At 43.3% G+C, this 72089-nt stretch overlaps 1 protein-coding gene across 1 annotated transcript; it reads right to left on the bottom strand.

Moving 5' to 3' along the window:
* Positions 1-31035: 31035 nt before the first annotated feature.
* Positions 31036-66333, bottom strand: LONRF2 (LON peptidase N-terminal domain and ring finger 2). The gene is given in 12 exon segments (XM_065891151.1): positions 31036-31230; positions 33697-33846; positions 35092-35254; positions 39318-39476; positions 40859-40980; positions 41958-42072; positions 42324-42423; positions 43648-43849; positions 44363-44524; positions 46675-46797; positions 53444-53562; positions 65658-66333. Coding segments are annotated over 12 exon segments (2286 nt in total).
* Positions 66334-72089: the final 5756 nt, after the last annotated feature.

Raw genomic sequence — 72089 nt, 5'->3', positions numbered from 1 at the left:
CTGGGAAGGGATGAGACTTGGTGTGAGGCGTCACCTGAAGGGGCTGACAGCAAAACACTCTCCCAGCAGAAGGCCACCAGTCCCGCACTGAAGGGGATCTGGGACATGCATCCCTGGTGCCCACCATTCATAGATATGTCATGGAAGTAAAATAATAAACCTTTACCATCTGAAAACCAAGAGATCTGGGGGTGTGCTTGTTACTGTAGCATCGTGGTCTATCCTGACTGACACATGGGACCTCATGCTGAAAGAAGCCTCGAGAACATAAAAAGGAGTCTGTTCCAGAACAATAAGCCTTTCCCTTCTTTTTTTTTTTTTTTGCGGTACACGGGCCTCTCACTGTCGTGGCCTCTCCCGTTGCGGAGCACAGGCTCTGGACGCACAGGCTCAGCGGCCATGGCTCACGGGCCCAGCCGCTCCGCGGCATGTGGGATCTTCCCGGACCGGGTCACGAACCCGTGTCCCCTGCATCGGCAGGCGGACTCTCAACCACTGCGCCACCAGGGAAGCCCTGCCTTTCCCTTCTTAAACATGTTGATTCAACAGTCATTCTGAGCACACGCAGGTGAGTGAAGGAGACAGATTTTTTCATACCTCCACATCCTTAGATGGTTTCACCAAATTCACTGGCTCAGGCTCTAGTCTGCTGACATAGTCACTGGGCCTGGAGGGGGGCCCACAAGAGGGCACTGAGGTTGGCCCCAGGGCTGGGAGTGGGCAGATTTCTGGGTGAAGAGCAAAGGGTTAAAATGGAATTAAATTAAAAATTCCGTTTCCTAGCCACGCTCATCACACTTTAAGTGCTCAATAACCACCTGTGGTTAGCGGCTACCATATTAGCTCCAATGTACGTTTGCATCATCACAGGAAATTCTACTGGATGGTGATGAAGGATTTAAGATTAGTCACCAGTCTATGAGATATCTTGAAAAATGCCTGAATTTTACAGCTCACGTATAAAAGAATCTCAGTTTAGGCTTTCCCAAATTTAGACAACAATCCTAACAATTTAAATGACATTACCAATAACAACGTGTGAAACTGAAACTTCGAAATGACAATTTTTTTCAACAACCATGCGAGAGACAGAATTTAAATATCATTATCTCTTAAGAAACTAATACAGTACAAAACTGTCATAGGAGGAGGTGATTGAAGCATATGCAACCAAAAAAAAAAAAAAAGGAAGGAAAAGTATCATAAAGGCGTCAGACAGTTAATAAAAACGGCTTTCAGTATTCTGTGATGGGTGTGGTATATGCCAACTTTAAAACTTTTAATTTACTTCTTTAAAAATTCTAAATAAATAAGCATTTTCATACCTAATTCTGTATTTGGAATTTTACATTCCTTTTCTTAAGGAATTTCTTAAGGAATTCCACCCCTAAAAAAAAAAAGAAAAACCACTATACAAGCTTCAGCTCCTATAAAATCTTATCTGCCTTGGACAGAACTGATTTTAAGAAGTAATTTTTGTTTTTAAGGCAAAGCCGCTGACTTCCCTTATTTTTCTACTCCTGAATTAAGGTGGAATAATTCCACATCTGTACTGGGTTAGATAGTGTTCCTCCAAAGTTCATGTCCAACCAGAACCTGTGAATGTGACCTTCTTTGGAAACTGGGTCTTCGCAGATGTAATCAAGTTAAGATGAGGTCACGCTGGATCAGGGTTGGCCCTAAATCCAACGATTGGTGCACTTATATAAGAAGAGGGAGATTTGGACACACAGATACACGCAGTGAAGGCAGTCATATGATGACAAAGATGGAATTACGCTGCCACAAGCCAAGGACTGCTGGCTACCACCAGGAGCTAGAAGAGGCAGGAGAGAACTCTTCCATGGGGCCTTTGGAGAAAGCACAGCCCTGCTGACACCTTGATCTCGGACTTCTAACCCCAAGAACTTCAAAATAGTAAATCTCTATTGTTTAACACCACCAAGTTTGTGGTAACTGGTTAGAGAGCAGCCACAGAAAATTAATACAATATCCTACACAACGACCGGATCTAATTTCCAGTCACTCTACCCTATTACTTGCGCACAATTATTTATTAACGAACATTTACAACACTTATATTTACTCCAAATACCAAACGTTAGATAATACAATTCCAAGGAAAGAAAGCAAACAGTACAAGCATACACGAAGTAAACATCACAACATTGAAGTCTGGGCCTCACTTAAGCAACAAGAAATGCCAAATCTTGTTATTACACCTTTAATCCTGACTTGAACTTAGGAAATAAAAGGAAGGCCGGAGGAATCAACTACATTCTATGAGTGTGATGACGTATTCTATCTCTAAACAGGAAAAAGCATGATTTTTAAGTTTATCTCCATTGACTTATGTCCACACCTGCCCTTCTAATTAAATAGAAAAAAAATACACATCAAATTCTTAACTAGTAAAATCATTTCACAACTATAAAATTAAGATGCTATAAAGACACCACCCTCTACACGCATGAAAGAGCAACACACAGATAGAACCCTCTGACCTGTTTTTTTGCCAGAGTTCCGTGGACAGTTGTGTGCATGGGGTGGAGGGGTGGGTAAGCAGCACGAGAGAGAATATACGCCAGCGAAAAATGTGACCAAACCATTCAAATTAGAAGAGTATATTAAATAACGAAGGTCCCAACGCAAGGTTTTAAAATGATCCCTGGAGGTAAAAGGTTAGAGATAATCCAAGTTGCAAACTCCCTTTTTGTCCTGACGTCCCAGGCAAACTTCCTCAGTGTTTTCTACTGTAATTAGGCTCGATCTTTCTACCTGGGGACTGTCACATGCCTGGGAGCCCCTGCTCTGCAGAGCTGTGCCTTTGCTGCCTGACTGCAACAGCGGGTCTGCAGTCACAGAGCGCAGGGTGCCCGCAGGCCCACGCCCTGCAGAAAACACCTACTTATTTCCAGAGTACAAACCTCTTACAGAGGCTGTAGCCAGAATGCTACAATGAGCTTGCTTAATGATGTTTTTTCATATTTTGTGACATTTTGACATCGTGGGGACCACCCAGACTGGGGAGAGACTGGCCCCTCCCGGGGTAGCAGCCAGTTCTAAGAGACAGCAAAGGGCCCACCAGGGAGCATGACTCGCACATGAAAACCAACCAATCCACAGCCCACACTCTGAGCACCTCCTCTGATGGCTCTTGCCCTCCAAGAGGCAATATTCCCCTGCCCGAATCATCCAGAGCCAGTACGAGACAACTAGAGATCACCCTGCAGCCCAGAGCCCACCGACATTATCCAAACTAGCCAGTCCTTCGCTGCATCCCCCGCCCTTACAACAGAGGCTGTGTCCCACGCTCTCCCCTCACTCCAGCCTCCTGACTGGGTCTGGTGTTTCTCCCTGCGGCCCAGGGTGGCATGGCATCGGCCTCCCCCTGTCACTCAGTCACCTCCATAAATTAAAATCCTGTGGGTATATTTTAACACAATCGGTACAGCAAGCAGGGTGACGGCGCTTGACAGAGGGGCACGTGTCCGACTGCTCTTGACTTGCTAAATAGGGTCACCAAGTAGCCCACGCTGCCTCTGAAGGCCCAGTTGGCTGTTGGCGCCTCCATGGCCACAACTCAGGCTGTGTCTGCCACACGCTGCCATGGTTTTCCAGCCTGAACGATAAGTAGACCTCAAAGGCCTGCTACCCTCTGTGGTCCTCACTTACTCTTTTTTTTTTTTTCTCCACCAAAATTATTTTAATTCTCCACATGTGAGGCTTGGGGACAAGACAGTCAATACACTGTGTTTGGGGCAGAAGTGGGACACTAGAAAACCCAGATTGTATGCAGTTTTTTATTTCCTGTCCACTGAGCACAGAAACAAATTGCTCATTACTCTGTCCTGGGGTATTCTGTTGGTCTGTCTGCTTTAGAAAGTAAGCAAGCTGCACTTCTTAGCCCTTAGAGCCCGCTGCAGGGGTTTCAGCCGGCCAGAGCAGTGGTTTTCAAACTTGAGCCTACTCCAAGGCAAGTCTGCGTTGGGGCCCCTCCCAGACTTGGCCCTGCGGGTCTCTTCTCTTCTTTGGTCCCATTTCATATCCTGTAGCGTAAACTCTGACCCTAAGTGGAGAGCTTTCCTGAGTTCCCTGAGTTGTTCTAGCACATCGTTGAACCTGAGGAGGTAATGAGAACCCCCCAGTTTGTAGACTGTCAGTCACAAGTGCGGTGTGGCTGGTGTCTGAAGTGGGGGCAGTCTTGCGTGTCCTCACTTAACTCTCAGGTGCTGTAGCCCAAGATGATGTTAATCGTAACCCCTCGCTGGCACCTTCCGGATTATGTAATAAGATCTATGCGTCCCGTTTGATTCTCCACCCCGAAAGCCTACTCTCCGGGCTGGTGACCCTGAGGGCGACCAGGATAACCGGCTAACAAGGCAGAGCCGCCTCCAAAACGGAGCGAGGAATGACTTCCTCCGACAGTCTGTGCTGGAAGCTGAGCGTGATCAACCGAGCCAACGGCCCAACTGAGTCACCCTCGCCGCCGTCCTGTGAGCGACGGGCCCTACTGGCCTGCCCTTTCAGAGGGTGTCCCTGGCAGAGGGTCCAGGTGTTGGTCCCCCGTGTGCTAAAGGGTGACACAGTGACGGGTGGCCTCCTGAAGTAAACTGTAGCACCTAAAGGCTTCCGTGTTGCTTCAAGGGCAAACCTCTTTGCTGAGGCCTGCCTTGCTGCTGTTGTGACTTGTCCCTGACCCCGCGGGATGTAAGAGAGCCCTTCCGTGGAGACCGGCAGTTCAATGTCCAGTGTTCTATGTAAATTATAACTCAATATAAAAAAAGAAAGAAGGAAAGAAAAGGATAAGGGGAAGGAGTATTTTATCCCCAATCCCCCAAGGCCCAAGGAAGCTTCTCAGCTCGTAGGGGATGGTAAATCTCCTGGCCGATGTGTCTGGGCATTGTGAGTGTCGCTACCTATGAACAGGCTGCGAGCATCCTCCCAAATCAGGATGCTGTCACCACTGCTTTCTTGGATCAAGACCACGCCCTGTGAGGCTGACTGGGACACCCTAGGAAGGAGGCCACTCAAGACCACCAGAAGCTGACCAGACTAACACCAAAGGAGAAAAGAAAAGAAAAGAAAGGGTCATGGACAGACAAGGGACAAAGAAAGAAAAAATAGGGAAAATTTTTAGCAGCCCAGAGATATAAGCCATTCTGAAAAGATTTAAAAGAAGAAGGGGTAAAGGGGACAGATGATGCTACAGTCAGCGGCCGTCCTAGGGAGAGGCTTCTGCCTAAGGCACCAGGGTCCTTCGCTACCCCGCTCTCCCTCCAATCAGACAGAAACTAAAAGCCTCAGCTTCAGGAGGCTAAAGGTTGAAACAGAAAAAAATTTTTTGAAGAAAAAAAAAAAAATCCCTGTAGACACAGGGGAGAAAATAAGAGGTAACTAAATAGATCTATCTATATGTGTGTGTATATATATATATATATATATATATATATATATATATATATATATAATTTTAATGCAAATATAATAAAAATACATTTAGTGAAAATTTAAAAAGTAAAACCTCACTAAAATGGAGTCGGGAGGCCAGAAGGGCTGCTCATGCAGTACTACTCCAACATCAATGACAGAAAGCACTGTCAGTTACTCACTTGCTGTAATAACTTTAATCCTGCTTCTTTTCTCCCCACCTCTACTGAAAAAACCCTCATGATTGCTTAATATTGACAGATCACCTTCTCACCCCCCATGATGACTTACAGAAAACTCTTTTGGATAACGTTGACACTTCATGGTTCACTGACAGTTCTCATTGGAAAGATGAAAATGGTAGATATTGTGCAGGATATGCAATATCAACTCCTTTTGAAGTAACTGAAGCAGCACCTTTGCCTTTGGCTGCTTCGGCCAAACAAGCCAAACCACACACGCTCACAGGGGCCTGTATCCTAGCCAAGGGCAAAACTTTCAAAGTTTATTCCAATAGCAGATATAACTTTGGAGTGGCTCACGATTTTGGAATGTTATGGAGACAACGTGGCTTCCTTACTTCCAGCAGAGATAAAATTTAAGAAGGCCCTTACGTTCAGGAATTATTAGATGTCATACTCTTATCTCCTGCTTTGGCTATTATTAAGGTCCCAGGCATTCTAAGCTTGACTCTGGAAGCTACAGGAAATCACCTTGCTGACATTTACACACACACACACACACACACACACACACACACACACACGCACAAATGCTGTCTTCAAAGAGTCCAAAAGTCAAACCTCTGTCACAGTCCAAGGGAGCTCATCTCCTGACGAGAGTCTGGAGAAACTGACAAGAGACACCCAACAATCAGGACCAGAGAAGGAAAAACATTACTGGCAGTCAAATGACTGTTGGTACGATAAGAAGAAAAACCTCGGGTTTGGACCAAATAAAAACCTGGTCCCACCAGAAGTTCTAAAATTCCCACTACTGATCACTGTACATGCATTAAACATGGCATCATCAAAACTCAAGTGGCAATATTTGTGGAAACTCTTCAAGTATCTTGGCCAGAAGTATTGCCATTGGCCCTCCTAAATCGCAGATCCAGCCCCTTTGGAACTCAAACTCTCACCCTCTGAGATAATAACTAGAGATACAATGATGGCGTTTATGAATCAACACTGGTGGGGAAATATTAACAAGGCTGCACGAAGTGCCCACTTTGCCTGCCCCACCTGCACAAAATACAATCCAGGGAAACCTGTCCTCACCGCTTCTGGGCACTTTAAATTGCCTATTATTGGGCCATTCGGGGTTTGACAAATGGGACTTCATTCAGATACCCTTACTTCACGATACAAGTGTGTCTCGGTGACGATTTTTATGTTTTTCCACTGGACTGAAGCTTTTCCATTTAGACAGGCTACTGCCTCTTCAGTAGCTAAAATCTTATTGGGAACACTCACCCCTACCCTAGGGAAGCCCACTTGAGTTCCACAGTGGCTAGGGAACCCATTTTACTGGTCAAATATCATGGCAAGTCTGTGCTGTTTGGCCAGTTCTACAGCACTTTCACTCATCCTCAGTCTTCAGGACTAATCAGATGAGCCAATGGCATCATCAAAACTCAAGTGGCAATATTCGTGGAAACTCTTCAAGTATCTTGGCCAAAAGTATTGCCATTGGCCCTCCTAAATCTCAGATCCAGCCCCTTTGGAACTCAAACTCTCACCCTTTGAGGTGATAACTGAGTGCCCCATGCATCTAGCCTCTGCCTCTTTTGACTTGCAGTTAATAAGAGGAGATACACTTCTGTGTAGCGAGGTCTAATTGAACCCTTTGAAAGAAACCATGCTCTAGTAGAGCAATCACTTCACAGTGCTCCCAGGAGATGAAGACCTCGAACACCCTGCAACCTGGGGATTTCGTTTATTGGAAAAGGGATCTCCAAAAAGCCTTTAACCAAACTGGAAAGGCCCTTATCAAGTGTTACCGACCAACACTTGTGCCTCCAGACTCCAAGAAGTTGACTCCTGGATCAATGTGTCTCATCTACAGAAGACCCCCACCCCTGACTGCACCTGCACACCAACCGGTGACCTCAAATTAAAGACTTCTAAGGACTGAAGCACACACCAGCTAAAGCAGACAGCTTTCCCAAGACAATAGGGTCAGGCCTATATATTCTCTCCTTTCTGCCTTTTCTCACCTTGTTGTTTCCTTCTCTATCCAGGAGAAACAACGCCCTCATTCCCATTACCCAACCCCTAGCAAAAGGAGGAAACCTTTCTGCCTGTTGCGTCTATCGTCAGAAACCCAAATCTGCCCATGATGGCAGTGACCCTTTAGTCTTCCCCGGAGCAAACTTCTCCTTCATCTCCAATGCGACCGTTAACTATACCCACAGCCCTTTGGGTATTTCTTACCAAATCAAACCTCTACAGCCAGGTTTGTACCTCGCTTTGACCCCTCCTCTGCCGTAACATTCAATGCAATTAATTGTATCTATACCACTTACAGTTCCCTGTTCTCACTACTACCTTAGGTCTGCTTTGCCATAGCACAACAATCCCCCTCTGTAGGGCCTTCGAGAACAAAGTCCACAGGACAGGACAGTTTCTCCCTAACTGTTCCCCAAACACCACCGACCCTTGGCTAGAAAGGGCCAACCAAATACTCCCAATTAATGGCACTATTAATAATCAAACCCTAGCAGGGGTCTTGTGTGCACCACCAGGTTCTATCTTTGTCTGTGGCAAATAAGCCTTAAAGGGGCCCATGGGTATTCAGACAGTTGGTGGACTGGAGGCCGATGTTTACTAGAATTTCTAAGTCTCGCCATGAGCATCACAATAAATGAGAAGCCTCCCATTAATCTTCCCAATTAAAACTTCATGGCCACCGCCTTAGGCAGGAAATCCCAGGAGGTCTACATGACGCTGGATTTGCCTCCATCAAAGGGCACTTATCCCTTGGTGGGCTTTCACGTCTATGAACAAATCATTAGAAATCTCTCTCTGGAATTGGGAAAATTTGCCAATTTCACTGCTAACGCAATGGCAACTCAACAATGATCACTTCACTCATTGGCTAAAGTAGTTCTGTCAATCACATAGCCCTTGTTACCTACTTGTCAAACAAGAAGGCGCGTGTGGGACAGCAAACACCACCTGCTGCACACAGGTAAACTCCTCTGGAGCAGTAGAAACCCAAGGACGTAAAATTAGAGAACAAGCACTTTGGCTAGGACAAATTTCACCGGACAATCCATGGTCCTTGTATCTCTTTAGCTGGTTACCTTCAGGTGTGGGCTCCTAGTTTAGCACTATTATATAACCTGGGGTCATTATTCTGCTCATCTTATTTTGTATAATCCCTTTTAAGCTTTGAACCTGATGCCTGGCAAACCTCTGTAGAAAGGATGTACCCAATAAGGTGATGCTGATTCAATACTTCAAGGTGATCTCCAAAGCTTACAACTCTAGTAAGATAGAGACTTTAGGTGGGAAATGCCTCAGTTCTTCCTCTTCCCCTTCCCTGTGTCTTAAATGTGGCCTCAATGGTTTCCAATCTGTGTACCTCCTCTGATGTGGGACTTGGCACCCAGGTGTGAAATTAACAAGGGAAATCTTAACTAAAACTGGTGTTGAGAAGGCCCGCAGAGGGAGCTCTTAACACCCGACCATAGATGGCGGCAGTGGTGGGACTGAAGTGAGCTTCTGACGGCATTTGGGGACATCTAGAAACACAAGCTTGGCATCCATGAACACTTTGAGCTTACTGTCTATCTCACTGTTTCTGGGGACCACTGGTAAGCTCCTCCTGGTTGAGCTCGGTTCTTCTTGCATTCAAGCTCCTGATCGAATTGGCTTTCCTTTACAGGGCGGGTCAGCTTGAACTGGTAGATGATTCCTGCAGCCGCTTGAGTTGGCAGACGGTTCTGCTCAGGGCCAAGCCCCCAGCCATTCAGACCACAAAACCTTCAGCCCTGTCCCCAGATTCCACATCGGGAACTGCTGGTGGCAGCTACAGGTCCCTGTTTGTTCGGAATCAGTCCACAGTCCCCATTCTTTGGGGCCTGCAAGTTCAGTCCTTTTCCCGCTTTCCAGATTAGCGTGGCTCCAGGAAACCCAAAGGCCTGGCTAAAAAAAGGGAGGGGGGATCCTTTATATGTAGAGAGTTGAGTATACTACTACCTGATTATTTTATGTTTAACAACTATAATCCTGGAAGTTGCAATTATCTAATAAGCTGGAAAAATTTTACTAAAAACAACCTAGAATGACAATGGCCATTATGGGGAATGCTCCAATTAGACAAGATTGTTCAAAGAAATACATTGGAGAGCAAAGGATCCCAAACTGGACAGACAGAATGGGATACCTATTTTAATTGCTATGCATAAGATTACAAAACACTTCAAGATTCCAAAATAGCTTCATTAACAGACTCATTACAAAAGGCTAAGGGGGACTTCCCTGGTGGTCCAGTGGTAAAGAATCCGTCCTACGATGCAGGGGACACGGGTTCGATCCCTGGTCGGGAAACTAGGATCCCACATGCCACGGGGCAACTGAGCCCGCACACCTCAACTAAAGAGCCTACATGCCGCAAACTACAGAGCCCATGCGCCCTGGAGCCCACGTGCCACAACTAGAGAAAAGAAAACCCGCACGCCACAACTAGAGAGAAGCCCACGCGCCTCAGTGAAAGATCCCACATGCTGCAATAAAGATCCCACATGCTGCAATGAAGATCCCACATGCCATAACGAAGACCCGACACAGCCAAAAATAAAAGGCTAAGGAAAAATTGAAGACAAAAAAGGTAGCTAACACAAAAGATGCTAGGACAGACGTCACAACTGATGTGACTCTTACTGGCCCCCATCCTTTTTCACCTGAGTACTCCCATTTTACTAACTTTCCGTCTAAGATACCTTTTCACTACAGAGAGACTATCAAACAATTACCATTTAAAATAAAACTACCCAAGGTTGCAGATGAACCCTCTCAGGTGTCCTTCATCCCTTGGTCTAAGACTGAACAAAGAACTATAAAGAATTTTCTAAACCTAGAGAGGAGCCCCAAAAGTTTTTTTGAAGAATTTAGAGTCACTGTCTGGGCCTGTGACCTTGGACTGCCAGATCTTTATCAGTTTGTACACGTGTGGTAGGACCTGGGGTAGCCCCCAAAATGGAGGCAAGAAACAAAACAGCGGGACATTCTTGGTGGTCCAGTGGTTAAGAATCCTCCTTCCAATGCAGGGGATGTGGATTCAATCCCTAGTTGGGGAACTAAGACCCCACATGCTGTGGGGCAACTAAGCCCATGCACCACAACTACTGAGCCTGCGTGCCACAACTAGAGAGCCTGCGTGCCACAACTAGAGAGCCTGCACATCACAACTAGAGAGCCCACACGCTACAACTACTGACCCCACACACAACTACTGAGCCTGTGTGCCACAACTAGAAAGCCCACACGCTGCTACTAGAGAGCCCATGTGTTACAACTACTGAGGCCACACACAACTAGAGCTCACGCACCACAACTACTGAGCCCATGCGCCACAACTACTGAGCCCGCATGCCACAACTAGAGAAGCCCACACACCACAACGAAGAGCCTGCGTGCCTCAACAAGAGCCCACGCACCACAACAAAGACCCAGTGCAGCAAGAAAAAAAAGTAAAACAAAATGGCAAAACCCCAAGAATGATATTCGAGATCCTTAACCAGAACGGGCTCACAAAACAGCAACTTCCCGTTAACAAGCCATTCCTAGAATTTCCCTGCCTGCAGTGATTTTGTCTATTATCCAGTCATGCAAACAAAGGAAAGATAAATCTGTGGCAGACATTACAGCCCATCTGGAAGCTCTCCTTTGCTGGCATTCAGGGTTCCATACGATAAATAACCCAGACAGCCTGCTCTAGGTGCCCTCTTTGTAAATGGATTATCTCTTGAGATTAATGGATTGGCAAGAAGGCAGGAGACAGGATGGGAGGCCACAGGCCTGTCTAAACTCGTGACGGCAGCTGAGCATTTTGAAAGGACCCCAGAGCAACACTGCAAACAGAAATCTACCGAACTAACAGCCTTACAGATACAACGGCTCCAGGGCCAGAGACGCAAAATATCACCTGCGCTGCAGTCCCCTAAGGGTTCCATTTTTGAAAAATGCCGGTCCAAAGACTGGTGTCACAGCTGTAATCAACTGGGACATTGAAAAAACAGATTGCTCTCAAACTATTACCAGTAGTTCCCATAAACCACCAAGGGGAAACTAAAATTAAAATTAATGAAAAAACGTGCCAAATTTTAGTTGATACCAGAGCTGCATTTTCTACTTTAAATCCCACCCTCACAGGACAACAAATTCCTCGGAGTAAAAAGGAGGTTCCCATAGTGGGGGTATCTAATAAAGTTCAGAGAATTTTCATCTCAACTGGTACAAATGACTCTGGGACCTTTTATTGAAGAAACTTCCTTTGTGCTATGCGACCCAGCCCCCGTCATTCTATCAGTTGGAAATCTCCTTTCCAAATGAGAAGGTCTAATACGTTTTGCTTCCAATGGAAAACTCACCTTAGAATTTCCTGACCAACCTGAACCTGACCTTTTATGTTCCTTGTAGTGTTTCTGAGACAGAGAAGAGAAAGTTCAACAAAAGTCCCCTAATTTAACTGACATACCCAAACATTTATGGGCTGCTTGTAATACTGACATTGGAAGAATAAAAAGTGTGGAACCTAATATAAAGGTTCAGATAGATGTAGCTAAACCTCTCCCTAAGTTACCTCAATGTCCATCGAAGCCTGAGACCATACAAGGCCGTACAGCCAAAGCAGAAGACTTAAGCAAGCAGGAGCTAACCAATCCCTGCACCAGACCTGCAACACGCCCATCCTACTGGTCTGGAAACTTAACGGACGGGGACGGCGATCTGTCCGTGCCCTGAGAGCTACTAGTAAGATGCAGGCGACCCTTGAACAACATGGGCATCAGGGGCGCCAACCCCTGTACAGCTGAAATCCGCATATAACTTCACAATCCACCCTCCGCATCCGTGGTTTCACTTCCCCAGATGCAACCAACCTTGGAGCGTGCAACACTGTAGTACTAGTTACTGAAAGAAAATCCACACAAGAGTGAACCCACGCAGTTCAGACCATGAAGTTCAAAGGTCAACTGCAGCTAACCCCTTTGCCAGTTGTCCTGAAACCAAAACCCTCTGTCACAGGTTCCACCTGATTTGAAACGCTTCACTGCCGTAGACCTCTGTTCAGCTTTCTTCAACATCCCTTAGACCCCAAAAGCCAGTATCTACCTGCCCTTACTTGGAACAATCAGCAGTATACCTGAACACTCAGGCCTCGAGGACTCACGGGGCCCCTTCTTATTTCTCCCAAATGCTCCACCGAGACATAAGCGCCCTACAGTTCCCGGGAAATCTACCCTTTCACAGTATGTAGAAGATCCCCTGCTGTGCTCAGCTACCCAAGAGTCATCCACAGAAGACTCCTTGTATTTGCTCCAACAGTGAGCTGAAAAGGACACAAAGTCTCTAAGGAAAAATTACAATTATCTCCAGACACTGTTCACTACCTAGGTCACCATCTAAGCGCTGAAGGATTCCGCTATCTCCAAAAAGAATTCGGCTAACAGGATTTCCTAGTCTACCATTACCAAGCGACAGCTTGGTGAATTCCTAGGTTTGGCTGGTTAGGTTCCTAAATTTTCTCTATTGGCTTCCCCACTCTATGAACTAACTGAAGTTTCAGTCCCTGAACTTGAAATAGTGGGGATCTCTAACATCAAGAGGGTCCTGTCTCTGAACCTAGTCCCTTTTGTTTAGGCTCTTTGAGAGACACTCATCCCTTTCGCCTTAGCTCCTCTGCCCCTATTCATTTACTAAGCCTAGACTTCTTAGAAAAGGATCATCCTGAAATTTTTTTCTCCCAAAAGGGGAAAATAAATGTAGAACTTGACACAGTTGAAATCAAACTAGCCAATCAGGTGAATTAAACGACCCTTAGGCATCTTTTATTTGCTCTGTCTCTGATGGCACTGAAGCTGATTCTGAAGACTGATCTTCTGAATCGGCTACCACCTTACTTATAGGGAAAATCTCCAACTCATATTGACAAAATCCATAGTGTACCTCCCATTGAGATTCAGACAGATCCCTCAGAACTTCTCCCTAGGGAATTGGTCAATACCCTGTAAGTAAAAAAGCCCTTCAAAGCGTAAAGCCCATAATAGAAGATTACAAAGCTCAGGGCCTCGTTATCCTTTGCACTGATCCCTATAACACTCCTATCTTGCCTGTGAGAAAACCCAAGGGCCAAGGAGAGAGGTTTATCCAGGTCCTCCAAGCAACACACTGTTATCCCTTGAACCCTATTGTTCCGAACCCTCACACACAACTGACATCCATTTCCCCTGGAAGCAAACTTTTTCACTGTAACTGAATTATACAGTGTGTACTTCGGTATTTCGGTTGAGAAAACTAGCCAATATCTTTTTGCCTTCATCTAGGAAGGACAATAACACACGTGAACAGTAACGCTCCAGGGTTTCACACACAGTCTCTCTTACTTTTCACAAATCTTGAAACCTGATTTGGGTGAAATAAAGTCTTCTGCAGGCTCTACTCTGTTACAATATACAGTTGACCCTTGAATAACGCGGGGGCTAGGGATGCCGACCCCCCATGCAGTTGAAAATCTGAGTATAACTTTACAGTCAGCCCTTCATATCCACATCAATGGATCCAACCACCTGCAGGTTATGTAGTACTGTAATGCATATTTACTGAAAAAAAAAAAAGTCCACATATAAATGGACTCGGGCACTTCAAACCCATGCTGTTCAAGGGTCAACTGTATAGGTGATTTGTTTCTTTGTTCTCCTTCTCAAACCTCTTCAGAGGAGGACAGCATCCACCTGTGGAAACATTTGGCTTAAGGGACATAAAGTCTCCAAAGAAAAATTACAGTCTGCCCAAACTCAAGTTCAGTATTTTGGGCACCCAATCTCAGAACAAGGACTACATTTGTATCCAGGTAGGCGTCATGGCATCCTGAACTTCCCAAAGCCTAAAACTCTGCACCAATTACAAGGTATTCTTGAGCTAGCTGGCTGCCGTCAAAACTGGATTTCAAATTTCTCTCTTGTGGCCCAGCCTCTATATGGTTTATTAAAAAGAAGCAAACCTGACCCCACCATCAGAGGAGATCAACATGCCATAGCTTTGAAGTCTTTAAGAAAAGTTTAATGACACCACCTACCCTTGGACATCCTCAATATCAGCTTCCTGTTCCCTCTTTGCAGGTGAGAAGGAAGAGAACAGCCTTGAAGTACTCGCCCAAAAGCACGGGGACCGTCATCAACCCATAGGGTATTATAGCCAACAGCTGTAACTTACGGCACTGGGCTATTTCCTTTTCCTCAGAACCATTCCTGCCACTGCCCTTCTGGTTAAGGCCACCAAAGAGAGAATCATGGGATGATGGTGTATCTTTGGGTGTTATCTTTGGGATACACTGTCTTTGGGATACACCATCTCTGTACCCATGCAGTGAAGCCCTCCTGAATTCTCATTACACCTATGAAATCCTTCTGCTAACTGCTCCTCACATAACTCTTTCATGTTGTGATAACCTCAATCCTGTTTTTCCTCCCTCTTCACTGACGAAACTCCTCATGGCTGTTTAACACTGACAGACACCTTTTGACTCTCCGTATTAACTCAGAGGAGACTCCTCTGACCAGTGTAGGTTTTTCACGGTTTACTGATGGCTCCTATTTAAAAGATGAACATGTTGAATACCATGCTGTATTTGCTATTACAACTTCTCTTGAAGTCACTGAGACAGCACCTCTACCTTCGGCTACTTTGGCCCAACAGGCTGAATTATACACTCTCACTCTTTAGTCAAAGGCAAAACCACAAACATTTTTATCTATAGCCAATAAGCATTCCTTGCCACGGTACATGCATTAAACCACTGGTCCAGTGACAAAGCACTCATGAACTAATATTGGTGGGAAAATAATAAAGCTACAAGACGTACCAACCTTGCTTGTCCCACCTGTCCAAAATACAATCCAGGGAAACGTGTTCACATTACTCCTGGACATTTTGAATTGCCTGATGGACCGTTCAAGGTTTGTCAAATGGATTTCATACAGCTTCCCCACTCTCATAGATATAAATGTTTTAATCATGGTCTGTATGTTTTCTCACCAGAGTGAAGCTTTCCCTTGTAGATATACAACTGCTTCTATGGCTAAAATTTTGTTATAAAAGTTTATCCCCTCCTGGGGACGCCCTCTCGAGCGTCATTACAGAAGGAACTCATTTTACAGGTCAAGTGCTACAACAAGTTCGTGCTGTCTGGCCAGTTTTACAACATTTTCACTGGGCGCACCATTCTCAATCCTCCGGGTTAGTGTAAAGTGCTAACAGCACTATTAAAACTCATTTAGCAAAATTTCTACAGACCGTCCAAATACCTTGGCCAAAAGCATTGCCTTTGGTCCTTTTGAATCTTAGATCCACCCCCTTGGCAACTCATAAACTCTTACCCTTTGAGATAGTCACAGGACACCCAACGTACTGGCCCCTGCCTCTTCTGATCCACAGCTGTTAAAAGGAGATATTATGTCAATACTGTAAAGGCCTAATTTCTTCTATTAAAAATAATCATGCTGGCAGAAATGCTGAAACTGGGTCATTCCTAAATGACTGGGGGCAGGAGTTTGTGCTTTCCAAAATTTCTCAGTGCCTTAAACAGAGTAGGTGACATAAGGAACTTGGCAAATTATGAGAAGTTAACGTTCTGTCCTGACCTAAGCCATGTGGCTCACAGGGTCTTGGTGCTCCAGCTGGGTGTCAGGCCTGTGCCTCAGAGGTGGGAGAGCCAAGTTCAGAACACTGGTCCACCAGAGACCTCCCAGCTCCACATAATATCAAACAGTGAAAACTCTCCCAGAGATCTCCATCTCAACGCTAAGATCCAGCTCAACTCAATGACTAGCAAGCTACAGCGCTGGACACCCTATGCCAAACAACTAGCAAAGCAGGAACACAACCCCACTCATTAGCAGAGAGGCTGCCTAAAATCATAATAAGGCCACAGACACCCCACAACACACCACCAGACGTGGACCTGCCACCAGAAAGACAAGATCCAGTCTCATCCACCAGAACACAGGCACCAGTCCCCTCCACCACGAAGCCTACACAACCCACTGAACCAACCCTTAGCCACTGGGGGCAGACACCAAAAACAATGGAAACTACGAACCTGCAGCCTGCGAAAAGGAGACCCCAAACACACTAAGTTAAGCAAAATGAGAAGAGAGAGAAACACACAGCAGATGAAGAAGCAAGATAAAAACCCACCAGACCTAACAAATAAAGAGGAAATAGGCAGTCTACCTGAAAAAGAATTCAGAATAATGATAGTAAAGATGATCCAAAATCTTGGAAACAGAATGGAGAAAATACAAGAAACATTTACCAAGGACCTAGAAGAACTAAAGAACAAACAAACAATGACAACACCACAATAAATGAAATTAAAAATTCTCTAGAAGGAAAGTAGCAGAATAACTGAGGCAGAAGAACGGATAAGTGAACTGGAAGATAAAACAGTGGAAATAACTACCACAGAGCAGAATAAAGAAAAAAGAATGAAAAGAATTGAGGACAGTCTCAGAGACATCTGGGACAACATGAAATGTACCAACATTCAAATTGTAGGGGTCCCAGAAGAAGAGAAAAAGAAAGGGACTGAGAAAATATTTGAAGAGATTATAGTTGAAAACTTCCCTAATATGGGAAAGGAAATAGTTAATCAAGTCCAGGAAGCACAGAGAGTCCCATACAGGATAAATCCAAGGAGAAACACGCCAAGACACATATTAATCAAACTATCAAAAATTAAATACAAAGAAAAAATATTAAAACCAGCAAGGGAAAAACAAATAACATATAAGGGAATTCCCACACAGTTAACAGCTGATCTTTCAGCAGAAACTCTGCAAGCCAGAGGGGAGTGGCAGGACATATTTAAAGTGATGAAAGGGGAAAAAACCCTACAACCAAGATTACTCTACCCAGCAAGGATCTCATTCAGATTCAAGAGAGAAATTAAAACATTTACAGATAAGCAAAAGCTAAGAGAATTCAGCACCACCAAACCAACTTTACAACAAATGCTAAAGGAACTTCTCTAGGCAGGAAACATAAGGGAAGGAAAAAACCTACAATAACAAACCCAAAACAATTAAGAAAATGGTAATAGGAACATACATATCGATAATTACCTTAAATGTAGTTTAAGGCATAAACTGGCTGAATGGATACAAAAACAAGACCCATATATATGCTGTCTACAAGAGACTCACTTCAGACCTAGGGACACATACAGACTGAAACTGAGGGGATGGAAAAAGATATTCCATGCAAATGGAGATCAAAAGAAAGCTGGAGTAGCAATTCTCATATCAGACAAAATAGACTTTAAAATAAAGACTATTACAAGAGACAAAGAAGGACACTACATAATGATCAAGGGACCAATCCAAAAAGAAGATATAACAATTGTAAATATATATGCAACCAACATAGGTGCACCTCAATACATAACACAAATGCTAACAGTCATAAAAGGGGAAATCAATAGTAACACAATAATAGTAGGAAACTTTAACACCCCACTTTCACCAGTGGACAGATCATCTAAAATGAAAATAAATAAGGAAACACAAGCTTTAAATGACACAATAGACAAGATGGACTTAATTGATATTTATAGGACATTCCATCCAAAAACAACAGAATACACTTTCTTCTCAAGTGCTCATGGAACATTCTCCAGGACAGATCACACCTTGGGTCACAAATCAAGCCTTGGTAAATTTAAGAAAATTAAAATCATATCAAGTACCTTTTCCAAACACAAGGCTATGAGACTAGATATCAATTACAGGAAAAAAAACTGTAAAAAATACAAACACATAGAGGCTAAACAATACACTACTAAATAACCAAGAGAACACTGAAGAAATCAAAAAGGAAATTTAAAAATACCTAAAAACAAATGACAATAAACACACGACAACCCAAAACCTATGGGATGCAGCAAAAGCAGTTCTAAGAGGAAAGTTTATAGCAATACAATCCTACTTCAAGAAACAAGAAACATCTGAAATAAACAACCTAACCTTACACCTAAAGCAATTAGAGAAAGAAAAACAAAATATCCCAAAGTTAGCAGAAGGAAAGAAATCATAAAGATCAGATCAGAAATAAACGAAAAAGAAATGAAGGAAACAAGAGCAAAGATCAATAAAACTAAAAGCTGGTTCTTTGAGAAGATAAACAAAATAGATAAACCATTAGCCAGACTCATCAGGAAAAAAAGGGAGAAGCCTCAAATCCACAGAATCAGAAATGAAAAAGAAGAAGTAACAACTGACACTGCAGAAATACAAAGCATCATGAGAGATTACTACAAGCAACTATATGCCAATAAAATGGACAATTTGGAAGAAATACACAAATTCTTAGAAAAGCACAACCTTCTGAGACTGAACCAGGAAGAAACAGAAAATATAAACAGACCAATCACAAGCACTAAAATTGAGACTGTGATTAAAAATCTTCCAACAAACAAAAGCCCAGGACCAGATGGCTTCACAGGCGAATTCTATCAAACATTTACAGAAGAGCTAACACCTATCCTTCTCAAACTATTCCAAAATACAGCAGAGGGAGAAACACTCCCAAACTCATTCTACGAGGCCACCATCAACCTGATACCAAAACCAGACAAAGATGTCACAAAGAAAGAAAACTACAGGCCAATATCACTAATGAACATAGATGCAAAAATCCTCAACAAAATACGAGCAAACAGAATCCAACAGCACATTCAAAGGATCATACACCATGATCAAGTGGGGTTTGTCCAAGGAATGCAAGGAATCTTCAAAATACACAAATCTATCAATGTGATAAAGCATATTAACAAATTGAAGGAGAAAAACCATATGATCATCTCAATAGATGCAGAAAAAGCTTTTGACAAAATTCAACACCCATTTATGATAAAAAAAAAAACCCTCCAGAAAGTAGGCACAGAATGAAATTACCTCAAGATAATAAAGGCTATATATGACAAACCCACAGCCAACATCGTTCTCAATGGTGAAAAACTGAAATCATTTCCTCTAAGATAAGGAACAAGACAAGACTGTCCACTCTCACCATTATTCAACATAGTTTTGGAAGTTTTAGCCACAGCAATCAGAAAAGAAAAAGTAATAAAATGAATCCAAATCGGAAAAGAGGAAGTGAAGCTGTCACTATGTGCAGATGACATGATACTATACACAGAGAATCCTAAAGATGCTACTGGAAAACAACTAGAGCTAATCAGTGAATTTGGTAAAGTAGCAGGATACAAAATTAATGCACAGAAATCTCTTGCATTCCTATATACTAATGATGAAAAATCTGAAAGAGAAATTAAGGAAACACTCCCTTTTACCACTGCAACAAAAAGAATAAAACACCTAGGAATAAACCCACCTAAGGAGACAAAAGACCTGTATGCAGAAAACTATAAGACACTAATGAAATAAACTGATGGAAGAAATTAAAGATAATACAAACAGATGGAGAGATATACTATGTTCTTGGATTGGAAGAATCAACATTGTGAAAATGACTATACTACTCAAAGCAATCTACAGATTCAATGCAATCCCTATCAAACTACCAATGGATTTTTCACAGAAATGGAACAAAAAATTTCACTATTTGTATGGAAACACAAAAGACCCTGAATAGGCAAAGCAATCTTGAGAAAGAAAAACGCAGCTGGAGGAATCAGGCTCCTGGACTTCAGACTATACTAAAAAGCTACAGTAATCAAGACAGTATGGTACTGGCACAAAAGCAGAAATATAGATCAATGGAACAGGACAGAAAGCCCAGAGATAAACCCATGCACATACAGTCACCTTATTTTTGATAAAGGAGGCAAGATTATACAATGGAGAAAAGAGAGCCTCTTCGATAAGTGGTGCTGGGAAAACTGGACAGCTACATCTAAAAGAAAGAAATTAGAACATTCCCTAACACCATACACAAAAATAAACTCAAAATGGATTAAAGACCTAAATGTAAGGCCAGACACTATAAAACTCTTAGAGGAAAACATAGGCAGGACACTGTATGACGTAAATTACAACAAGATCCTTTTTGACCCACCTCCTAGAGAAATGGAAATAAAAACAAAAATAAACAAGTGGGACCTAATGAAACTTAAAAGCTTTTGCACAGCAAAGGAAACTATAAACAAGACGAAAAGACAACCCTCAGAATGGGAGAAAATATTTGCAAATGAAGCAACTGACAAAGGATTAATCTCCAAAATATACAAGCAGCTCATGCAGCTCAATAACAAAAAAACAAACAACCCAATCCAAAAATGGGCAGAAGACCTAAATAAGACATTTCTCCAAAGAAGATATACAGATTGCCAACAAACACATGAAAGGATGCTCAACATCACTAATCATTAGAGAAATGCAAATCAAAACTACAACGAGGTATCACCTCACACCAGTCAGAATGGCCAGCATCAAAAATCTACCAACAATAAATGCTGGAGAGGGTGTGGAGAAAAGGGAACCCCCTTGCACTGTTGGTGGGAATGTAAATTGATACAGCCACTATGGAGAACAGTATGGAGGTTCCTTAAAAAACCTATAATAGAACTACGATACGACCCAGCAATCCCACTACTAGGCATATACCCTGAGAAAACCATAATTCAAAAAGAAACATGCACCACAATGTTCAATGCAGCACTGTTTACAATAGCCAGGACATGGAACCAACCTAAATGTCCATCAATAGATGAATGGATAAAGAAGATGTGGCACATTTATACAATGGAATATTACTCAGCCATAAAAAGAAACGAAATTGAGTTATTTGTATTGAGATGGATGGATCTGCAGTCTGTCATACAGAGTGAAGTACGTCAGACAGAGAAAAATCAATACCGTATGCTAACACATATATACGGAATCTAAAAAAAGAAAAAAAAAACTGGTTCTGAAGAACCTAGGGGCAGGACAGGAATAAAGACACAGATGTAGAGAATAGACTTGAGGACACGGGGAGGGGGAAGGGTAAGCTGGGATGAAGTGAGAGAGTGGCATGGACATATATACACCACCAAATGTAAAATAGATAGCTAGTGGGAAGCAGCCACAAAGCACAGGGAAGTCAGCTTGGTGCTGTGTGACCACCTACAGGGGTGGGATAGGGAGGGTGGCAGGGAAACGCAAGAGGGAGGAGATATGGGGATATATGTAGAGCTAATTCACTTTGTTATACAGCAGAAACTAACACACCACTGTAAAGCAATTATACTCCAATATCCAATAAAGATGTTCAAAAAAACCAACCATGCTCTGATAGAGCAATCTTTTCACAGTGTGCTCCAGGGAGACAAGGACCTTTGGCGTAACACCTTGCAACCTGGAGATTTTGTCTACTGAAAAAGACACCTCTGGAAAAACTCTGTTCAACTTCGTTGGAAACGCCTGTATCAGGTACCACTAACCAACCCTGGTACTGCCAAAACTCCAGAAAACAGACTCTTGGATTCATGTGACACATTTTTAAAAAGAACCAAACCCTGGCTGGACCTGCACACCACCTGATGACTTGAAGGTAAAGATTCCCCAGAATTGAAACAGATGACATCTGATGAGACAGCTTTCCCAAGATGTCCAGACCAGCCCCATCAGAAAGTTCAGGATTCACAGTCTCTCTCTTTCATCTGGACTATTAACTGAGCCTAGTTTCTGATTCAAATTCATGGTCTTTGAATTTGCAAGCTACAGGCTGTATTACTGATAAAACACTTGGTTCCAAACAGTTCTTCTGAGATAACAACAAAAAAAAAAAGTCTTTGAAGTTTTGCTATTTTTGCGAACAGTTCATTAGCTATCGCTTCATGTTTATTCCTGCACTGTGTCTTCCCAAAGAGCCTGTTTAATTCTTCCAGTTTTGAGGGCACACTTGTATCACTATTCTAAGATACAAATTTTATATGGGAAATGCCCAAGAGACCTCCCTCCTACCCCTCCTTGTTACTTGAATATGACCTTGATAGGTTTCTAATCTGTGCACTTTTCCTCTGATATGGGTCACAACACCCAGGAAAGGTCCTTCCTGACATCGAGGAACAAAGGCCACTAAATCTGAAAAAAAAACTGACTGTTGATCAGTAATGCTTTCAAAGAAGGATCTTGATCAAAAGGGGGAAATGTGAAAATTAATAAACAGAAACCTCATTTAAAATGAAGTAGTGATGCCAGAAGGGGGCGCTCTCATGTCCTACCACTTGACATCAATTGCACACCCAATAAAAAGAGCCATGCCTTGCATCTCCAACAGGAAGAAGGTGACTACTTTACTACCCAACAGGAGGAAGGAAGAATTTCTCCTTGCTTGGCAATAACCCAGCTAATGAGACACTGTCATGACTAAGCCAATGAAAAGCCATTACACTTTGAACTCCAGGTTCCTCCAGTGGATTCTTTGTTTATAACAGCCCCTCCCAACTCCCCCTTCTCCTCTATAAAAGAATGTTCCGCCCCTTTGTTCACCAGACTTGCCTGTGTTTCACCACAGACTGCATGTCCCAAATTGCAATTCTTTGTTGATCCCCGATAAACCCATTTTGCTGGTAAAATAACTGGCTGTTTTATTGTTTTAGGTCAACAAGGTAGACTGCTTCTGCCCCAAAAACATGGATCAATATTTCACACTTTAACTGAACATGAGACCCTCTTTCTCTTCTTACTCTGACAATGGCCTGGAAAGATAAAGCCCTTTCTTCACCTCCATGGTCATATGGTTATCTACATCAGATTTGTCCCCACTCACTAAGAAATCTCACCAGCAGTATCCATCTTTGCAAGACATTTAGAATAATTCTTTAAACTAGGAGATTCTCTCCCCACAGGCACTAAAAATCTGACTTACCCCTGGCTTAACAAGTAAAGGCAGCAGTCCCTAAAAATGACATAACTAATAAGGTGTTGCTAGCTCAGCACTTCAAGATGATCTCCAATGCTTATGACCTTGACAGAATATAGCCTTTGGAAAAGAAACACCTGAGACTTCTCCCTACTACCTTTGCTTGTTACTCAAACGGGCCTGAAGTGGTTTCCAGTCCACACACTGTCCATGTAACATGGGACATGACACTCAGGAAAGGTCCTTCCTGGCATCAAGGGATGAAGGCTACTGAACTCAGAAAGCCTGGCTTTTGATTAGCAATGCTTCTGGACAAAGATCTTGTTAAAAAGGGGAAAATGTGGGCTTCCCTGGTGGTGCAGTGGTTGAGAGTCCGCCTGCCGATGCAGGGGACACAGGTTCATGCCCCGGTCCGGGAATATCCCACATGCCACGGGGCGGCTGGGCCCGTGAGCCATGGCCGCTGAGCCTGTGCGTCCGGAGCCTGTGCTCCACAACGGGAGAGGCCACAGCAGTGAGAGGCCCGCGTACCGCAAAAAAAAAACAAAAACAACAACAACAACAAAAAAAGGGGAAAATGTGAAAATTAATAAAGAAAATGTCAACCAACATCGGAAGTTGGGGAGGCCTGCAGAAGAAGCTCTCACACCCTACCACTCATTGTCAATTACCTCAAGCAGGAAGAGACATCCCTTGCATCTCCACTACCCCAGCAGGAAGAGATTTTCTCCTCGCCTAGCAACAAGCCCGGCCAATGGAAAATGCTGCAAGTTAGCCAATGAGAAGCCATCATCTCCCTGAACCCTTACTTTTCTCCAATGAACTTTCATTTTTCTTTTGCCAATGTACTCCTCAACCCACCCTCCTTTTTTATAAAAGCCTTCCATTTTGTATAACTCCCCAGGGTATCACTCCGCTTGCTAGAGGAGATGCTGTCTGATCCATGAATCATTTAATAAAGCCAATTAGGTCTTCAAATTTACTCAGTTGAATTTTATTTTTTAATAGGACCCATTATTCACAGACATTCCCACATGCTAGGCAGTCACTCATATGATATGGGACCCAACCAGAAATAAGCTTCCACCAAAAAACAAAAACAAAAACTCTGCCAGGTACAGCTGCACACCATCCTGCTCACTGTCAGTCTTATTACTACTGAATTGGGAGCTTTCACTGGTTTGCAAACTCTTTAAGTAAGCCATTGTTTCAACCAAACATATCAAGTGCTGAAACCCACATCAACCCAACTGGGTATCCATTTAAAACTGATATCAAATCCCACATCCTAGACATCACCCTGGCTCAGAATCTCACTGTTCAGATGACATCTCAGACCACAAGTCTGCCACTGGAGACAACTTTACACCCTGGACACTAAGACCTCTGCCCATGGACTGCCTTTCCTAAGGTACAAGTTGAACACAAGACATTTTTGCTTTGCTTCCTTCAAAATTATGCATTCTATTATGTTTCTCAGCTTGCTGTCTGCTTAGCCCATGATCCTGGTGTATATATATTCCTCACTCTCTGTCAACACACATAGCCCCCCACGCTCCCATGCCTAAAGGGAAATCTGGCAGATGTTACTATCAGTACCATTTGTACACCATTCCAAAAATTAATGGTGATTATTACTTTCCCAGGAAGCATCTGCTGTCTTACCGAAGTCAACCCTTCAAGCCCCTAGGAGAGGACCGCTCACTCCCCACTGCCTTCTCCTACTACTGCCCTCCAGCTTTCCACCAGAACCTCCTGCCCTGTGTCTCTCCCCATAACCACTCCTTTCCCTCAGTTACACACACATACCACTGTGAAAATGCTTTAAAGAACCCTAACTCAGAACTGGAATTAGGAATCCACAAGATCACAGCTTGAACAGCACTGCAGGGAGAAGGAAGACTGCCCCCTTGGCCTGGCAACAGCAAGCTGCCCTCGCTTGCAGTCAATGAAAAGGTGCCACCACTGCAAACTCTCATTTTCCACTGATGAACTTTTGCTCAAAGCAACCTCTCCTGGGACTCCCCTCGTGGTCCAGTGGGTAAGACTCCACACTCCCAATGCAGGGGACCTGGGTTCGATCCCTGGTCAGGGAACTAGATCCTGCATGCATGCCGCAACTAAGAGTTCACATGCCGCAACCATGAGTCTGCATGCCACAATTAAGAAGTCCGCATGCCTCAACTAAGAAGTCCGCATGCCACAGTTAAAGATCCCACATGCCGCTAAGACATAGCACAGCCATAAATAAATAAATAGAATAGAATACTTCAAAAAAAAATTCCTCCCAACTTCTTCCTTTCCTCTATGAAGAACACTCTCCTCCTTTGCTCTCCAAACTTGCCTGTGGTTCACCATAGTTTGCTTGTCCCAAATTGCAGTTCCTCTGCTACTTATGAATAAGCTCAATTGTGTGGGCTGAACTGATTATCTTTTTTTTCCCCAAAAAGGTTGACACCACTAATCGCTAATATACTTTACTAAATTACCAGATCATACCCTCCAATAGCACAACTGCTCGACCTGCCATCTTGACCCAAGAAATACACCAAGATATTATTATCAGACTAATACTTTTAACACACTTTACAACTCTCCCAAAATATTATTAATGAACCCCTCCCCCCAAAAATTCCAGATCTGTGATCTTGGCTAATGCCATATAAATGGGAAACTTAATTATGAGCCGGCCTCAAGGACTCCTTATACCTTCACCAGTGTTCCTCTGTGTTTTATTTTACTCTCATAAAAAATGCTTTCTATGCTGTTTAAGGTAACTTATGCCCTATTCTCTAAATGTCTCCATTGTCTCTGTTATCACCCCAAGTTTCCTTAATATGATGTCAAAACATCGGAGGACTAATTGTATTAATCATGTTTTCAAAAAATATTTTTATGATATTTTGACTTCTTGGGGGCCTCCCTGACAGGGGAGAGATGGCCCCTCCTGGGGTGGCCAATACTTAAGAGACAGCAAAGGGCTCACAAGGGAGCACGACTTTCATAGAAAACCCAACAACCCAGCGCTCACACTCTGAGCCACCTCCTCTGATGGCTCTTACCCTCCAAGAGGCAATATTCCTCTGCCCAAATCACCCAGGGCCGGTACCAGACAACGAGAGACCACCCTGCAGCCCACAGCCCACCGACATTACACAAACTAGCCATGCCGTTTCCCCTTTCCTGCCAAAATACAATGCCCCATGCCTTCCCTTCACTGCCGTCTCTGCCTCCGGACGCTGGGTGCTTCCCCAAGTAGCCCCGAGGGCCATGCCTCTCATTTCTAACAGAACTGCGAATAACAGTAAACTCTTCTTTCAATGGCACGGACCTCTCTGTATTGTCACTCAGTCACCGTTACACATTAAGACCCAGGCACAAATCAGAGATACGGTTCCCAGCGTGGCCAAGTACAATGGTGGCACTTTAATTTCTTCTTTATTTTATGCTGCTGACATATCCTAATATTTCAATATGCGCTACTAGACTATACACCTAAGATCCACTACTAAAAGCTACGTCATAGGATCCAGCAGACGTTGGTAATTTTTTTTAGCGGTGGGTAAGTGAAGTTAATGTGAGCAACTGTAAGGGTGAAAAGACCTTCTTCTAGGAGACTGAAGTCAACGGCTTAGACTTAAGCATCTAGGCCTAGTAGAGAGGAGGTGATGCTTGGCAACATTCAGGGTTCAATTCTTCCCCTGTGTGGCTGGCACATATACCCCCCTACCCATTCAAATCTAGCTTCCCTGGGAATTAGGTTTTGGTGAACCACAGAATCAGAACAGGGCCTTTTAGTAGGGATGGTGCTAAAGACAAAGAGCTTCTTTCTGCAAGTTGCCACTGCTACCCACGTTAAAATGGAAGAGAGGGACCTCCCTGCTTGACTCCACGGGCATATCTCTGAAAAATGAAACCTCGTGCTTTACACAGAAAGAAACCGCCCACATTTATTTTCCTCCTAATGAGCTACTTGCCTCCTCATATCTTTGATATTTCTTTTTTTTTTATTATTTGAAAGACAGCATCGAAATTCTAAACAGTAATTTAAGTGGTGGGGGAAAACATAAAAAAAAGAAAGGAAGGAGAAGAAACAGATGAATACTTTTTAAAAGCAGCTTACAGATCCTAATGACTGTACGGCTAGGTCAGGCAATGAAGTATTTTGATTGTATCAACTGCCAATTTTCAAATAATTTTATGACAAAATGATAATATGGGTCACAGCAATTTTACCATCTATAAATTTGTTCCTTGATGATTCGAAAGTCCCGTGGTTAAGACCTGACGTATGTTAAGAGTTGAGATATAAATTATTAAACATTCGGGGTTTCTTGGTTTGGGTGGGAGGAGCAGTTTGAGAAAAGACATTTTTTTGGTTATAAAAATGAGATCACACTCCAAAATGTGGCACGTGAATTGGTTAGAACTTATGGTGGTTGCGTGGATAAACCTGAAAATTTTTAATTTCTAATTTGGAACTTTCAAAAATATCCTTTCAATACAGAAGACAGGGACACACAGGGAACAAGATACCCCCCAAATCTCCCGGGCTTTCAAAATACTGCCTGTCAGGATGTCAGCTGCGTTTCAAAGACACAGGCAGGGATGGAATTAGGAGTCAAGCCACTCAGGAGAGTGAATGGAAAAATACCTAACAGAGTGTATACTGTACTCCCAGAGCTAAATTTAAAGGAGAAAAACTACTCCCCACACTGTTATTACTCTAAATAGATTCTGTTTTTATTCTGATGTAACTAGAGCATTAGGGTCAGAACACTTTCAGTAAAATTAAACTGGAACGCTCTGACTTTGACCGAGAGATGACATTATTTCCTGAGAAATCCTTAGAAATGACATCTCTATCACAGAAAAAAGGTAGGAAGGGGGAGGAGAAAGGGGACTGTTCTCCTTTAGCTAGATTTACAGCAAACTGGAGTTGGGATTCTTTTTTTTTTTTTTTTAACTTTCTAAAAGGAAGCTTCCTTCCTAATATGACTTGGGGTATTGTTTCCTTCATTTGACTTCATGATAAACAATGTAAGCTAAATGCTCAGGAAGCACCAACCTCTCCTGTTTTGCACGATGCGGACGTGTGATGCTGGACAGAGCATGAGGGGATCACAGCCCATTCCCTCTGCTGTCAGAAAACAAAAACAATAAAAACTTTTGCTGCTCTAGTCTGCATCATCACTGTTGAACACGCTTCCATGAGAGAATATTCAGGATGAGGAGATGACTCAGAAAGGGGCAGACGGCATCAGGAAGAGATAACTTAATGATTCGAGAACTATGCAAGTTATGATGTTTAAAGAGTGAGGTTAGAAAGCAATAGCATCCAGTTGTTATGGGGAAGCCCTAACACTGTGAGCACAGACACTTAATTTCAGGAAGGCTCCCGGAGAAATTACGATCACACTGTGGTTACTTGGACACCCTCACATGGAAACAGCAATTGTACAGTTTTAAGGTAGAAAAAGATTTTTCCAAAAGAGAAAGACCAAGCATGGTCAATGCATACCCACTGTCACTAACCATTTCTAACAAAGGTCTCTGGCACACTAGACGCAGTTGTGCTTCCTTTTAGATGATCAGGTTAGGATGTAATGAATACTATTGTCAATGCATGAATTAATAAAATATTTTAGAAGTCACCTGGCCAAACTGCCTTTATACCATAATGAGATTTGAGATTCACAATATGAGAGGTACTGGGAAATACATTCAAATTTTCTCTATATGACTCTAAGTTACACAAGAATAGTGTTTGCGCATTCCCATGATGAAACTGAGTTTTAGCTACTGAAAACTCCTACAATGTAAAAACAAATACAATTATAAAGTCTTTCTATTAAAATGCTTGATGGATTGATAAACCAACATTCAGTATCATTAAATATATTTAAAAAACCTAAAACATCACATACCTTGAATAAGTAAAGCAAAACTTAAAGCTGTGATTTATTCTCTAGTCTGGTTCTCACCATCTCTTCGTTAAGAACATCCACCTCACAGACCAAGAAGCCAACTAAACGCACCAGCTGTCAGGCCAGCGAGAACGATTCGGTATCTCAGGTTCACATGGTTATTCCAATTAACATCACCAATATGCACTAGAGGTTGGGATTTATACCACTGCTTTTTTTTTTTTTTTTTTTGCGGTACGCGGGCCTCTCACTGTTGTGGCCTCTCCCGTTGCGGAGCACAGGCTCCGGATGCGCAGGCTCAGTGGCCATGGCTTATGGGCCCAGCCGCTCCGCGGCATGTGGGATCTTCCCGGACCGGGGCACGAACCCGCGTCCCCTGCATCGGCACGCGGACTCTCAACCACTGCGCCACCGGGGAAGCCCCACCACTGCTTTTTAATAGATAACATCTGGTCTGATCATTGTAAAACTTACTAAAAAAGAAAACAAATATAATTTTCAGGTTGGGGCTGGAGAAAAACTTGCTACCTGTTTACATCCCATACCTGCCTCCTTCTCCTTGTATACTGTCCTGATGTGTTTTCCTGGAATAGACAGATACCCATTTCATAGCAGCTTTTTAATGTCTTCATATATTAGTGGATGGATGGTGAACTCAAATTTACTGATGGGCCTAGTTTCTAATGGCAATCTGAGTAGAAAGATGACATTTCCTACATGCTTCACATCCACTGAATTAATGAGACAGCATTGTTTTCAAGGGGTTCTTTGCACTCCTTTGGTTGTATTCTGAACATCCCAATGCATGTACAGTTTTAGCTTCCTTTATTCATTCTTTGTTGTGTGTGTGTGTGTGTGTGTGTGTGTTTGTGTGTTTAAGTACATACCCTCAAATCAACTATACTGCTTTCAGATTTTTCTATATCCAAGGTACCCTTCTTATATTTTGATATCCATTAAAACATGCAATTTACAACATCAGAACTACGGCAGGACACAAAACACAGTTCTAACCGGCTCTGTACTACTCCTCGGGTAAGGACTAACTTCAGCCCTGCCGCTAGACAACTGTGTGATTCCTTCACAGACAACTTCACAGTGACACACAAAACCTAAGCGCGTTTTTGGTTAGCCTGTGCTCTGAGAAATATGCTTCCAGATAAAAATGTGATTTCCCTCCAAAGCATGATGGGAACACTTCACTGGGAAGGGAGTCTTCTTTCTTGCAAAAGCTAAACCACTTGTCAATCACCTGGGTCGTCCCCTGTTGTGAGTGAACTACACACTGAAAGCATCTGGTTCAGAGAGATTTTCTTAGGTTGTTTTCCAACCGTGGGATCCATTCAAATTTCAGGCTAACCTTGTACAGAGTCAGATGCCACCAGGCACAGACTTCCAACTTTTGAGTAGGGGGTCAAGGTTTGCTAAGTGTTCCAATCTGTAACCCTATCAACAAGCATTTTACAAAGCACGATGGATGGATGTTACTCGTCCGTGCCTGGAACTCCTCATAAAAACACAAGGGCTAAAAAAAAAAAAAAAAAAAAAAAAAACACAAGGGCTTCCAGAAACCCTGAGAGAGAAAATCAATTATTTCTCTCCCGGCTGTTAACCAGCTCTTGCCGACTATCCATCTTACGCGTGATGATGGCTAATATTCGCCGAATGGCGAGCAGACGCTCCTTCGGCGAGATCATGCTGAGTATGGCCAGCTGAGCCTTCCGCTCCAACGGCAGCACTGCCAGGATCCCCCAGGACCAGGCAGGACCACTAAGGTTACTCTGCAAAACAAAGGGAAGCACAAAATTAGCACCTACGATACAAGCCTGTTCCCCCCAAATGGTCTTTTGTTTACCCACAGACACGTGAACAAGAATTAAATGCCGTCTTCTCTTTGAGGTCTACCACGCAATTCATTCAGCCCTCAAAACACAAAGCTTACGGCCACGTCACACACTGATATGTGAGGAAACTCACAAAAGGAAGAATGTGTCAAGAGAAGCAGCTTGCACAGGGAGACGCTATGGACTAGTCACCCTCGTTCTCTCAAAGCTCTAGTTCAGAACATATGACCAACCAGAAAAGGAGACTATAGTTTTTACCTCGACTGTCCAATGTTCTGTTGCTGTTCTTTAAGTTTTAAATGTTATATACAGCACAATGTTTATAAAGCACACAGTAGGTGTGCAAGTTTGAGGGTTACAGTAAGATAAACCTTATAATACAGTCAGGGACAAATGTACCTCTATATGAAACATCTGTATATATGAGTTATTGTTAAATATATATATAAGAAATTACTATCAATTATATATTATCAATAGTTACTATTAATTATACATGTACATATATATGAACTAGTAAGCGACCTGAGAGCCTTTATTTCACATAACCAAGCAGGCACTTCTGGAATGAGCTCTAAGCAAAAGCTGATCACAAAGTTGTTCTCAATAGTCCTGGTACTGGAACCAAGGCATCCAAGGCGCCCTGCTCCTAATGTCTTGACTTCAGAATCCAAACTGCGAACCAGGGAGGGTGGCTCTAGACTCACCAGAGCTCAGGGTGAGAGATCAGGAGTAACACAGAGGCCAAAGTACACAGGGCAGCCCACGTCACTGTGCGGAAGGCACCCATCTCCTCTCCAAGGGAAGAAGGCCCAAGTGTTGGACAAAACAACCTTCTGTGGGATTCACACCCTCCCTCTCCCTCCTCATCTCACCGAGTGGGGAGAGACTGAGTAGCATGATTAATGGGAAGGGCCTTGGCATAAAAATATCTCCCACAAAGGACCTAAAATCCTCTGTGGTAGGAAGACTAATGGTCTCCCCCCAGTTCCTGAAGCCCGTGGCTATGGCAGCTTACACGGCAGAAGGGACACTGCGGATGTGAGTCAGGGACCTGCAGATGGAGAGCTTATGCTGGATCTCCCCCACCTCGGTGGGCTCAGCCTCATCGCAAGGGTCTTTCCAGCAGGGAGCTGTTCTGGGCTGTGATCAGGTGCAGATGAGTCTATGGAAGAGGGGTCAGAGGTGCAAGCTGCCGGCCTGGAAGACGGACAAACGGGTGAGAGGCAAGGAACACCGCAAGCCTTTCGAGGCCAGAAAAGGCCAGGAAATGGATTCTCCTTTAGAGCCTCCAGGAAGGAATAAAGTCTTGCCATCACCTTGGTCACAGCCTGGTGAGACCTGTGTCGGATTTCTGACCTCCAGAACTGTACAATAATAAATTTCTGTTGTTTTTAAGCCACTCCCATCATGCAATGTGTTACAATTAGAGATTAATTGGGGTTAGTAAGCAAAAACTCCTAGAAAAAAGAATGATTCATACCTCAATCAAGTTAGTCTAATCACCTTGCTTTCTGAATCCAGGCTACAGAACAGAGGAGGAGGGGTTATAACAGAGTGGAGGGTGAGAAAGGACTCGGAGGTGAGCTGAGGCTGAAAGCACTGTCTTGGGTTTGGAAAAGACAGAACTCAAGTGGGGGTAAAAGACAGAAGCCCCCAAGAGACAGAAAAAGAACATAAAAATGGATGGAAAAGATACAAAAGACATTTCATCTGACCGTAAACCTGCTGAGACCTGGCCCTGCCCCCCTTTCTCCAGGACAGGTGAGAGGGCACAGTAGGACGAACTACACGCTCTCAGTCACAAGCGCACACCATCCGCACCTGTGCCACCCAAATGCGGAGAAGTGGAGTCATCTGCACTTACAAATGCTTCACAGACCTGAAACCCATTCATCACTTAAAGAACCAGTGTCACTGAGAGCAGTCCTGGGAGCAGGGAGAAAGCCCACGATGATGGGGTCGAGGGCTAGGAAAGTTTCCGATTTAACGAGAGTTGGGGATTTTCTCTTCATTTATCCAACGCCTGTTCATTGGGTACAGGGCGATGTTACATGCAACACATAAAGTGTTCCTGCCAATATACTAAAATTACTACTAAATCTTCCTATGTTTGTGGGAGAAAGTACAAAAGCTGACAGCCGATCAGAATAAACTGATTTCCGAGAGAAAAGAAATTACCTTCATGTAGTATTAATCAGAAAGCATTTATTGCTTTGCTCCAAAAGGCGCATGCTACTATACCAGGGGCTTCTTTGGGCTGCTGATAAATGAACTGGTTCATAAGCGACCATAACGGAGTAAACAGCATAGCAGGTACTGCCAAGTTTTCCCCAGCATAATGTGTCTTAGCACATTACGGCAGGACATAACAGCATGATAAAAGAAGAAAGGACAGTATACCTGAGGCTCAGGTTCTCTGTCAGGCATTAACCCAAAATGGCTTAAAATCTGTTCTTTCATGTGATCCTGAAGTGAAGCAAACCAGGACACAGACTGCTGATAAACTGAATCATGCAGGGCGGTGAGTTCTTCATACTCTGCACCTTCCACCTGACCAAGGAGAAGAGACAACCTTTTCAACAGTTCATTATCACACGCGTGTCCATCACACAGTGACTGCGGCCACGTCTGCTGAGCGGATTCCTGGCATCTAACGCTTCAGTATTCATCAGTGTTTTGTAAACAAGATATGTGCTCAACACAGAAATCTTCACTTTTTTTACACAGTGGAGCTCTACCTACCCTGTCTGTCTGTCCGTCTGTAACATCCAGATGTTTCTCTTAATATGAGCACGGACCCGATGTTATCATGAATCATTTTTAATGAGTACATGCAATCCTATATCGGAGGTGTGTCATAATTTACTCAACCATTCACGTAAGATACACTTTAAAATAATACAAGTAATATAAGTACGCAAAAGTGGCTTTGCGTGTGTGTGAGAGAAGGGGCTGTCATTTCCTCAGGATAGTTTCTCAGCATCAGAATTACCAAGTCAAAGAGTTATAACATTTTAAAAATTATATTCCATGTCACCACATTATATTCCAATAGACATGTTACAGCAACAGTGCATTCACGGCCTGAGCCTGATGCCGGGGGAGGCCTTTAGGCTTCAGACGGATGTGCCCTGCTGCCCGGGGCCCCTCTCACTGCCCAGCAAGGCTCAGTCCTAGGTAGGGACACCTAGGAACAGGTGAGCAGGAACAGCTCCGGGCTGAGGACCAGGGGACCCAGGTTTGTTCTGGCTTCATCACCGCCTCTTGTGTGGAAGCTTCAGCCAGTTGCTCAGCCGCTTTAGGAGAGAATTTTCCCATCTGTAAAATGGGAATAAAGCACTAAGGTCCTTCCTGATTATAAAACAACAGCATTTATGAAAATTGAGGTAAACTGAGGAATCAGATTATAACACACATGACCATTCTCAATTTGATTTATATAATACAAATCAAATATTCATATGTAGTGGAGAGCTTTCTTTTAAAAAAAAACTAAAATTATTTCATGTGGTAGCTATTTAAGCTGCCATTTTAAAATATATACATACACCCCCAAAAGTCATCATCCACAATGATAGTCAATAAACCCTCTCATCAGATTTGTTATCAGCATAGAAGAGGGACCCTGAGAGCCACCGCACTCGGTCTTCTTCACACTCAGCTCCCTGGGCCCAAGACCTCAGAGCTCACCTCGCTGCACTCTGCCCTCTGCCCCACAAGGCCCGGTGCCCACAGATGACCAGAAACAGCAGCTGGCAAGGGGACAGAGCTGGCACCGTGGGTGTGACTACACACCTTTTCATCTTCCAGATACTCAATGTCTGCCGTGTTGTAGCCATCTCTGTGACGGTGGCTCAAAACCCGGAAGCGGCTAATCCCAACAGCATCCACGACAGAGCTGCCGTCGGGGAACGTCCTGACGTCCTTGATCTCCAGCATGCAGCCGTACTCTGAGATTCTGGCGGGACAGGCGGAAGAAACAACCCAGACTAAAAATGCAGGAGGGTCTTCAGTTCTCCCCAGATGCAATCCTGGGTTTTAAAGGAATAAAAAACCAAACGAAACAAAGAGCATCTCCCTGCCAGAGCAGCAAGGTTATTTCCTCCAAGAGACCAGCAGCCGATGAGAAACACACTGATGTGTGACATGGCAAGAGAAGGGCCGGCGGGGACGGGGTACTTGTGCCTCAGCCCTTCTAACCAGTGGGGTGGGGACAGGTGGACCTGAAATGTGGCCCCACAGCCCCCTTGGCCGGGGCACTAGGGCACTGTCCCCACCCCCCGCCTCTCAGACTCTGCTCCCCTCCCCCATGCTGTTTCCCTCCCCAACAAACTGCCGCAGAAAGGCATCTACAAGCACCGTCTTCGGGGCTTCCCTGGTGGCGCAGTAGCTGAGAATCCGCCTGCCAATGCAGGGAGCACGGGTTCAGGCCCTGGTCCGGGAAGATCCCACATGCCGTGGAGCAACTAAGCCCATGCGCCACAACTACTAAGCCTGTGCTCTAGAGCCCGTGAGCCACAACTACTGAGCCCACATGCCACAACTACTGAAGCCCGTGTGCCACAACTACTGAAGCCCGTGTGCCACAACTACTGAGCCCACGTACCACAACTACTGAAGCCCGTGTGCCTAGAGCCCACACGCCACAGGAGAAGCCACCGCAATGAGAAGCCCACGCACTGCAACCAAGAGCGGGCCCCGCTCTCTGCAACTAGAGAAAGTCCGCGCACAGCAACGAAGACCCAACGCAGCCAAAAATAAATAAATAAATAACTTTTTTTAAAAAAAGCACTGTCTTCATCTCCCTGTCTCCCCATCACACCTCAAGACCCCGCCGTTCTACCAACACGAGCCCAGTGGAGTCACACGTGACGCTGGCACGCCCCAGCTGACCTGTCACTGACCCAGCACTCTCGCCCTCCCTGACCGGTCCCTCCCTTCACCACAGGCATCCTCCACGTGTCCCCAACACACTGGGGCTGCCCGGGACACTGTATCCTCACTCCAAAGCTCTCCCGTGTGACCCTACCCACAGTCACGGTTCCCACTGTCCCCCCCGTCCTGATGGTATCGATCGTGCCTACGACGTGTCAAGCATTACACAGAGCAATTTATCATACGTATTCATGCAAGCCTCACAGAAACATGGAGGCTCAGAAAAATTAAACTGATCTAGGGCCACAGGAAGATTCAGAGCCGAGATCTGAACCCAACAACTGCACTACACACCTGCAAACCAATGCTGAGGGAGGACTCCCAAGTTACACACCTGCACAGTTATGACACCTCTGCCTGGATCGCCAATAAAGCGCCCTGCTTCCTAAGGGTCTGTCTTACCCACAGCTGCAGTGCGCATGGAGCCGCCTGAAGAGCCCCTTCAAACGAGGCCTCGGTGCCCCAGCTCACACGTCAGCTCCTCCAAAGTCGGTCTCAGCCACAAAACCTGTTCCTGCGATAAACATCTCACCCGGTCTGTGGCCAGGAACTTGGCTGCCAACTCTGCAGCATCCAGGGGATCGAGGCTCTCATGTTTGCCCACATGAGGCCATTAGAAATTTGTCCAAAAAATCAGCTGAATTCTCCCCCTCTCCTGGGCTTGGCCATGGGTGAGCCAGGGCTCCTGTCTGCTCTCTCCCTGGAGGACCTGTCTCTCCTCGGTTCAGTAGCTTATCTGTAGTAAGTCTTTTCTGGATGTTCCATATTCCCAGTGGAAGTGGAACTTCTGAAACTGCTTTTTCACTTTGCTTATGCTGATTGCGATGAATCAAATGTTAACACTTCAGATGTATTCATCTCTTTCTCTGCGCTAATGCTCTCGGCATCTTGTGTAAGAAAAGAATCTCTCCCTGTTGCCAATTGTAAAGACAGTCCCCAATATTCTCTCTTAAATGTTTTAATATTTCGTTTTTCACATCTCACATTGGGAATGTAAATGTGTTACTTTTTGTGTATAGTATAAGGCAGAGAAAAGATTTTTTTTTTCCCATTTGGACTACCCACTAATTGTCTGAGTACCTTTTATTGTGGAGTTTTGCCTTTTCTCACAAAATTACATATAAATTTGGAGTCCAAATATGAGTGGATATGCTTATGTCTACAGTCTGTTTCAATGGTCTACTTACTTGGACTTGTAATTTTATTGCAGGGATGTTCTCCCCTCTTTCTCAGCTGGTTTTTCAAAACTACCATGGTCTTGGTCTTTAACATAATGATTCTAAAATCAGCTTGAGCAATTCCACGAAAAACCCTCTTGTGTTGCTGACCAGATCTACTTTGGATTTATAGACCAACTGGGGTAAAAAGAACATCTCTCAGTCATAAAAAGAAACGAAATTGAATTATTTGTAGTGAGGTGGATAGACCTAGAGTCTGTCATACAAAGTGAAGTACGTCAGAAAGAGAAAGACAAATACCGTATGCTAACACATATATATGGAATCTAAGAAAAAAAAAAGTCATGAAGAACCTAGGGGTAAGACAGCAATAAAGACACAGACCTACTAGAGAATGGACTTGAGGATATGGGGAGGGGGAAGGGTAAGCTGTAACAAAGTGAGAGAGTGGCATGGACATATATACACTACCAAACGTAAAACAGATAGCTAGTGGGAAGCAGCCGCATAGCACAGGGAGATCAGCTCGGTGCTTTGTGACCACCTAGAGGGGTGGGATAGGAAGGGTGGGAGGGAGGGAGACGCAAGAGGGAAGAGATATGGGAACATATGTATATGTATAACTGATTCACTTTGTTATAAAGCAAAAACTAACACACCATTGTAAAGCAATTATACTCCAATAAAGATGAAAAAAAAAAAAGAACATCTCTCTATGACACTGAGTCTATGTACCCATGAACACAGTATCTCTGTCCATTCTTGAATATCTTTCAATAAAGTTGTAGAATTTTCTCCATAAATGTTCTACATACATCTTTAGAAAGATATGTTCCTAGGTATATACGGTGGAAACTAGCAGATAGCCCTAAACATCCATTCTCCCCTAACTCCTGGGCGACTGGATGGACTACATTTCCCAGCCTCCTCTGCTGGAGGTGTGAGCAGCAGTGACTGATATGGGCCCCTTTTCTCCAGGATCCCCTACAAGCACCAGGGCCTCTTCCACCAGCTAGAACTTGGATGTAATGTCCTCATCGGGACCATGCAGTAACGACAAAGCCCTAGAGGATCAGGAAGCCAGGACATGGGCAGGACCTGGGGTCTCCAGAGCAGTCTTTGGAGGGGAGCTGCCTGCTGATTCGGAACATCTTCCCTAGAAAAATGATGCAAAACAAAAAGAGATAGAAAACCAAGCAGGGCTTCCCTGGTGGCGCAGTGGTTGAGAATCTGCCTGCTAATGCAGGCAACACGGGTTCGAGCCCTGGTCTGGGAGGATCCCACATGCCACGGAGTAACTAGGCCCGTGAGCCACAACTACTGAGCCTGCATGTCTGGAGCCTGTGCTCCGCAACAAGAGAGGCTGCGACAGTCAGAGGCCTGCACACCGTGATGAAGAGTAGCCCCTGCTTGCCACAACTAGAGAAAGCCCTCGCACAGAAACGAAGACGCAACACAGCCAAAATATTAATTTAAAAAAACAAAAAAAACCAAGCACCATGGGTTTTTATAAGACTGAAAGTTTTCTGGCTGTGTGGATAAAGGTTTCATGGAGGATGTAACAATTTTTTTAGACCTAAAGAGTTGGACCAGATTTGTTTGTATAATGGTGAGCTAGAAGAGAATTACAGACAGAGGGAAGCATGGAGGCATGAAAACATGAACTTTTTGTAGAGGCGGGCGAATAATGTGGCAATGGACTAGTAGGTAAGACGTTCCAGAGGAAGGGGTAGGAGATGAGGCTAGAAACGAAGGGCGGGACCACATCACGGATGGCCCTGAACTTACACTTTGTTACGTAACAGGAGACACTAGAGGTTTTCAACATCACCTTAAGCCGTGCTTCAAGAAAAATGACAAATGATACATTTAATTAGAACCCTTTCTTTGAACACTGGTAATTCTTACCCTGCGTGCTCCGCAGATAAACACATGCCAAACCGTTTGGTGCCAGTTTCCACTCATCTTCTTACCATAAGCCGATAGCGGGGCTCAAAGACGTGGAGCGGACAGGACACGGTGGGGAAGGCCACGGCACACACGAAGATGGGCACATCCCTGGTCAGACTGCGGGGCGGGGGAAATGTGAACTGAGAGGTGGAGCTGTTAGAAACAGAAGGGAGTGAGAGTCACTGTGAAACAGCAGAAGCTAGCCAACCTCAGCTCTCTCACTTACAAACCCCTCAGGTTTGCCTCAGGCTTAGGTGGGAAAAGAAAGCCAAGGGCCACAGCTTGAGAAAGTTCTCAGCTGAGCCATGTTCCCTGCCAAGCCCTCTCATTTAATCTGAGGAGACCACGCTTACGATCACTATAAAAACATTCCGATGACCTTGAGGACACTGTGCTACGTGAAATAAGTCAGACAGAGAAAGACAAATACCACCCTAGGGGCTCATTTATATGTGGAATCTAAAAATAAACAAAACCCAGCTCATAGATGCAGAGAACAGACAGGGTTACCAGAGGAGGGGGCAGGTGAAATGAGTGAAGGGGGTCAAACAGCACAAGGTTCCAGTCACGAAATAAATAAGCCCTAGGGATGTAAGGTGCAGCGTGGTGACTATCGTTAACAACACTCTGCTGTGTATTTAAAAGTTGCTAAGGGCTTCCCTGGTGGCGCAGTGGCTGAGAGTCCGCCTGCTGATGCAGGGGACGCGGGTTCGTGCCCCGGTCCGGGAAGATCCCACATGCCGCGGAGCGGCTGGGCCCGTGAGCCATGGCCGCTGAGCCTGCGCGTCCGGAGCCTGTGCTCCGCAATGGGAGAGGCCACAACGGTGAGAGGCCTGCGTACCGCAAAAAAATAAAAATAAAAAAAGTTGCTAAGAGAGTAGATCTTCAAAAGCCCTCATCACAAGAAAAAAATTTTTGTAACTATGTCCGGAGACATGTTAACTAGACTTACTGTGGTGATCATTTCACAATATACACAAATATCAACTCATTATGTTGTACACCTGAAACTAATACAATGTGAGATGTCAACTATATCTCAAGAAAAGTAAATAAGAAAAAAATTCTGATGAAAGCCGTCAAAGGTAATGAGTTCTAAATAAAAAAAGAGTAGAAGAATGATAAGGTCTCAATAGTTATGGGTCACTACAACACAACATTTTAATCACTTTAAAAGAGAAAAAATAACTGTCAAGCCTATTTTCAGTGGTAATCCCTTTTTTCCTTCTATGTCCTGTGCCTTTTCAATTCTGAAAAATTCAGCATTGCTTATTTAGATACAAAAAGCAACCATATAATATTGTCAAAACACACTTTTGAAATATTTCTTACAAACTTTTTCAATTAAATTCACATAAACTCTTTGCAATTAATTTTTTTGGAGGCTAATTTCTCTGCCAAAAGCAGGGGGAAAAAAATGCGATAAAGTCGTGAGATTAACAAGGATTTTCTTCTTTAGCCTGAACTCAACACCAAGTACCTGGAGCACGGAGACTTACTTTGAAAGCTCCGTCATTTCTTCATCATAAATTCTCTTTCTGTCAGACAGTTCGTCTGACAAATATCGAAATATTAATTCTTCAGCCAGAGTAGTTATATGAAAATTTCTGCTTGCCAACAACTGGAACAAAAGAAAAAGTTAAATAATACCACATGGTAATTAATTCTTAAGGACAAAGAGCTCTGTTCCTAGTCAAGGGTCAACAAGGAGGTGGGGGGAGGGGAGTCGTCTCAGAAGACAAAAGGGACTGAGGTGACAGCAGGGGGGTCGGCCCTGAAAGGGAGAGAAGGGGAGGAGGAGGGGAGGGGAGGAGGAGGGGAAGTCCCCGGACGCCCCCCACTCCATGAGAGAAGCAAAGAAAGGGTTCCCTTGGAGCAAGGAAGAGGCAATTCCCATCTTGCTGGTGTATACCCTTTCCATGAGTATCATAATGTCAGGGAGGGAGAGTAGCAGGTGGTGAGAGATAAGAGAGATGAAAGAACCACCTGGAGAGTGAAAAGCTGAGGCTACCAGAGAAGCACAGTAAGGATGACTAATAAGGACTTCCCTGGCGGCGCAATGGCTAAGAATCCGCCTGCCAATACGGGTTCGAGCCCTGGTCCGGGAAGATCCCACATGCCGCGGAGCAGCTAAGCCCGTGCATCACAACTACTGAAGCCCATGTGCCTAGAGCCCGTGCTCCACAACAAGAGATGCCACCGCAATGAGAAGCCCATGCACCACAACGAAGAGTAGCCCCCGCTCGCCACAACTAGAGAAAGCCTGTGCTCGGCAACAAAGACCCAATGCAGCCAAAAACAAATAAATGAATAAGTAAATTTATAAAAAAAGAAAAAAAAAAGAATGACTAATAAGGTTTTGGGTCTCAGATTTAAGATTATGAATTTAAAGTGAAATTTAATCTTCCCTATTTTGTGGGTTTACTCTGGCACTGCCATGCTACTTATACAGACGCACACAAAAGGCAAAGAGTTGACTTGACCTGGACTGGGAAAGGGCATTGAGGGCCTGAGGAATTAAAGCTGGATGTGAAGGGGAAATAGGTTGAGACAGAATAAAAAAGTGCTAGGAATTGTCAGTTCCCAAGAAAGACTTACTTCTGAGAGTTTTTCTTTGCACAAAGGACAATGTGGGGCATGGTCCAGGCAGCGCTCGAGGCATTTTAGGCAAAACGTGTGTCCACAGGGCGTAGTGACAGGCTCAAAGAGCAACCTGGAGAAGACATCTGGGTTTTCAGCAAGAAATGTCCAGAAGACGTTTTCAAATAACCTTTTTATAAGAATTCTAGAAATCACTTATATCCATTTTCCATTTGTAACTTCCTTAATCTTATTTTTAGAAAATAAATCAATTGTTATTGAGATATACGTAATTTCTCTAACAATAAAAAGCCCGTTATGTTTGGGATACAAATTCAGAAAGGCTGAATTCTTCCCAGTTGCATAGATTCTGTGTCATCCTACCTCATGCAAAGGGCACACTCAAAATCAGCCACATCTATCAGGAGCTCTGCACTTTCTCCTACGTTAGAGCTCACGTTCCTTTGGGGTGAGGAATCAGCGTCTGAAAAAGTTAAATGCTATAATTAACACCTGCACATCTGGGTAAGAGCATGTGATAACTGTATTTCCTCTGGATAAAGTATGTTACACCAATGTAACAAACCACGCTGGATGGGACTAGCAGTACAGCTGTCCCTCTGCATCCCCGTGGGGACTGGCTCCAGGATCCCCACAGATACCAAGACCCCTGACGCTGCAGTCCCTTACGTAAAATGGTGTGGTATTTGCATATAACCTAGGCACATCTTCCCACGTACAGGCATCGCCCAGAGATATTGCAGGGTCAGTTCCAGTACACTGAAATCAAGTGAATATCGCGATAAACTGCATCACACAACTTTTTTTTTGGTTTCTCGGTGCATATAAAAGTTATGTTTATGCTACACTGTAGTCCATTAAGTGTGCGACAGCATTATGTCTAAAAAAAATGTACATGCGTTAACTGAAAATAATTTATCGCCAAATGTGCTAACCATCCTCTCCTCTGACAACACAGGTTTGCCACAAACCTTCAATTTGTTAAAAAAAAAACAAAAAACTGCAAAGCACAATAAAACGAGGTGTGCCTGTACGTTAAATCATCTCTAGGTTACTTATAATACTTATAGTAATATATGTAAATGCTATGTGTTGATAACTCATTCCTACACAGGGCAAAAGAAAGTTTTGCTTTTGGCACTTCTGGAATTTTTTTTTTCTGAGTATTTTTGAACCGTGGTTGGTTGAATCTGCAGATACTGAAGGCTGACTGTATACAGCCATAATTTAACTGTAAAGCATGAATAAAAGTGAAAGTTATACCTAAATTTTCTCTGCTATTTTTGACTATGAAGTCCTTGTAGGGGTAAACATTTAAACTGTCCTACAATCTTGAAGGTGATATGTTCATTTCATGATCAATTTTAAACCACCTATATAAAATGTTTCTAAAGTATACTGAGCATCAGCCAACATTCTATCACTCTAGGGTCACACACTCAGTGACAAAATAGCCTTACTGGGCTTCCCTGGTGGCGCAGTGGTTGAGAGTCCGCCTGCCGATGCAGGGGACGCGGGTTCGTGCCCTGGTCCGGGAAGATCCCACGTGCTACGGAGCAGCTGGGCCCGTGAGCCATGGCCGCTGAGCCTGCGCGTCCGGAGCCTGTGCTCCACAGCGGACGAGGCCACAACGCTGAGAGGCCTGCGTACCGCAAAAAAAAAAAAAAAAAAAAGTAGCCTTACTGACCTTTCTTGGGAATTTTTCCAGGGCCGTTCACATCATGAGCATCCTCCAACTCATTCAGAAACTGTCTCTTTAAACCAGTGCTCAGCGCCGCTGGAAGAAAACTTTCTAACACTTCCTTACCCTCCTCACAGTGTAGGCCCAGTATAAAATAGAACACCGAAGAATTGGTGTTTCTAAATCCATCCTGTTTCTCAGATGGATTCTGGTTAAGTAGGAAAAAAGAATCCTGAATATTAAAGAAATCACAGCATCAGAGAAAAATATCATGCAGCAGCCTTTCTTAGAAATCTCTGGAAAAAAAGAGAGCACATACTCTTCCCTCATAATTGGTTTCATCTATTAACTTCTAAGATGAACTTTACACTTTTCATGGTAAAATATAAGGATAATTTCTTCCGGAAACAGATCAACTGAACACCAATCTTCATATATTCAAACCATCCCTCTGCTCTCTTTTCTCCAAGACAAAATAATATCAAGCCTCCTGATGTTGTGGGTTGTTTGGAGATGTTCTAAAAGTTTCTTTCAGTCTTCAGTGATTTTCATTACTTCCCTCAAATTCCTTTAAAAGTGTCAATTCTCAGGCTGAGAAGCCAGAACTGGTCTTAAGAAGTACTTGTAGCTAACGTAATGCAACCGTGTGAGTAACTTGTAAATGTTCAAAGTTACATAAAGCTTAATCAAGATAATATTGACAAACACATGCACTTCCCACCTTAGAACTCCCTGCACTGCCACCTCCCTCCACAGGAGGCTGGCTGTTCATGTGGTTCTGACACTGCGCCATTAACCTTGTGTTCAACAGTCTGCTTTGGACGGAAGATGTTAAATTCTGAGGCACGTTTTCTGAAGCAGGGAAAAACACCTCACACATTACCTGTAACATTGCCAAGACGGAAAAATATATATTTTAAGACACTTTTGAAAAATACATCGCATACCTGAAAGACTCAGAGGAAACTCTGAAGCCAAACAGGCCTAAAACACTGACAAGAATAACTACCCTATTCCAACTGCCAATGTTATAAAAATTCAAGTGTGTCTGAAACCACAGTCAACATCTTAGGCATTTGAGCCCCCAGTTCCTGTCCATCTTACTCGTACCAATTACAAAATACAAGCATTACAGTCTCTTTGAGTTTGGTCCTTACACACCAGCTACAGAAAAATCTCCCCTAAATGTCTCAGGGGTAAGAGAGAAACGTGGGGTGGATCGGTTGCAGGGGGTCCCAGACCGAACCTGAGCTGTGATGACCCACAGGATTAAGACAGTTCTAGAGGGCTGCTTCATTTACAAGAGAACCGGAAGAGTCAACCAGTAAGAACTTTAAAGGAAGAGAAGGTGAAGGGACACAGTTCTGGTTCACCAGCTTTTGGTGGTGGTGGGAAGTGCCGGCCAGTCCCTCGATGGCCCTGCAGAAACTCATGGACTCAGCTGAATCCGAGGGCTTAAGAGAGGCGTAGAAGATTCACTGAAACCTCAACGAAGAATGCACCCACTGCGCTGCAGGTGACAGATGAGCGCACCAGAACCCACGACCTCTGCGGCAGTGAGGGTCAGCACCCCAGCAGGGACGGCAGTGTCCTCAGCACTGGCCCTGAGGGGTCAGCAGAGCTGCAGGAGGCTGCCAGGGAGGGTACCACATCTCATGGGCATCAGGAGGCTGGCACTGTTTGGCGCCGTCTGTGACAGAAGATACCCAGCACCCGTGACATGCTGGAGGAGAAACATCATGTCTGCATGCAAAAGCACCAGACAGGCAAGAATCCACAAGACCTGAATCCTGGTCCTGGGACCTTCCTGAATCTGCTTAATGTCGCTGAGCTCGGGCTCAACTTCTCATGATGCTGTTGTAAGGATCAGTTGGGGTAACACATGTTTTACGATTCTTGTGAAAGTTGCAGTGAGACAAAGCAGGCAGGAATCGTTAAAAACAGCCAGCTCACGATTCAATATTATTTTGACAAGTGGAAACAGTGATCAAAACCAATGAGTGACAACTTAACAGGATCAACAAAGACCAGTCAACTACACAAGAAAAGGATAAAAAATAGTGCCAGAAAGTTCTCATTAGAAAAGAAACATCTGGCTCTTCTGGCTAATTACAGTTCTAACAGAAGCCAACAGTGTGATGGGAGGCTAAAAATAAACTCCCAGTGAACACAGGGAAGATAAACGTTCACCACCTGCAGCCACTGCACGTAGGGGCTAAAGTTTGGGGTATACAGCAAGGCAGCCAGAGGAGGAAACCTGACAACCCTGTTCTATGGGGAGAGGATGTTAGGTTCAAAGAACTAGTTAAGGCGAAGATGATAGCTCTTCTCTAATATCTAAGGGGGTTTAAATTAAGGAGGAAAAACTTTTCTCTTGCTCCAGAGACTAAAACTCAACTGTAGAGTGGAAATTACAGGGTAAGTGTACCGTACAAGTTGAAAATAAACAGTGTTAAAGTATGGAAACGTTGATGTAAAAGCAAGGACTCCTTGTCATCGGAAATGCTAAGACTGTGTACCTACCGTACAGGCTTTTTTATAGGGCAGGTCCCTACATCAAGTGTGACTCGATGACCTCCAATAGGACTGGATTAAAGATTTGCATAAAAGAGCAGGTGTTTCTGCTCCACGTTGGTGAAGCTTTGCTGAAAATTTCAAGTCAACCTATGTAGCTGAACTGATAACTTTTGCATATATCATGATGTCTCTTACAGGGCTTCTGCACAAACTACAGTCCCTGAATTACAAACTCTAGGATAAATCACTTTGCCTCCCCAGCTGTACACATCTACCCTGCCTCAGTAATATGTGTCATTATTTCAGCAGAACTGAGGTATGTGTACACCGTCTCATGAAACATGCTACATTATCAAATGCATGAACTCATCATTATCACTGTTTGTTTTAAATCACACTGTCCTGAATGATTCAGAACTACATTTCTTGTTCATTTTACATGTAGCAGCTACTCAGCATGGACACAAAGGCTGAAAATAAGACTTCAAGAAGAAAGTCATTGAAAGGAAATCACACCTTCTGCACTTCTTTCTTCACTGAGTTACATTCAGGATTCAAAGCAAGGCAGTAGGGAAACTCCTTCAACACTTCCTTACTTCTTCCCAGTCCGGAAAGAGCCAGAGCTTTCACGTGATGTCCCTGGATTCATCCAAAGATATACATTTGAAAAAACAGTGTGATGATATACTCATGTACAAACAGCCCTGAAATTTAAAAAAAAATCACTGGAACTGTTTTATTTGCACATTAAGTAGAATAAACACAAGCCCTCTAGAGCTAGAGGATGGCTCTAGCTCTACTGCCTTCGAAACTGGGCAAACCTGAATGTCCCGCAAGTGCAACACACAATCAGAACACAGGAGTCCATACCTGGAATGTGAGCCCAAAGCAGTTCCAAGGGACATGCTAAGAGAGAACTGACTGTCTACCACCCTTCACTCACCCAGTAATCACAGGTCACTACCATGTTCCTGTCTTCAAGGAGCGTACAGTCTTGTGGGAGCACACAGACAGGACAGACATAACTAACACAAAGTGTAATACACAAAGTCCCACAACAGAAATGAACAAAACGCAATATGGGTCAGTATTTTCCAACAGCATTTTGTTTTTGCTTTATGGATGCAATGCGGCAACGAAGACCCAATGCAGCCAAAAATAAAAACAAATTGATTTAAGAAAAGAGAAGGCATACTTGTCTTGCTCCTGACCACTGAGAAAAGGCTTTTAACTTTTCACCACTGAACGTGATTTTGGCTGTGAGCTTGTCATATATAGCCTTTATTATGCTGAGGTTCATTCCTTCTATACTTAATTCGTTGAGAGTTTATATCATAAAAGGGGGCTGAATTTTGTCAGATGCCTTTTCTGCATCTATTAAGATGACCAGGGTTTCCCTGGTGGCACAGTGGTTGAGAGTCCGCCTGCCGATGCAGGGGACACGGGTTCGTGCCCCAGTCCGGGAAGATCCCACATGCCGTGGAGCGGCTGGGCCCGTGAGCCATGGCCGCTGAGCCTGCACGTCCGGAGCCTGTGCTCCGCAATGGGAGAGGCCACAACAGTGCGAGGCCCGCATACCACAAAAAAAAAAAAAAAAAAAAAGATGACCCTATAATTTTTATCCTCCATTCTGTGAATGTGGGGTATCACACTGACTGATCTGCATATGTTGACCCATCCCTGCATCCTAAGGATAAATCCCACTTGATCCCGTTGTAGTGATCCTTCCGTGTGCTCTTTAATTTGGTTTGCTGGTATTTTGTCGAGAATTTGTGCATCTACATTCATTAGAGATAATTGGCCTATACTTTTCTTCTCTTGCAGTGGCCTTGTCTAGCTTCAGTATTGGGGTAATGCTAACCTCATAAAACGACGTTGGAAGTACTCCATCCTCCTCAATTTTCGGAAGAGTTTGGTGAGGACTGGCATTAATTCTTCTTTAAATTGATAGAATAGACTGATATGAATTTAGATTGATAGAATTCATCCGTGAAGCCACCTGGTTCTGGGATTTTCTGTTCTGGGAGCTTTTCCATTACTGGTTCAATCCCCTTGATTGCTATTGGTCTGTCCAGATTTTCTAATTACTTCTTGATTCAAGACTTGGTAGGCTGTATGTTTCTAGGAATTTACCTATTTCTTCTAAATTATCTAATTTGTTGGTTTATAAATGTTCAAAGTAGTCACTTTGAACCTTTGTATTTTTGTGGTATCAAATGTCTTCTCTTTCACTCATAATTTTATTTATTTGAGTCATCTCTTTCTTCCCTAGTCTAGCTAAGGGTTTGTCAATTTTAACTTTTCAAGAAACCAAATCTTAGTTTTGTTCATCTTTTATGTTGTCTTTCTCATCTCAATTTCATTTATTCCTGCTCTAATCTTTTTTACTTCCTTCTGCTAACTTAGTTTGTTCTTTAGGTTCCTGAGATTTAAGGTTGTTTTTTTTAAATTTTTTTAAAGCATTAGTATCTATTTATTTATCTATATTTATTTATTTTTGGCTGTGTTGGGTCTTCGTTGCTGCATGCAGGCTTTCTCTAGTTGAGTGAGCGGGGGCTACTCTTCATTGCAGTGGCTTCTCTTGTTGAGGAGCATGGGGTCTAGGCACGAGGGTTTCAGTAGTTGTGGCACGCAGGCTCAGTAGTTGTGGCTCTCAGGCTCTAGAATGCAGGCTCAGCAGTCCTGGCGCACGGGCTTAGTTGCTCTGTGGCATGTGGGATCTTCCTGGACCAGGGCTCGAACCCGTGTCCCCTGCATTGGCAGGCAGATCCTTAACCACCGCGCCACCAAGGAAGTCCCTGAGATTATTTTAGATCTTACTTTTTTCTTAATGTAAAAGTTTATTGCTACAACTTCCTTGCTAGAACTGCTTTTGCTGCATCCCATACATTTTGGTATGCTGTGCTTCCACTTTGGTTCGTCTCTGGGTATTTTTCTATTTTCCTTTCGATTTCTTCTTTGACTCAGTGGTTGCTCACAAGCCTGTTGTTTAATTCCTATGTATTTGTGACTTTTCTAGCTTTCCTCCTATTATTTCTAGTTTCATACCATTGTGTCTGGAAAAGATACTGGACAAAATTCCAATCATCTTAAAATTATTAAGACTTGCTTTGTGACCTAACATATGATCTATCATGGAGAATGCTGTGTGCCCTTGAAAACATATATTTTGCTGCTGTTTGTTGGAATATTCTGTATATGTCTATTAGACTCATTTGATCCAGTAGTCCATTATTCCTTATTCAAGTTCAAGTCCATTATTTCCTTATTGATTTTCCATCTGCATGACCTGGCTTCAGTGGATCATCTAAACTCCCCTTCACCTAAAGTTGGCTGTGAGGGCACCAACTGGGCAGGGGTGCACTGGCACCATCTCCATGCAGATCTGCCGGCTGAGTTCAACATTGGCAAAGACCGTGGGGACACTCAGCAGCTGAGACAGCCAGCATCCCATGGGTATCTGCAATGGTAGTGGCAGCTAGGGCTGCTGGGGTCCTCCCCTCTTCTTCTCTTCTATGTGTGGGGGGGATGTTCCAGCTGAGGGGATCCCTCTGTGGTACCAGGCCCGAGGCACTTGCATTCAGAGCAGAGCAGGAGTCACAAGCTCAGTGGCAGGCAGAACTACCGTGGCCCCGGTGGCCTGGGACACAGGCTCACTTGCTGTGATGATGGAGTCAGTATCTGAGGTGCAAGTGTGTGTACATCACCCATGGAACAGGGGTCTGGGTCCCCCTGCAGTGATTCGTATTTAAGGGGGTCAAGAGGGGGCAAGATGCAGCAGCAGCAAAGCCCAGGGATAACAGGGCACAGAGGTGTCCCAGTTGAGGAGGAAGGGATGGAGCACAGAGCAACAGCTGCACAGTCCGGTGACAGAGAGTCAAAGTCCCAACTGAGGCCCCAGGGGGCGGGGCACAGAGCAGCAGCTTCATGGTCCCGTGATGGCAGAGGAGCAGATGCATAGACCCTAACTCGCTTAGGCCCCAGGGGGAAGGGCACAGCACAGAGGCAGCTCTGGTTCCCACAGGTGGTGAGGCCCTGTGGCGCCCTCATCCTCGTGAGTGGGGCATAGCAGCAACCTGGCTTCCTGAACGCAGGTCTCACCACAGTGAGAGCTCCAGCACTGGGAAGGAGACCCTGCGGAAGGACCCTGGGCAGCGCCATCATCTGGGTTCAGGATTGGTGAAGACTGTAAACGTCCTTGGAAGCAAAGGCTGCAGAGGTCCATGGTGGTGACAAGGATTGCTGAGGTCCTCCTGTTCTTCTTTCCCCATGGGGTGAAATCCCTCTGAGGGTGTATTTCTACAGACTTTTAAGTCTGTATCTTTGCATTTAAAATTGATTCCTGTAGGCAGACACCATGTAGTTAGTTGGTTCTTGCTTTGGTCTATTTGTGGGGCACTTCATCACTTCCTTTATATTTGACTTACAATTTACTGTTTTCCTTCAGACTTGAAAAATTCCTTTAGCATTTCTTGTAGTACACATCTGCTGGCAACAAAGACATGTTTCCTAAAAATGTCTTTATTTCAGCTTCATTTTAAAGATATATTTTTACTGGATATAGACTTTTGGTTGAAAGGTTTCTTCTTTGGGCACTTTGAATATGCTATTCCAATGTTAACTGGCTTCCACAGTTTCTGGTGATATGTCATTAATGATCTTATTATTTTCCTGTATGTCGTTTTTCTCACTTCATGTCATTTTTCTCTTGGTGCATTCAAGAATTTCTTTTTATCTTTGGATTACTGACTGGCAGTCATTATGATGTGTCAGGGAGTGTATTTATTTGTATTTATTTTGCTTTGGGGTCATTAAGCTTCTTAGATCTGAAATTAATATTTTCTATTAAATTTGGAAAGCTTTCAGCCCTTATTTCTTCAAAAATTTTTCTGCCAATTTCTAGCTTCTCCTTCTGGGATTCCAATTACACATATATTGTACCATATGTTTCTAAGATTCATTTTTCTTTAAACTTTTTTGTTTCTGTTCTTTGGATTGTGTAATTTCTATCACTCTGTCCTCAGTTTCACAGATTATTTTGCCGTGTGTAATGTGCTATTGAGCTTATATAGCAATCTTTTATTTCAGCATTTGTATTTTTCAGCTCTAGTATTTCCGTTTTTTATAGTTTCAATTTCTCCCTTGGGGCTGTCTATTAATTCCAAGACACCACACTTTCCTTTAATTCTTTGGACATAATTTCATTTAATTCTCTCAACTTACTTATAATAGCTGCTTTGAAGTCTTTCTCTGCTAAATGCAACTTCTGGGCCCACAGGAAGACAATTTTTATTGACTATCTTCTATCCTGAGTAAAGGTCAACAATTCCTCTTTCTTTGCATGTCTAGTATTTTTGGTTAACACTGGATATTTTACATAACATGTTGTATCAACTCTGCATTTTGTTGTATTCGTCTGAGGATTACCGGGTTTTGTTTTAGGAGGCAGTTAACTTTCCTGGATTCAGCTGCATCAACTTACCATTTGCTGGGTTATATTTCTGAATATGGACAAATGATTTGCTAGTACTGGCCCATCTCTATTTGCACCAAAAGCTTGGACTCAGTATCAGCCATGGCTGCTTGCTTGAAAGGATGGCTTTGCTTGGGTAAAACACCTGCTGCACCAGCCCCAACTGAAGCTTCCATCTCATCTTAACCACAGTTGGCCAACTTACCCTCCCTTCAGTCCTCTGAATTCACCTTCCAATGGCACTTCCTTTAGTTGCAATGGTAACCCGGAAATAAACTTTTGTCCTTTACTATCTTAAAGTGATTATCAAGGTTGCACTTCTGCTGGAGCTGTTCTTCACTAGACATATATCAAGAACTGAGATTCACAGATTTACAATAAACCCTGAAAATAAAACCAAAATCCCAAAGGCTAGAGATACATTTGCTGCCTCCCTGACATGTAACTTTGTAGTAATTAAGTCTGTCTTTTGTCAGAGACACACTGCCAGGTTGTTAGCACAAAGGTCAATACCGTGGAGAAGAATCTAGCTTCAAAGGGCAACATAGGTCTACTGTCAATCAGAAATACTAGACTTGTAATTCACAGTCCTTAAGGCTCAATCACTACTGATAGAAATTACCTCAGAAGAATAAAAGATCAAGGGATCAGAGAAAAAGTATCAGAAATACGAGTAGGGAATGTATTTAGTGAAGCAAACAAGCAGCAAAATGAATTTCCGGGCTTGGTCCAACAAACGTTGGCTTCCCATTCTTGGACTCATCCCCACACCCATCTTAATATTCAATCTAATATGAAAACATTTTGTTTTAAAGGATGACTGGTTGGATGAATGGATGGAAGGAAGACAGGAAGAGCAAGCTACATCCCTGTCTATTAAGCTGGGTTAATGTTTCTTCAGTGTTTCTAAAACAGAGATGATTAAAAAGCAATACAGCAGGAGAAAAAAATATTTTTATTAGATAATAGATAATGCTATAGGCATTAATCTCATCACAAGTTCTTTAAAACTTTAAAATCTCTTAAGGGGTTTAAAATTCAAAAGTTCATGAAAAAAGTTACAACTTTTATTCTTTGGCTCCTTAAAGATCTCAAGGACAACTTAAGCTACTGTTATTAGGTTAGCAAACCTTATTTCGTGTCACTAGAGGAAGTAATATCAGACCTTTCCAACCAAGACACAGAGATTAAAATTATTACAAAATAAATACATACAAAACGTGCACCCTTTTACTAACACCATTTATATGCACCATGCATATTAGGGCCCAAATGCTAATCACTATTATTATGATCATAATAATAATATAGTATCTTCCTACTTAAACTGTCATTTTAAACATTTCCTCTTTATTCACCAACTCATAAAATTCTATTAGTTTGTTTATATATTTGTTCAGTGCCTAAGGCATATTATTCAGCTAACCATCTACTAATAGTAATCTGAATTAGTGTTTCCTATCCAGATCCAGTTGGAAACTCGGTCTTTTAAACTGAATTGGTTTATTATGAAGTGGATTGCTACATTTAGACTATCTACAATTTGAGGGAAATGTACTCTGCCCGTAGGTACTAATCACAATGACCTTATTCTTCAGAAAATCCCATACACAGGTAACTATGTTCAGTATCCTGCGACGAACCATAATGGAAAAGAATATGAAAAAGAATGTACATACGTGTAACTGAATCACTCTGCTGCATGGCAGAAATTACCACAACACTGGAAATCAACTATACTTCAATAGAATTTTTAAAAATCCCATAAATTTACATTTATTATCTCCAAAGCCAACCTACACAAACAAATACCTTAGGCAGGAGAGGTTCCTTCTGACAAACTGCACTGGCGTCCTGCAGAGCCTGTTCATAGTTCTTCACGGATAAATACAACTCTGCTCGCAGCAGCAATAACGGACTGTCACCAGGAGCTGAAAGGCATGAGGAATGGAAATAAATAAAACTGACAGCATTTTTAAAAAATGATCTTTAAGTCATTAAAAATATTAAATTAGAAAACAAACATAAAATAAATAACACCTCCTCTAATCATACGTAGAGTTTCGTAGTTTGATAAGTATATGTTACATAGCTTTTCTCAGGAAATCAGAAAGACAATGAGTAAGGTTTCAAAATGCACCAGGAAAAACAGACTGCTACCCATACACTAGCTGCAACATAATCTCTACTGAGTAGACGCTGGGTCACCTTAATGTTATAACTAGGTATTTAAAAAGAAAAGATTCAGAATCATTTTCTTGAAAGTACACAAGGAAATTCACGCTTAAAAACCGAAAAGTAAAACATAATTTGTTTTTCTATGCAACTGAGCGGGTGCAGATTCGTACCCATAATATGTTCAGGTAAGTGGGAAAAGAAGGGAAAACAAATCCTCCTTTTCCCAGGATTCTTCAAACGGAAGAGATCTTGAGAATTACAGTACTCATAGGCTACTAAGGACCTAAGAACAGCTTACAGAGACGCTAACAGTGCTCTCACTGTGAAATGATGACAGTGTATGAAGTTGCTGATTAGCAGGGTACCATGGAAACGTGACAAAGCCGGAGCTCAAGAAAGCAGAACCATCATGGCCATGTTTCTAGGCCGCTGGACAGAGTTCACTCTACCCATACTCACTGTAGTCTTTGAAATAGGGCTGAAGTATGCATTTTAGTTCATCAATAAAATTCTGGGCACCTGAAATGTGTTCTCATCTCTCCACTTAAGACGAATGTTTGACCTGCTCCAAATCCTTGATCTTGACCTTTCTCTCAAAGTAACCGCTTGGTACTTTCCAAAGGCTACCACATCTCCTCTTTGTTTACAGAGTTAACTGGTCAAAGGTGCAGGCAAGGCATGGGGGGCAGGTATTAATTATGTTACTGCTACAAATGTATCATATAGAGAAGGTATGACAAGGAAAAAAGTGGGAAGAGGGAAAAGTAACAGCAGGAATGGAGGAGCCAAACAAGAAAAGCTGAATTTTTTAAAAAGACACTGACAGGCTGGAGCAGAGATTAACAACTTTTTCTGTAAAAGGCCAGACATTAAATATTTTAGGCTTTGCAGGGAAAGAGGTCAACTTGAGGGTATTATGCAGGTATTTGAATAACAAGAGAGGAAACAAATATTTACACCTTTTTTATTGACGAACTGCAAAATAGAGTAATTTAGCTCTTTTTTTGTAGTATAGGTCTACCAATTAGGCAAATGGAATTCTCTTAGAGAAGACAACATTTTCCTCAATTCAGGTTCAAAGTTAGTGTTCCCTGTCATCAAAATTGATTGAAAATGTTCACCTATTGATCTGTAATGAGATTTTACATATTCACCTTTGAAAAGGCACACAGGTACTATGGAATACTGATGTGAATCCACACGCATATAATTTTAAATTGAGCATTTCACTGCCTGGAAAGTGTTTATAGAATTCTATTAGATTCTTTTTGGGTTTTTTTTCGCGGTACGCGGGCCTCTCACCGTTGTGGCCTCTCCCGTTGCGGCCTCTCCCGTTGCGGAGCACAGGCTCCGGACGCGCAGGCTCAGTGGCGATGGCTCACGGGCCCAGCCGCTCCGCGGCATGTGGGATCTTCCCGGACCGGGGCACGAACCCGTGTCCCCTGCAGCGGCAGGCAGACTCTCAACCACTGCGCCACCAGGGAAGCCCTCTGTTAGATTCTTCTCATGATATCTGCCCCTTTAGTATGTCAATATACACTAAATATAATCGCAGATTAATCATTTTCAACTGAATATTAGATGAAAGCCCCTCAATTGCATGGTTGAATGCATTCTGAAATACAGAAATCTTCTTTGGAGACTTTAGGAAATCTAAAACAAACAAAAAACAAAACAAAACCGCTGCTGGAAGTACAGTTTGAGCTTGGGAAACACACCTACGAAGGCATTCGAACAAGCAGGCATTAAATGTCATAGAATGCTCTTTCAGCATCTACTACATGCAGTCTGTCTCCTCCCTGTTACTACAGTGAACCACGTTGAAAGATTTGTCTAACGTTGAATCATCCTTACATTTCTTGGGTAAGCCTTCCTTCCCGACCTTAACTCTTATTACACCGCTGGATTCAAAATATTACTAAGAAGTTTAATTAAGGTTTGCGCATCTATGTACATGTCAGACCAGCCTAGAAATTCTTTTCCCGCGCAAGCTTTACCTGCTAACAGTAACAAGATTATTCTAACCCTCCAAAATGAGATGGAAATCTTTCCAAAATGTTTTATGAGCTATCGATAAAATAAGATGGGAGTTAATCTTCCTTGAAAGTTTGTTAGATCTTGCTTGACAGTAGTGCCTCTGTTCAGGAGAAAATCCCTGAGTTCAATTTCTTTAATGGTTTTTGGTCCATACCAGTATTTTACTTCTTCCTGGATCAATTCTGGTAATTTACAGTTCCCTTAAAATTGTTCTTTTCGTATTGATTTTAAGATCTGTTGTATTTATATCTGCAGTTATACTTTCCTTCATTCCTGATGCTACTTGTGCTTTGCATTTGTCTTCATCTCACTTGCCAAACGTGTCTGTTTTACCAGTTTTATAATAAACCAGCTTCTCACTTGTTAACCGGCTCAATTTTTCCTGTTTCACTAATTTTTCTGTTTTTCCACTATTTTGTTGCTTATACTTTGTGTTAGCTCAATTGATGTTGAGTTTCCCGAGTGAAACACACATTTCATTTACATTTATTTTTAATCTTTTTCTAATGCGTTTAAGCCTCCACTCCTCAGATTCTAAAGGCTGTTTTTACAGAAGTCCGAGGGCAATAAAATTCACTTCCCATCTAGACGCTGAATGAATCAAACTATTTTCTTTGCTGGCTTCTAGCATTTGACAACCCATTTATGAAGCCAGCACTTCATAATTTAACCTATTAAAACATTTAAAATAGATCTCAACACATTTTCTAAGCATCCAGCCTTAAGCTTAATAATACTGAGAATTTACTGAGGAATTGCTCAAAAATGAATGGAAGAAGAAAAACAATTTAAAATGTTTTGTGTAGAGAAGGTAAATGGAAGAAAAATGTTTCCTCTAAAAAAACTAACACAAAATTTCAGAGAGTTTACCGATTAACCCCTGTACAGGCAAAAGATTCAGAAGAGGACAGCCTGAGAACAGGCTTTGTGAGAAGAGAAGAGAGATTGTAGCTTGTGTTTAGGGCTGATCAAAGGCTGTTCTCCTCCAATTGCCACCCAGGGCCACTGTGGTGCTGGGAGCTGGGGTTACTGCTGGACAGTCTGTCCAGTGAGTAGGCAGTGGAGGGAAGTAGAGACCTATACAAGTGCTACTTTAAAAGGGCTGAATGAAGTGACACAAAGCAATGACAACTGGGTAGTGTTCCCAATGAATAGAAGGAATGAATAGCAATCTCCTCATAGGTTATTTGTTCAAACTAATGTAGGACTTAGAAAGTCAAGTCCATAAATCTTGAGTGTACATCTTGAACTTTACATACGTTACACCCATGTAATCACCACCATGGTCATTTCCAGGATCTACGAAGGTTCCGTTGGGCACTTTCCCAGTTAGGACACCTCTCCAAAGGGTCACCACCAGTCTGACGTCTATCACTACAGATTACTTTAGCCTATTTTTGAACTTCTTATACATGGAGTTATATAAATGGAATGGACCCTTGTATCTTTCACTCAGTATCATTCTGTGAGATTCATCCATATTATTGTAGGTCTCAGTGGTCTTTTTAAAAAATAAACTTTTGTGTAATATTATTTTGTGCATTTTACACAAAATACTCTGAATTGATTTACTTACTCTACTGGAGGGCTGTTTCTCAAATGTTTCTGGCACATATAAATAAAGCTGACACGTTCTTGCATGTGTCTCCTGGTGGACATGACATTCATTTCTATTCGGTATATACTCAGAAGTGGAAACACTGTGTCAGAGGTTGTATATATGCTTAGCTTTAGTAGGTACTCCCAAACATTTAACTTCTACCAAGTGACATTTCCACCAGCAACATAAGAGTTCCAATTCCTTCAAATACTTGCCCAAACTATGTAAATGTTTAACCATGTAAATGGTTAAACTTTCATTTTAACCATTCTGGTGGGTATGTAGTAAGATCTTATTTTAGTTTCAATTTGCATTTGATCACCAATTATGTTGGGCACCCTTTCATATGTTTATTGCCCTTTTGAGATCTACTTTTATAAAGCATCTGTTGAAGTCTTTGCCTATTTTTTGGACAGACTTTGTTTTTGAACCATAGGCATTCTATCAATATTCTGGACTTGCATTCTCAGTAAGACACATATTACATATACACACCACCTTTTCACTCTTTTAGGGGGTCTCTAAGGAACAAAAAGTTCTTCATTTTAATCAAATCAAAGTTATTTTTTCTTTTATCATCCTTTTAGTGTCTTATTCAAGAAAACATTGCCTGTCCCAAGTTCATATTCTCCTATGATTTCTTTCAGAAATCTAATTGTAATTTCAATGTATGAGGTAAGTGTCCAGGTTCATTTTTTTCCATATGAATAAGCAACTGGCTCAGACTATTTAAAATGCTTCTTTCCCCAGTGAATTCCACTGGCGTCTTTGTAGTAAATCAAGTGTCAGTTTCTGTGTGTCTCCCCTTGGGCCAATACAGCTCTTAATCACTGCAACATTATGGTACGTCTTGATACTTTATAAACTCTCCAGCTCTGTTACTTTTCTTCAATACTGCCTTGGTCATTCACCAACTTCCACCAAAACCATTGGCTGAGACTTTGAAATTGCATTGAGTCTACAGTTCAATCTGTAGAGTACAGATATCTTATTGATACCCAGACTTGCAAGTCATGAAAATAAAATCTTTCCATTTATTTAAGTCCACTTTAATTTCCCCCAGAAATGTTTTGTATTTTCAGTGTAGAGGTTGTGAACATCCTTCAGATATTTCATGATTTATTCCAAGAAATTTTTTGTTCGATGGGTTGTTTTCAAATTCTGTTTTCTATTTGTTCTTTACTAAGTATTTATAATTATCATTGGTCTTTCTATATTGACCCAATATTCAACACTCTTGATAATTCACTTATAATTTATAATAGTCCAAATACTATTCTAGAGTCTCTAGGTACTCCCACACATGATCTACAAATAGTAACTGTTTTATTTTTCCAGTTTTGATGCTCTTTTATTTTCTCCTCATCACACCCACTAGAATCTTTAGTATAATGTTGAGTGGCAGTGATGACACAGTGAACAACCCTGCCACCTAGTGAATGGGGAAACATTCAATATTTAATTAGGATGGTTTCTATAGATATTCTTTAACATATTAAGAATGTTCCCTTTTATTCCTAGTTTCCTGAGAGATTTTAACAGACATACGATTTTTCTCCTTTATTCTGTACATGTGGTTGATTTACAATGAACAAACAAAGTAACATTCTACTTGATCATGATGTATTGTTCTTTAAGTTTATTACTAGATTCAATTTGCTAATATTTTGTTTAGGATTTTTGTACCAATGCTCATAAGAAATATCGGACAGTATTTTTCCTTTCTTACAACTGACGTTTGCGCTCACCTTTCTTTCCTCCTTTCTACTTCCTTGGGATTCGATTTGCTTTTCTTCCTCTAGTATCTTGAAATAGAAGTCTGGAGATCACTGATTTTCAACTTTCCTTTTGTAGTAGAGACATTTAAAGCAATAAATTTCCCTCTAAGCATTGTTGCAATGACATCCCATAGTTTTACATACAGGCATACATGAGCAAGATTGTGGGTTCAGTTCCAGACCATCACAATAAAGCAAGTCACACATTTTTTTGGTTTCCAGAGCACATAAAAGTTTTGTTTACACTGTATGATAGTCTATCAAGTGTGCAATAGCAGTATATCTAAAAAAAACAATGTGTATACCTTAATTTTAAAATATTTTACTGTTGGGCTTCCCTGGTGGCGCAGTGGTTGAGAGTCCGCCTGCCGATGCAGGGGACGCGGGTTCGTGCCCCGGTCCAGGAAGATCCCACATGCCGCGGAGCGGCTGGGCCCGTGAGCCATGGCTGCTGAGCCTGTGCGTCCAGAACCTGTGCTCCGCAACGGGAGAGGCCACAACAGTGAGAGGCCCGCGTCCCGCAAAAAAACAAAAAAAACTTTACTGTTAAAAAACATGCTAACCATCAACTGAGCCTCAAGCAAGCCATCATCTTTTTGCTGGTGGAGGGTCTTGCCTTGATGCTGATGGCTGCTGGCTGATGAGGGTGGTGGCTGCTGCAAGTTGAGGTGTCTGTGGCAATTTCTTAAAATAAAACAGTGAAGCATGCCACAATGACTGACTCCTCCTTTCATAAGCAATTTCTCAGTAGCAGGCAGTGCTGTTTGACAGCATTTTACCCACAGCAGAATGTCTTTCAAAACTGGCATCAATCTTCTCAAACCCTGCTGCTGCTTCATAAACTAAGTTTACATAATAGTCTAAGTCCTCTGTTATCGTTTCAACAATCTTCACAGCATCTTCACCAGTAGATTCCATATCAAGAAATCACTTTTTTTTTTTTTTTTTGGCAGTACGTGGGCCTCTCTCACTGTTGTGGCCTCTCCCGCTACGGAGCACAGGCTCCGGACGTGCAGGCTCAGCGGCCATGGCTCACAGGCCCAGCCGCTCCACAGCACGTGGGATCTTCCCAGACCGGGGCACGAACCCGTGTCCCCTGCATCGGCAGGCGGACTCCCAACCACTGCGCCACCAGGGAAGCCCAAGAAATCACCTTCTTTGCTCATCCTTAAGAAGCAACTCACCTACTAGTTTTATCCTGAGATGCCAGGAATTCAGTCACATCTTCTGGTTCCACTTCTAATTCTAGTTCTCTTACTGTCTCCACCACATCTGCAGTGACTTCCTCCATGAAGTCTTGAACCCCTCAAAGTCATCCATGAGGGTTGGAGTCAACTTCTTCCAAACTCCTGTGAATGTTGACATTTGTACCTCTTCTCATGAATCACGAATGTTCTTAACAGCACCTAGAATCGTGCGTCCTTTCCAGAAGATTTTCAATTTCCTTTGCCCAGATCCACCTGAGGAGTCACTTTATCTGGCACCTATAGCCTTACGAAATGTATTTCTTCAATAGTAAGACTTGAAAGTTGAAATTACTCCTTGATCCTTGGGCTGCAGAATGGGTATTGTGTTAGCTGGCATGAAAACAACATTAATCTCTTTGTACATCTCCATCAGAGCTCTTGGGTGACCAGGTGCATTGTCAATGAGCAGTAATAGTTTGAATCTTTTTTCTGAGCAGCAGGTACCCACAGTGGGCTTAAGATATTCAGTAAACCATGTTGTAAACAGATGTGTTGTCGTCTAGAGTTTGTTGTTTCACTTATAGACCACAGGCAGAGTAAATGTAGCATAATTCTTAAGGGCCCTAGGATTTTCAGAATGGTAAAGGAGCACTGGATTCAACTTAAAATCACCAGCTGCATTAGCCCTTAACAAGAGAGGCAGCCAGTCCTTTAAAGCTTTGAAGACAGGCATTGACTTCTCCTCTCTAGCTATGAAAGTCCTAAATGGCACCTCCTTCTAATAGGAGGGTACTTCGTCTACACTGAAAATCTGTTGTTTGGTGTAGCCATCTTCATTAACGATCTTGGCTAGACCTTCTGGATAACTTGCTGCAGCTTCTACATCAACACTTCACCTTGCACTTTTATGTTATGGAGACAGCTTCTTTCCTTAAACCTCATGAACCAAACTCTGCTAGCTTCAGAGTTTTCTTCTGCAGCTTCCTTACCTCTCAGTCTTCATAGAATTAAAGAGAGTTAGGGCCTTGCTCTGGATTAGGCTTTGGCTTTAGGCAATGTTGAGGCTGGTGTGCTCTATCCAGACCACTATAACGCTCTGCATATCAGCAATAAGGCTGTTTCACTTTATCATTCATGTGTTCACTGAAGTAGCTCTTTGAATATCCTTCAAGAACTTTTCCTTTGCATTCACAGCTTGGCTAGGTGTTTGGCACAAGAGGCCAAGATTTTGCCCTGTCTCAGCTTTCAACATGCTTTCCTCATTAAGCTTAAAGATTTCTAGCTTCTGATTTAAAGTGAGATGCATGACTCTTCCTTTCACTTGAACACTCAGAGGCCATTTTAGGGTTCTTTTTTTTTTTTGCGGTACGCGGGCCTCTCACGTTGCGGAGCAACAGGCTCCGGAAGCGCAGGCTCAGCGGCCGTGGCTCACGGGTCCAGCCGCTCCGCGGCATGTGGGATCCCCCCGGACCGGGGCACGAACCCGTGCCCCACTGCATCAGCAGGCGGACTCTAAACCACTGCGCCACCAGGGAAGCCCCTATTTTAGGGTTCTTAATTGGCCTAATTTCAATACTGTTATGTGTCAGAGAACAGGAAGTCCCGAGGAGAGGGAAAGAGTTTGAAATAATCAATATTCTCTTATATTTATTCATGTATTTACTCTGTCTAGTGATCTTCATTCCTTCCTTTAGTTCCATGCTACCATCTGCACCATTTTCCTTTAACCAGAAGAATTCTGCACAGTACTTCACGCAACTGTGATGGCAATACAAGTCCTTCCTATTATTTACCTGGATTTAAGCATCTTAATTTTGCCTTCATTTCTGACAGATATTTTTCATCTGGGTAAAGAATGCCAGGTAGGTTTTTTTCCCCCTCTTTCATCACTTTCAAGATGTTACTCCATTATCTTCTAGTTTTAATAATTTTGTTGAAAAGTCAGCTATCAGTCTTATTCTGGCTCCTTTCAAGGAAATATATCCTGCCTTCTCTAAGCGCTTTTAAATGTCTCTTTATGTTTGATTTTCAGTAACTGGACTGTAAGATACTTAGATACGTTTTGTTTGTTGTGTGAAGTGAATGCTTGTGTTTATCCTGTTGGGCTTACTGAGCCTCTTGGTTCAGTGACTTAAAGTTTCCCATCAGGTCTAGAAAACTCTCAGCCATTTTTCCTTCAAATATTTCACTTGCCCCTTCCCCCTCTCTCCTCTTCGGGGGCTCGTATTCCACAGATTTTAGAACTTTTCTCTGTGTCCCCCATTTCTCTTATGCTCTGTTTTTTTTTCTCTGTGATTCAGCTTGGATATTGTCTACTGGCTTGTTCCTGAGTGTTCCCATCCTGATTTCGGATGTGTCCAGCCTGTTTTCGAATCTGTCTAATTCTCAACTTCAGATACCGTATTTTCCAGGGCTAGAATACCCATTTGGTTCTTTTTAATAGACAGTTATCTATTGAGTTATCTTTTCACATGCTTATTTCTGTTTTAACATACAGTTATTTTGAATTCCACTCGCAACTTATTGGCCAAAATTAGTCACATGGCTCTACCCAACCACAAGCAGGCGAGGAATGCAATCGTACTTGTTTGGAGAGGCTATAAAGATACAAACATTCGGGGAACAGCATTGATGATTACCACCCTTGGCTACGGTCACAAAATAACTAAGGGTCAGCCTGGGTCTAAACACAGCCATTTCCAAATCCAAATATTTGTAAACTTTTTACTATAACGAAACCTCTCTTGGGAGCTAATTCATTACTAAGTTAACTTTTTTCTATAAATTTTTAAACTAGGGAAACTTGGCTTTCTTTTCCAATCTTTGAGTGGAAAATGGATACTGAATAAAGTTCTCATGATGAACTGACTGCAATAATCCATGTTTTTAAAACTTTTAAATTGAGGTCTAATACATAAATGGAAAATACAATGAATTGTCACAAAGTGAACACACCTGTGCATCCATCTTCTAGGTCAAGGAGCAGAACATTACCACTACCACTCAAGTCCCTCCCATACTTACTCACAATAACATTCCCCTTTTTCTTCCCCAAGGTAATCACTGCCCTTACTTGCTTCTAACATGCCATAGTAATTTTGCCTGTTTGGACTTACAGATAAATATAATCATGTATTAAAAATGCTTTTCAGTCTGGTTTTCAATTAACATTATGTGATTCATCCACACTGTAGTATGTAACTGAAGTTGGCTTATTTTCTTTCTATGTAGTATTCCACAAAGACATCACAATATATTTACTTATTCATTCTGTTCCTTTTGGACATTTGAGTTCCACTTTAGGGCTATCTCTAATGATGTATATACGCTCTTATACACCCCTGTATACATTTTTTCAGTGCACATATGCTTGTACCTCATTGAAGCTGCTTGGCCAAAGGTCATAATTAACATTTTCAGATACTGCCAAACAATGTACCAGGGGTATAACTATGCAGACCCATCAGCCGCATACAATAGTCCTCCTTTTCTAAATCTTCTCCAAGAGTTGGTATTGTGATCTGTTACATTTCCAGCAATTGTTTTTTAAGGTTCTGTACTTGTGCTGTTTACAACAGTAGCCGTTGGACACATGTGGCTAGTGAAAACAAGAGAGAGGTCTAGTGCAACAAAGGAACTGAGTTATTTTAACTAGAATTTTTAAAAATGGATACTCTTCAGTCAGAGGATAACTTTTAAGTTAATTTGGAATGACACCAACATGAGAATCGCTTTTTCAACTCTAAATTTTAAGAAATCTAAACAAGAGGAAGTACTTCTGATGAAAATTTAGCCAAATCGGGGTGGGTAGCAAATGTAAAATACACAATGAATTTCGAAGATTTACTGAGAAAGTAAAAGCTGGATTTTTTTACATTAAAGATATGTTGAAATAACATTTTGAAGGTATAGGGTTAAAAATATTTTTTAAATGAATTTCACCTGCTACTTTTCACCTTTTTTAAATGGGTTAACAGAAAACGTAAAGTAACATATGTGGCTTACACAGTATTTCTACTGAATAGTGTGGCTCTACACCATATATACTGATACATAAATAACTGAAAACTAAAAAATACACAGCCTGTTAAAGTACGGATATGTTGGGGGCTTCCCTGGTGGCGCAGCGGTTGAGAGTCCGCCTGCCGATGCAGGGGACTCGGGTTCGCGCCCCGGTCCGGGAAGATCCCACATGCTGCGGAGCGGCTGGGCCTGCGCGTCCGGAGCCTGTGCTCCGCAACGGGAGAGGCCACAGCAGAGAGAGGCCCGCGTACCAAAAAAAAAAAAAAAAAGTACGGATATGTTGGTTTCAAATATGGTACCAATTATTTGTTACATAAAGCAATTTAACTGCCCGATTCCAGCAGAGAATCTCCCAATTTGGATACAGGTGTGCCTTCTAAAAGAGAAAACCTTAACCCTAGTTTACAATAAAATGCATAATGACTAGAGCACACAATAAGACTCTTAGTAACAAAACATTAAACCAAGTCTTCTTGACTACAGATTTAAGTCATGCACACACAACCCTGTTTCAAAACCAGCGAATTCAGAAAACAAATCACCCTCCATCCACACACTCTCCACCCCAAACAACTGTCAATAGAGCATACTCATTCAGAGTCAAACGCAATGACCAGGACCGAAGTTTGGGCTTCCTTTAAATTATATATTCTTAACAGGTGGTGGCTGGGCGGGAAGCGGCTGGTGCTGGTCACAGACTCCGGTTTAAAAGATAAAATAAAATAAACCAGACTGCTAGTTAGTATATAACCATCTAAAAAGCTAATGACACCAATACGACATCTAACGGCCTTTGAGAGAGAAGGGAGGTCAGGGCCAAACAGTGGAGTGTAACAGCATCCTTCCTGGATGCACCAGCTGAATCTCCAAAGCAAACCCTGCCCCATCACAAGGCTATCTTCTTGTGATAGCCCGGGAGTGTTACCTTCTTGTAACACACGAGGGTGTTAGCTATTTGCATTTCCCTGCAAGACGAATTAAAACCCTTGGCCCTCCCCCCACTCCTATACGGCTGAGATAGGGGGAAAAGCAGTGCTGGCCTCACAGGGCGGCTCAGGAAGGCCACGGAGGTCCTGGAAAAGACAGCCCGCAGGTGCAACTGGCCCCTACTCTTCGCTCACCGCCTCCAGACAGCACAAGAGCCCCGCCGGCCGAACCTAGCTTTCCCGTCCCGGCCCTGCCCCTCAACAGCCGAGAGTGTAGGTGGCCCAGCCCCCGCTTACCGAGGTCCAGGGCCTGGTGGCACTTGAGCAGAGCGGCCTCGGGCTGCTGTTGGCGTTGCAGGCTCTGCACCTGGCCCGCCAGCTTGCGCGCCCGGCACTCGGCCGGGAAGCACTTCTCCAGCAGGCCGCTCAGCACCACGTTGACGCGGCGCACCGGCGGCCGGCCCGGCCCCGGCTCAGCGCAGCGCCTGCACACCGTGAGCCCGCACGGCAGCGTCACCGGCTTGTGCAGCAGCCGCTGGCAGCGCGGGCAGTCCAGCAGGTCCCGAGGCGCCGCGGGCACCGAGGCCGACGGCCCCCCGCTCGGCGCCTCCCCGGGGGCGCGGCCCGGCTTCTCCACCGGCGACCGCCGCTCGCGCGGGCCCGGGACGCACGCCAGGCCGCTCGCCAGCTCCCCTAGCTCGTCGGGCCGCAGCGCCCCGAGCCGCGCGGCGCCGCGAAACGCGCCCAGGGCCTCGGGGAGGCGGCCGGCGCGGGCCAGCGCGTCCCCCAGCCGCAGGCATAGGCCGCGGTCGGACCGCGCCGGGCCGGCCAGAGCGGAACGTAAGAGCTCGGCCGCCGTCTCGTACTCGCCCGCGCGGAAGGCCTCGTCGCCCTTCTCCACCCGCTGGGCGAGCGGCTCCCCGCAGTCGCAGCCACGACAGGGGGGCGACGACGGGACTGCCTCGGGGCTCATCACCGCGTGGCTGCGGCTACTAGGGCCGGAGGGAAGAACGGAGAAGGCAGGATGCTCGCTGCCCGGGCCCGGCGACTGCAGCGCGGGCGCCGCCTTCGCCGAGAGCCACGCGCGTCTGCGGGTGGGCGGTGCGCGGCGGGCCGCGCGACCACCGCCGGGGGCGGGCGCGGGGTGGGGCCGCCTCTCCCACGCGGCGTGGGCGGCCGGGGGCGGGGCGGGCACGGTGGGCGCGGCCGAGCCCAGGCCCGCGGGGAACGCCCTCCTAGCTCCCCTGGCTTAGGCAGCCGGGCCGCAGGCGGGAAGGCGGCGACCCCTCCACGTTCGTTCGGCGTCTCCGCAAACCCTCTCCCTCCTCGCCCCGGGCGGCCCGCGCGCGCGTCTGCGTTCGCGCCCGTCTCCACGCGCCCTCGTCCCGCGCGTTCTCTGCCCGCCCCGCGCAGCTCATCGGCCGTCCGCTGCAGCCCCCGCGCCTGGAGCAGGTGTCTTCGGCCCGCCGTGCCCCCTTCTCCCCGCACCGAGTGCCAGCCTAGCTCCAAGGCCTGGCCAAGCCCACCTGCGGTTGTGGTTAAAAAGAGAACCGATAAATAAGTACCAGGGATGTAAGGTGCAGCATGATGACTATAGCTAACACTGCTGAACCATATATGGGAAAGTTGTTGAGAGAGCAAATCCCAAGAGTTCTCATCCAAGGAGAAAATCTGTTTTTTCTTTTTTTCCTTTCTTTCTTGCATCTATATGAAAAGATGGAAGGTAGCTGAACCTATTGTAAACATTTCAACAATATATGTAAATCAAACCATCATGCTGCATGCCTTAAACCTATATAATGATGTATGTCAATTATTTTTTAATATACCTGGAGAAAGAGAAAGAGACAGAACTGAGGGACCGTTACCCAGCACACCACTGTAACCCTAGCTTTGACTTAGGAAATTGTGTTAAATGACCAGGAAGCCTGAAGTGGGTGCTGATCGGATCTCATGAGTAAGCTTCTCTTAACGGAACTCTAGATGTTATAGACATTTTAGAGCTCTAATTTAGACAGAACTCTAACACAGCATGTGAGGAAATACCAGACTAAGTACTGGAAAGGATTTGAGACATGGAAAATTGTATTATGTCCTTGATAGGAAAGTAGAGATAGAATTTCTAAAACTGTCTCCTACAGTGCAGTACTACAGAGAGAAGTTGCTGGAAGGAGGGAATTAAAAACTACACATAACCTGCTCTTCTCTCCCTAGTGCTCTGCCATCTGTTTCATGCTATGTATTTGAATGCGATAAAATGCATTATAGTATTCCAAAATCCGTACTGTTCATTATTTCAAGTCGAAATGTCTTCATTCTAAATTTGTGAAGTTTTTCTACATCTAAAATTGGCTAAAGAAAATATAAGATACTCCCATCAAATCTGGCTTGGAAGAAGGGAAATGCCTCATTAAGTGAGGTGAGAAAATTTTAGATGAGTCCGTAAAACATAAACGGAGACAACTTTGGCCAGCCTCCTAGTCCCATGATAAAGAAACATGCAGAGCAAATCCCCCTGCCACCCCCTCCATCTGCCACCTCCCACCTTTCCATGAATGAGTTTTCTCCTCAGCTTTCTATTTTGACTGATAACGGTTGTAGTCAAACTAGGTTTTGATCTGTTCCTCATTACTGAATGGGTCCAAACTCTCTTTTACATCACTCCTTAGGTTTTCATCTACCCTCTTTATGTAGTAATTCACTTGGATTTGAAGGTTGCTTATCCAACAAATTCACCATCAACAACCGGGAAGCTGCCGGGGGTTGGAGGGCAGCTTTTGAGTAGTTAAAATTGTTGCAACAGACTCTACACTAAGGACTATGAAACCTTATGATCTCGGATCTTATTTGTTCTTATAGACAAATTTCTAGCAAAAGAACAGAAAGAAGACGCTGTTCAGAGGTATGCCTCCTGAGAGTAAGAAGTGTGTAAAGTAAAAATATCAATATATTGTGAGATTTATAACATGCAGAAATAAAGTACGTGACAGAAATAGCACAAAGGCCAGTATAGGAAAAACAGAGGGCTACAAAGTTCTAATACTGCATGTGAGATGGTGTAGTCACTTGAAGGAATATTGTAGTGAGCTAAAGATACATACTCCAAACCCTAAAGCAGCCACCTAGATAACACAATATTTATAGTTGAACGTCCAACAAACGAGATAAATGAAATTATTCTACAAAAATAAAGTCTATTAACCCAAAAGAATGAAGAAAAAGAGGAGAAGGGGGAATAAAAACAGAGGAGATGAATAGAAAACAAAGAGCAAGATGGTAGACTGAAACTCAACCATATCCATCAATGTTAATTAAACATTAATGGTCTAACCACTATAATTAAAAGGCAACATTGTCAAATTGTATGTAAAAGGAAGGTCCAAATATATGCTGCTTCCAAAACAAAGATACATATAAGTAAAAGGTAAAAGTTAAATAAGAAGATACAAATAAGTTAAAGGTAAAAGGATACAAAAAGTTGTTTCATCTTAACCCTTATCAAAATAAGGGGATAGTGACTACACTGATACCTGACCAAGGAGATTTCATAGCCAAGAATATCACTAGGAGAAAAGATGGCCATTTCATAGTGATAAAGGGGTCAATTGGTCAAGAGGACATAACAATCCTAAACAAGCATGCCTAATAATGGAGCTTCAAAATGTACGGGGTGGGCTTTCCTGGTGGCGCAGTGGTTAAGATTCTGCCTGCCAATGCAGGGGACATGGGTTCAATCCACATGTGGATCCAGGAAGATCCCACATGCCGCAGAGCAACTAAGTCCATGCACAACAACTACTGAGTCTGTGCTCTAGAACCCATGAGCCACAACTACTGAGCCCATATGCCACAACTACTAAAGCTTGTGCGTTCGAAGGGCCCACGTGCTGCGACTACTGAGCCTGTGTGCTGCAACTACTAAAGCCTGCGCTCCACAACAAGCACTTCAGAGTGGTTATTTTTTGAGAGTAATGATGATGAGAATAATGATAATGCTGTATTCAGTGAATGCGTCCTTCTGTTTCTGACAGGCGCACTGAGTAATAGGATTTTGGAAGGTCTCATGGTATTTATCAACCTCAAAGTGAAAAATAAAACCAAAATATTCTACTTCCGTTATTAAATTCTAGAGCTTTATTATTTACTAAAGCATCTAAGATCTTTTTGCTCTTAAGTACATTTTTAGCCTGTAATCACCTCCTGGACACTAAGATTTGAGGACACATCAGTAGGTTTTGTAGCATAACATCCCATCTTGGTACCTTGTACTGGGTGGGCCAAAAGGTTCGGTTTTTTTCTGTAAGATGGCTCTAGACGCCTTAGCTGTCTTTAACTTCATTCAAAACAATTTTGTTAGACTGAATGTGCCAGCTGTCACATCAGCATGCATTTAAAAAAGACATCAAAATTGGTGAATTTTTGTGTAGCCATTTTAATATTGAAGATGGAAGAAAAAAGGCAACATTCTCGGCATATTACGCTTTATTATTTCAAGAAAGGTAAAAACGCAACTGAAATGCACAAAAAGACTTGTGCAGTGTATGGAGAAGGTGCTGTGACTGATCGAATGTGTCAAAAGTGGTTTGCAAAATTCGTGCTGGGGATTTCTCACTGGACAATGCTCCATGGTGGGGTAGAACAGTTGAAGTGGATAGCAATCAAATCAAAACAATAATTGAAAACTATCAACGTTATACCACGCAGGAGATAGCCGACATACTCAAAATGTCCAAATCAAGCACTGAAAATCATTTGCACCAGCTTGTTGTGTGAGTCGCTTCGATGTTTGGGTTCCACATAAGTGAAAAAAACCTTCCTGACCATATTTCTGCAGCAATTCTCTACTGAAATGTAATGAAAACGTTCTGTTTTTAAAACAAATTGTGACGGGCGATGAAAAGTGGATACTGTACAATAATGTGGAATGGAAGAGATCATGGGGCAAGCGAAATGAACCACCAGCAACCACACCAAAGGCCGGTCTTCATCCAAAGAAGGTGATGTTGTGTATATGGTGGGGTTGGAAGGGACTCCTTTATTATGAGCTCCTTCTGGAAAACCAAACGATTAATTCCAACAAGTACTTCTCCCAATTAGACCAACTGAAAGCGGCACTCGATGAAAAGGGTCCAGAATTAGTCAACAGAAAACGCATAATCTTCCATCAGGATAACGCAAGACCGCATGTTTCTTTGATGACCAGGCAAAAACTGTTACAGCTTGGTTGGGAAGTTCTGATTCATCCGCCATATCCACCAGACATTACACCTTTGGATTTCCATCTTTACAAAATTCTCTTAGTTGAAAAAATTTCAATTCCCTGGAAGACTGTAAAAGGCACCTGGCACAGTTCTTTGCTCAAAAAGATGAAAAGTTTTGGGAAGATGGAATCATAGAGTTGCCTGAAAAATGGCAGAAGGTAGTGGAACAAAAGGGGGAAGACGTTGTTCAATAAAGTTCTTGATGAAAAATGTGTTTTTTATTTTTACTTAAAAAACCGAAGGCACTTTTTGGCCCACCCAATATTATTATTCCTACAGGAAAAAACTAGGGAACACACAAGGATGAAGTAATTAATCATACGCCAGGACGGGGAAGGAACCAAAATGAAATGTTTGGGATTTGGAAACCCCCATACTCACTGATAAACTCTGATGCCAGCCCTTGATGGGCACTGAGGAAGCTTGTTCCTTATTTTCACGATTATACTCACACTACACTTATATTGAGAAAACATGGTAATGCTCAAATGAGTAGGACTCTCTAAGCATTATAAATGATGGATGAGGAATCCCTATAGGACTTCCTATAGGTGAAGTGAAACTGTAGGACACATCACTGACCCCTGTGCCTATATACTGGCCTTTGTCAGACAGTTTTTAAAAATCAGGCACAGACTCCTCAGGATTCATGGGGATAAAGATAAACTATGGGAAACATTCCAGCCATCTGTGACATAGATGCACAGTGAGCAGGCGATGGCGTGCATTTCTGTAGAAAATGACCATCAGTCAGTCTACCAGCTTGGAACCTGTTGCCAAAAGCGGAAACAAGCCATCATTAGTGTTAATGGAGGTGCTGGCTGGCAGGTAATGAGGCTATCGATCAGACAAAAGCTCTGTGGCCCTTTCTCCCCTTGGAACTCCCTGAACTGGGCATGTGCGGCATTACAGTGGAAATTTCCCTCAACAAACCCTTTCCACCATGTCTGGTAAATCTTCACCAAGTAGTCCTCAAATATATAACTTAGTTTCATAGATCATCTAGCTGTTGATTTCCACTGTCCAGGATCATCTGGTGAAAAGACAAGCGAGTAGGCTAAAAAGAAACTGGACATAAAACAACCCCACCCATTCTGCATTATCCACATTCATAGCTCTTCTGGGGCCACTACCCATTTCTTAGGCTCCGCCACTAGACACCTTCCTGCTCTTCACGTGTGGCTGGAAAGGACTGTACCCACCAAGGCCTCCCCAGGTGACTGCGTTCACATGTGGATTCCCACCTCCATTTTCAATGACATTTTCCATCAATACGGGGAAGGCAGAATCAACAGGATGTTGTGGCTTCCTTGCATAGGACAATTATCTCGGGAGATAAGGGTTGAAGGCTGTCACTGAAGCGTGTACACGATAACGGGGGGGAGCAAAAAAAAATCAATGTATAGAGCACAAAGCTCTCAAGGAAGGAGAATGCCAGTGAGTCACATAGAAATAAAGCATACATTTT

Source organism: Phocoena phocoena, chromosome 14, assembly GCF_963924675.1.
Source record: "Phocoena phocoena chromosome 14, mPhoPho1.1, whole genome shotgun sequence".
Taxonomy (NCBI): Eukaryota; Metazoa; Chordata; class Mammalia; order Artiodactyla; family Phocoenidae; genus Phocoena; species Phocoena phocoena.
This window is presented reverse-complemented; position numbering and strand designations above follow the sequence as displayed.